The sequence below is a fragment of the Mytilus trossulus genome, chromosome 9 (assembly GCF_036588685.1).
Source record: "Mytilus trossulus isolate FHL-02 chromosome 9, PNRI_Mtr1.1.1.hap1, whole genome shotgun sequence".
NCBI lineage: Eukaryota > Metazoa > Mollusca > Bivalvia > Mytilida > Mytilidae > Mytilus > Mytilus trossulus.
In genome coordinates, this window is record NC_086381.1 from 50,230,472 (window position 1) to 50,302,560 (window position 72,089).

At 31.9% G+C, this 72,089-nt stretch overlaps 3 protein-coding genes across 4 annotated transcripts; 2 read left to right on the forward strand and 1 right to left on the reverse strand.

Annotated features, from left to right (window-relative positions):
* The first annotated feature begins 1,626 nt into the window (after positions 1 to 1,626).
* Positions 1,627 to 2,463, forward strand: LOC134683976 (homeobox protein koza-like). Its single transcript, XM_063543281.1, has one exon. The coding sequence runs from the start codon at positions 1,657 to 1,659 to the stop codon at positions 2,455 to 2,457; it is 801 nt and encodes a 266-aa protein (XP_063399351.1). The 5' UTR covers positions 1,627 to 1,656; the 3' UTR covers positions 2,458 to 2,463.
* A 6,922-nt stretch (positions 2,464 to 9,385) lies between these two features.
* Positions 9,386 to 23,700, reverse strand: LOC134683065 (ropporin-1-like protein). 2 transcript variants are annotated; one of them, XM_063542110.1, is made up of 6 exons: positions 23,565 to 23,700; positions 19,075 to 19,222; positions 18,590 to 18,713; positions 17,732 to 17,893; positions 12,657 to 12,832; positions 9,386 to 9,789 (listed from the first exon to the last, which is right to left on the reverse strand). In XM_063542110.1, the coding sequence occupies exons 1-6, from the start codon at positions 23,683 to 23,685 to the stop codon at positions 9,717 to 9,719; spliced, it is 804 nt and encodes a 267-aa protein (XP_063398180.1). In that variant the 5' UTR covers positions 23,686 to 23,700; the 3' UTR covers positions 9,386 to 9,716. The 2 variants fall into 2 exon arrangements, with proteins under 2 accessions (XP_063398180.1, XP_063398181.1); XM_063542111.1 differs by having other exon boundaries at positions 23,513 to 23,589.
* Positions 23,701 to 23,710: 10 nt separating this feature from the next.
* Positions 23,711 to 51,836, forward strand: LOC134683066 (uncharacterized). The gene is made up of 21 exons (XM_063542112.1): positions 23,711 to 23,840; positions 24,960 to 25,004; positions 25,994 to 26,138; positions 28,298 to 28,398; positions 28,813 to 28,833; positions 29,436 to 29,462; positions 30,137 to 30,201; positions 31,539 to 31,690; positions 32,168 to 32,271; positions 32,704 to 32,714; positions 33,351 to 33,489; positions 35,744 to 35,867; positions 36,521 to 36,618; positions 37,932 to 38,048; positions 38,522 to 38,587; positions 40,363 to 40,526; positions 41,650 to 41,758; positions 42,326 to 42,382; positions 44,202 to 44,303; positions 45,501 to 45,581; positions 51,162 to 51,836. Exons 2-21 carry the CDS (start codon positions 24,960 to 24,962, stop codon positions 51,270 to 51,272), a joined length of 1,839 nt encoding a protein of 612 aa, XP_063398182.1. The 5' UTR covers positions 23,711 to 23,840; the 3' UTR covers positions 51,273 to 51,836.
* Positions 51,837 to 72,089: the final 20,253 nt, after the last annotated feature.

The window sequence follows — 72,089 nt, forward strand, 5'->3', positions numbered from 1 at the left end:
TATTAAATAACTTTTATCATTCAGAAATCATTCCTTTTTAAAACCCTTTGGAATATAACGAAAATTGGGAATGATTCTTCATGATCAATAGACAGTACTATGTCGACACAATTTGGAATGTTTTTTTCTTCAGTTTTTTTGGTATTTACTGGACATATTTTGTGTGTGTGTAATGCCTCGTTCACACGGACATTTAATTCGAATTGAATTCGAATCTAATGCGAATCGAATTCGCAAATCGCGAAACATACTTTTTTTTTTCGAATTGATTCGTATTGGCTAATTCCGAATTAACTAATTCGCATTAGAAATACGTTTTTGTTAATCCGAATTAAAAGTAAACGTGTGAACTCAGCAGAACGTTATCATTTTTATAAATAAAGTGTTTAAGGCACCAATAAGTTAGTCCTAATTTTATGGAATGTTAAAGCTTTTAAATGACGGGACAAAGATGAATAACATCAGAAGAATTTTTTTTTTCTTTTCTTTTTTCTTCTTATCGTAAGATTGATTTTTTAAACAAGATAATTTGTGAAAATTACATGCCTTATGACAAAGCGACATTTAGAACAGACCCCTGGAGTTTTTACAACTAAATGACAGTCTAATGCTGAGTTTACACGTAATTCGAATTCGATTCGCATTAACTAATTCGACTTAAGTTTAATTCGCATTAGAAACGTTTTACGTCCAAACGTCAATTCTAATTCGAATTACAATGAGCGTCAAATTCGCTTTACTGGTCAAACGACGTTAACTTTTAATTCGTATTAGCAAAAGCGTATTTCTAATGCGAGTTAGTTAATTCGAATTAGCCAATTCGAATTAAAAAAGAAGAGTGTGTGAACGCTATTAGCGAATTCGATTCGCATTCAATTCGAATTAAATAACGTGTGAACGAGGCATGAGTTTTCGTTATAATATATACTTATCAAGTTTGACAAAAAAACTTCAAAGTTGTTAGAATTTATTCCGTCAGAGACTTCTAATATTTTCGAATTAAAAAATTACCCCAAAACGGGTGTTTTCGTTGCATTTTTATTAAAAGTTATGAACCACATATTTATTCTTTTTAATAATGCTTGTTTAAATTTCAATTTTCTTTTATTTACGATATTTCACTATGATCTTAATGCTCACGTATTTTAATATTTGTGTAGTAGTAATTTATATATAATTGTTGTTAATTTTCATACCTTTTCGATCAGTTTGTTATCTACGATGGTTTTAATCAAATTGCAAATAATCTTCATTAATGAATATCGTTAGTTTAGATTTATTTGGCGTTTCTAATTACAGCGCTTAGCTTGGGTGACGACTTGTTTAGAAAGGTGCCATCTAAGTATTGTCAAAGCGATTATAACAATTACGGAGCAATAAAAACACTAATTAATCTTGTTAATTACATTAAAACTTGATATTTGGCAATGGCTTCGGCAATCATGGTTGCTCAAATTGGTAAATTGAGAAACAAATAGGTTTTCATTGCCAATTATCAATTTGTATCTTTAAACAGTAGAAGCTTAGATTGTTGTGATAAGTAATTTGTTAACGCGATGAGTGCTCTTAACATCAGGTATATATACTGTCCATGACACTGTTCGCTCATTCTCAAGTTCTCGATCAACAATTCACATTTGACAACAATCCCTCAACATGAGTCTTGTCACAGTACAGAAACCAGTTAAGATGTCTTTCAGCATCGATGAGCTTGCTAAGAGTAGCAGAGGTACCAGTTCAGACCAGACCAAACATGTCGGCAGCATATATGCTAGATTTCAGAGCATTGTCAAATTTCATCAAGAGACTACCCCAGTGAAGTTACAAGCCACTGTCCAACCAATGACAAGTACTCCTATCTCGCTACCACTCGCTAATCCCAACGTAGAGCGACAATTTAAAAGAAAAAGAGAAGAAGATTCAATTTACTCAGCCGACAGCAGCCTTGAATCATCTGAAACCAAATCAACAGACAGTCTTTCGTCAATCTCAGACGACACGACTGAAATACAAGACAAACCAAGTAAAAAGGCAAGATGTATGTTTACGTCAACACAGATTACAGAATTAGAACAATGTTTCTTAACTAACAGATTTCTACCTATTGAAGACAGACCAATACTGGCTAAAAGACTGAAGCTTAGTCAACAACAAGTTAAAACATGGTTCCAGAATCGTAGAATGAAAGAAAAACGCCTACAAAAACTTGGAACAACAGAATTGCAGAAGTTAGCACATGATACACACGTTTCAGTGACGACAGCACAAGTTCCACCTACACTTCCTGGATACTTCAGCTACCAAAATCAGTACCCAGGATCACCATCAACACAGTTTTATGATCCGATGTCACTTATGTATGGGTACGGTACGATGTCACCCGTTATGTATCCAGAATACAGCCGACCGGTTTACACTGGACTTTCTCCTCCGCTGGTAGAACACCACAGAGTCTGATACAACAAGAACTATGACTTGAATAATATTTGTCAGTTGATATGCAATATGCTTGTTTTAATTTATTATTGTTATGGATATTATTAAAATGTTATTGTTGTACTAATAAATATGAAAATACTTAACCTGACTATCATTGTTTTTAGAAATCAAACATCCAAATACTATCCACATTGATATGTGTACACACTTGTTTTATATATATAAAAAAAAAAGAATCACTCAGAGGTACAAACACACAAAAAATGAAAAAAAGCCCACACATTTGAAAAAGACTTCCAAAGACATCCTATTGTGTCTGCTTATACCATGTATATATGTACGGTAGTTGTTCTATATGGTACATCTAGTCAGTTTGGTTTACTAGTACTTAAGATTACCCTCGTACACCTAACAATTTCAGGTTTTTCTTTTTAATGAGTTCTTTGGCTTTGCATAGCAATATTCATAAAAATGATATAAGGAAATAATTACTAACGTGCGTCCAAATGTTCAGAACAGCAACCAAACTTAAGAGGTATTGTAAATTAGGTAGCTTGAACAACAAGCACATTGAGTGGTCTTTAAAGATAGAAGACAATGGAATTCCATTACAAAAAATAAACATGAATTTATTAAAAAAAAATGTCTAAATATAATGGTGCCAAACGGCATATATCTATTTTATACTGATTTATTGATAAAACAAGAATGTGTCCCAAGTACACGGATGCCCCATCCGCACGATCTTTTTCTATCTTCAGTGGACCGTAAAAATGGGGTAAATACTAATATTTCTCCTTTGGCATTAAAATTAGAAAGATCATATCATAGGGAACATGTGCACTACGTTTCAAGTTGATTGGACTTCATCTTCATCAAAATACCTCGACCAAAAATTAAATCTATTTATTTTAACGGAACAGACAGACGGACGGACGCACACACCAGAAAACATAATGCCAATAAATTGAGCATACAAAACCTAGACAGATCAGTTGAATGTCTGTTTCTGTTGGAAGCTTTAACAAACTGCTCCTATATTTCAGAATACAAATGTCCTATCAAATCTTGCTTAATGACCAAGAAATATAACGCGATTGCATGATCGTAAATACAATTATGATTGAAAACGAGCGTTCTTAAAAGGAAACAATTCAAGTTTTATACAACTGTCGAAATCACTTTTGAAAAAGATTATTGTTAAATCCTCATCTGATAAAAGTAATAGACTCACGTGGTTGTACTTTTCGGTATGTGTTATAAGGGAGAAGATTTTATATGATCCCTTCAGTACACTGCTGTCCACATATCAAGACCGATTTCACGTGGCTTGACTCTATTCCAACTGCTGTTCGACAAATTGCGCATGTATATGCATGAATCACTAAACATCTAGTTCTTGCCCAAACAATCTTTATTTGCTAATTAGATGATATGTGGATTTTACTGTCCTGTCTGTATATTGCGGACTAACTCCTACCTATTGCGCGGACGTTATAGTTCGGACGACTGTTTCACTTATACTTTTCATCGAGGAGTATAATATGGTGTATCTGGTTGTTCCAGGATCGAAAGTGCTGTTGCTACTGCCCCTGGAAATGGCATTATTAGTGGCGATGTGTCTGGTGGTGTCCGGGGTAACTCGGGATAATCTAGGTCAAATCTCTCGTCTTAGTCAATCTAGTATCGCTTGCCTCTGTCGATGGTTGGTTGAAAATAATTATTGACGATGACATGCCTTCCTGGGGTTGAACGGACTGATGGCGATGTCCGTTTTTATGACGATCCCCGCAGGTTCACCTTGATATTTTGTAGGTAATATCTCCCTGTTTCCCTCTAGCAATGCTTTGGCTTCTGTTTGCTGTTTCTGATCTACCCTGGTGGTTGGTGGTATAACCTCAGCCGATGTTGCAGCAGAGCTTTTGGCGTGCACCCACTGGTCATAACGCTTGGCGTCCCTCGGTTTACTGTTTTTCAGGTCCTGCTTGGATTTACTGGAGGATGCCTCTGGTTCCTTAGCCTTGTTCAGTATTAATTGTACGGTCACCTGGTCAGAACTTGCCGAAAACTTCCAAGCAGGTTCTTTACCAGACACGTTCAAGTCTGCTAATAAAGCTTTCAATTCATCAGGGATTTCCTTAATGATTTGTCCAAGAATTGAATCGTGATGTGATCAATACAAATTACAATCGAATTTAGAACCAGAGACATATGTTAGATCTATTTTTCTAATGCATGTAGTTTAAAGGTTTGGTTGGCTTGTTTGCTCATGCATACAGACGATACAAGAGCACTGTGAACAAAACAAAAACAGCTCCTTCTGTTTTCGTTTAAATGATTTGGAACGCAACATTTGTTTGAAATGGTACGCGAACAAAGGCTTTTTGAATTGACAAATTTTCAAATAAAAGAAAGATTGAATCAAAATCTTTACGGCTGATCTGGATGAATATATTATATAATGTGCGAAAAGTGTATGCCCAAAATCATTGAGCAACCAGTATATCAAAGTGTATGCCACTTAGATATGTCAAATATTTCTTGATAAATAAAGTTGAGATATGTTACGACTTGAATCTAATAACAAATTTAAAGGGAAAGGTGCACATTTTGTACTCATAAGAATACGCACATATATATATATCCTTTACCATAGATAATTTAGCTGATCTGTAACAATAACATCTTCATGCCTTATATATCATGTACTGCAGTACGCCGCTAGATTAAAACTGACGTGGAAAGGTAACATATGGCCACCGAAAGCTCTTTTTTTGAGAGCCCAGGTGGTCGTGTGGTCTAGCGGGACGGCTGCAGTGCAGGCGATTTGGTGTCACGATATCACAGTAGCATGGGTTCGAATCCCGGCGAGGGAAGAACCAAAAATGTGCGAAAGCAAATTTACATATCTAACATTGTTGGGTTGATGTTTAGACGAGTTGTATATATATATCTTTTTATTTGAACAAAAGTCATGTTGCAAGATTTTATTGAATAAAACCAGACAAATAATGGTTAATTATAAGTTTATTTTTTCTTCACTTTTATCCCTTTACAGTGAATAATAATGACCAATCGAATAGCACTATGTTTTGGTCAAGGAATAAGGGTTTCTTATTAAACCTGTCCACACTTTAACTTGTTTATAAATCATAAACATATTGGTTTCCAGTCGCCCTTCTCGCCTGCATCTATCTCCCGTTGTCTTACGGGGAAATGACAGCCAATATTGACGATATAAACAACAAATTACTTATTACAAACAATGATTACATGTCTTGTTTATTTGTCCCTCTAAACAACTTAGTCATTTAGTAGAAGGTTATCCTATTGTCAAATTAGATATTCTCTTTGAATGTCAAACTTAATAAACACGAGACACAGATTGTCGTCTGCTGTGGAAGATCACGTGGTAAATTGGTATGGAAATCAGATTCCAGTACCAACTTAATCAACAACAATAAAAGCTTTGATTTATATAACCTCTGAATGTCTACTAAACTCTAATCGAGTTTCCCAAATAAACGAAATAGTTCAATCCAAAACAGAGCAAATATGAAATAAGCAATACAAACCTGATACAAACAAAGCAAAATTATAACCCCCCCCCCCCCCCCCCAAAAAAAAACCCCAAAAACAAACCGAATGATACGTGCAGATTAATTTAAATGACCCATTTCCATAGCATATGTGTTGCACTTTCTGGAATATATAATTTTATATCATCTAATACGCTAGTAAGAGCAAATAATAATAAAAAAATCCAAAGAGTTAAGAAAGAGAAAAGATCGTTTTTTCTGGGTTATTAACCTTTACCATGTTTACTGGGAATTAATTCTCAAACCGAAACATTTAACAGCAAAGTATGTATATGATGAAAAAAAGCATGAAGAGGAAACACATTCATTAGCATATAAACCAAGAGGGCCAACAAATAATTGAAGATTTCATCTGCGTGATTTTCAACCTTTTTGTTAGCACAAATGCTTAAATTATGAATTTTGAATTTACATATATTAAATTCAGTTGTCAATGATCTCTTCTATAACAGAGATCATTTATATTTCCCTCATTTTATTGTAAAGTGGTTTAGTCTGAATTGCTAATACGAGGGCATCGTCCGTTCGTCGAGAGACGAGTTTGTTTTCTCAAAAAATTCAACCATAATCTCAAAAAACAACTTAATAGCTAAAACTGACACACATCGTCGTAAACAGTAGTTTTATACTTGTATGATGTATGTCGTCCGCGATTGAAGTACAAGATGTTCTTCGGTCAACGTGTACACCCAAATAAAACTGCAGAGAATCATTATTGTTTTATTTGTATCCGTGTTGTACTTCAGATATAAAAAAGAAGATGCGGTATGAGTGTCCATGGGACAACCCAGTCTTCACAAGAGACCAACTGAAACAGAAATTAACAACTATAGGCCACCATACGGTCTGCAATAATGCAAAAAGCCTTTGCCGCACACAGTGACAGTCAGCTATAAAAGACACAGAAATGACAAATTTAAAAGAATTTAAACCAGAAAACTAACGGACTAATTTATGTACAAAATAATGAACGAAAAACAAAATTGTAACACAGCAACTAACCAAAACCACTGCATGAATTGCCATGGAACAGGCACATACTTGCTTATGTGACGGGGTTATTTGGTCTGTAATACAACCCTATCAGGTTAACAGTATAATAACGGTATATCAGCTCTTCATGACGTTGTGCTTTTCAATTTGATCTACTTGTTTCTCCGTACCTTTGATTAAACAAAATAACTAGCAAGAGAAGCACCCATTTCACATTATTTTATAAATGTCACTGTCCTCTCAATCCACCACTTCTGTAAACTCAAAAGATCAATTATAGTATATAGAATAGATTTATCAGCATCGATAAGACAATTAATTCACTCAAGTGTGATTTGCTCGACTAATACAATAAAGTTCTGCAATACATTTTTGATTTAGGACGACTTATGTAGAGAAATGACATACAAAAAGGTCCTTAGATTGGTATTTTGTTTAGAATATAAAACTGCAATTACAATCAAAATACTAGTTTATGTGTCTGAGAATAATAGGATATACAAAATAATGGCAATTTACAACCGACAGAACATTCGGAATGAGACTGTTACTCCAATTTTGTTTTAACGACATTGGTATTTTTATTTTCTAGATTACGATTGTATCGGATTGTATCGCTTGTACGTATACTATTGATTATTTATAATTCTAATGTTTAGTTTGAAAAGGTTATCTATCTTTTAAGGTGTATATAAGGAAACATGAATACTTGTGAAGTAATCTGTTTAAAAGGTGTTTACTTTGCACATGTAAATGTGTAGTGTCGTTTATTTTTGTCTCCCATCCTATACAATTGTATTTATTGTAAACTTGACAGTTTTGTTTTCATTTTGAACATGCATGAAACATTTGCCACTGGTCATGTTTTACATTGTCTTATCAGGGCCTTTTATAGCTGACTATGCGGTATGGGCTTTGCTCATTGTTAAAGGCCGTATGGTAACCTAACGTTGTTAATGTTTGTGTCATTTTGGTCTTTTGTGGATAGCTGTCTCATTGGCAATCATACCACATCTTCTTTTTTATATGAAGCAACTAAAAATAGATCAACCATCTGAGACATTTTCCACCACATTGTTGTAATCTATTGAGACCATCTTTGCTAGTCAAGGGAGACAATACACTTCCCTCCTCTCCACCCTTGGTAGATTAAGCCAATGTGGAGAGGAGGGAAGTGGATAATGCTGCATATCAAAAAAGAAACAAATACCAATTTTAATAGTCTACAGTTTTGTATAATTGATCAGGAGAAGGAGCCATTTCAAACTTCAATATCTAAGAGACGAGTATCATTTTCCAATTTAAAATTCTTAGAGTTGTGGCAAAATTGAGATACAGCAAAGATCAATTTAGCATTCCATAGTTTTGCATAACATAAAAGCAGCATTTATTAATTTAATAATTCGTAATTTTGAACAATAGTCTTTCGTTTTGAAAAACAGAGAAGTAGCAAATACCAATGTTCTAGTCCAATTAGCCTTGCAAAGTTTAGCAGCAACATAGACCAAATTAATAGTCTAAAATTTTCCATGACAGCAAAGCTGCTTATACCAATTAAGTAGTCCCTATTTTTGCATAATATATATATAGTATCAGAAAAACATCAATTACTTATTTGTAAACCGTAGTTTTGCATAGCAAATAAACAGAAAGTACTAATTTAATAGTAGTCTATCACTGTCTATTGTTTGAATTGCAGAAAGGAAGTAATAAACAATTTAAAAGTGAATACTGTAGTTTTGCATAGCAAAGGAGTAGCAAATATCAATTTAATAAAAGATTACTTTGCATACATATGAGAGAAGAAACAAATGCCAATTTTAACAGTCTATAGCTTTGCATTCCTAAGAAGCATCAGTTTAAGAATTTTATATCTAACAGACTGTGAGACAAGTTGCGATTACCTAATTAATATTCTTACAGTTGAAGCAAAATTGAGAAGCTGCAAAGACTGATCAAGTCGCCAATACTTTTGCATAACCTTAGAAGCAGCATATATACCAATTGATAATTTTGCATAAATATTAATCCAATTAGCCATAAATTTAAAACCCTCAGTAGAAAGTCAAACCAATTCAATAATTTTGCAAAGCTGATAAATAGCAAATACAAATTTAATAGTCTACAGTTTTGCATAGCACAGAAGCATAAATTGCTTATTTAATAAACATAGCTTTGTATATTTATATATTTAGCAGAATGTCCTGAAATAATATTATTAGTCTTTTATTTCACCAAGCCTCACTCAAAAATCATGATAATCATTAGCGAAATAGTTAACGTTACCATATTAAAGCTGTATAGTTCCCAACCTTTTGTGCATTTTTATTTTGAATATATGAATAACCATAACCTGTACAAAATAATTTATTTGTAGATTGCATGCATCTTATGTACAAAATACAACAGTTCAATAACATAACAAATGTTTCAGACACTGGTCCTCAGAGAAGATCTGATTGTACATAATAGAGTTATTCCCCTTTCATCATTATAATAATTTTATCACTCAAGAGTTATCTCCCTTTCTATAGTTAATATTTTTATATAACTTTCTAATAACATTTTATTTTTCATTTTTTTTTAACAGTTGTGTTCATGGGAAACATGAGAGACAGATTGAATTTCTCTGTGGTAATAAAATACAAAGTCTAAAACATTAATAAAGTTAAAAACAAGGTTTATTTATGCTGCTGACAACTTAGGACACTCAGGACTTAAGAAGTTTCTAGGTTGTACATATCCATCTTGTTTATCCCTGAAAATATAAAATAAAATTTAATAAACACAAATGTTTAGAAAAAGTGGCAAAGGAAAATTTAAAGTGAATGTGTCACATGTTTAATAAAGTGAAAAAATATGTAAATATGTGCTATTTTCTAATTTGATTTGTAAAACAATTTCAATTCTTTATTGAGTGTGATTAAACTGTGATTGTATTGTGATTGAGTGTTAAACTAGTTGAGGCCTTTTATAGCCCACAATACAGTATGCTTTTTCTTTTATTGAAGAACCCATCATGGTTGTCTATAATTTCTTACATGCACTTCATATGAACTTTAGTGGATAGTTGTCACATTGGCAATCATACCACATCTCCTTATTTTTATATGAGTTATTTAATTCTTAAAATAAAAATAGTGAGAAATTATGAGGTGAACCTTGATATTTTAGAAGTTACGATTGAACAAATTTTGGTGTTGTGACTGTAAGCATGCTTTTGTAAAAACTGTATATTCTGAAATGGCACACTTAACGGTATATTGGTGAAATATTTATTGTGAACTTGAAATCTTTGATGAAGGAATCAAATGCAACCCATATATTATTTATAGCTTCATTGCACATTCTGGATTATAAATGGTAATTTGATATAAAACCAAAATAGATATTCTTGAAAAAAATCCTTTTGAAAAATGGGAAAACATATTATATCCCATCATCAATCAAAAACTATCACTTTTCTCCAAACAATTAAACAATAAACATTTGTCGAAGAATTACAAATTACATATGCTTTTATTTATGTATTCTGGGTAACCAAAGCTAATTGAAATCATAGCATTGCAATATTTCATCTCAAACTGCTATAAAACATTGTAATAAATTGTATTGATCCAAAATCTTGTCATAATAGTGGTTAAGAATCATATTATGAGGGGCTTTATTTAATAAACAAAATATCACGTAGACCATGTTCAAACTCTTATGTCAAAGAATAGATTGAATTTCAAATTCATTACCAATCTTTTACATGTTTTCATCAGATTTTTCAACCCAGGATAAAGATAAATACTTGTCTTAGTAAATATGGGGAAATGTAAGTAGCGAAAAGATAATTTCCGTAGCCATTTATAGAACAATTACAAAGATGATTTATTGGCAGAAATAAGTTTTTGTGCAAACTTAACATGATGCAACAAGGAATCTAAAATTGATGGAAGAGCGATGTGGGACGAAAATAGAACGGGACAAGGACATTTTATTTGATTTGAAGTGTTGCTGATTTGATTGTTTGATTTGTCACCAGATGAAATTGATGTGAGTTATTTATAAATAAAGGCTTGTCCTGTACATTCTTTACATTAATAGACTGGTTTTCCAAATTTTTGATTCGCTATACATGTATCCCAAAGAATAAAAACAGAAACGTAATACTTTTCTGATTTATCGATGAAGTTCAACAAGCTCTATCAATACAATTCAAATTCCTACAAATTTTTAAAAGGTTACAATTCAGAATCTGAAGGAGTTTAGAAAATTTGATTGTCAAAACCCAAACTTGAAAATAATGTAATGTCATTAGTTGAATTTCTATTGTTCAGTCTGTTTTTAACAAATCACAACAATTTTGGTGTAGACTTTTGAAAATGTTACCCAGAATGCATTAGATTCTGGAAAGTCAAATCATGTATACTATGCCTTCATTTCAAGCTTTATTTTAAAACTGGATTGTATAAATCCTCAAATAGAAATAATATAAATAAAATAAAAATTTGTAAGGGTTCCGCGGAACCCAGTGTCTCGCCTACTTTCGCTGTAAAATGCAGGGTCAACAAAATTGAAGGAAAAAATCAATAAAAACATATCTTTTGATTGTAAGAAGCTTCTGTCCATGTTTGGTAAAAATCCAGGATAGTTTATAAATCTAATCAATGTTTTAAAAACTTTAACTGCAGACTGGATGTAATGTTAACTGGAAGAAAAACTAAGTCCATATATAAGTAAAATACAGATACACAGGTACAAAATATTAACAAAATTTCCTTCTAGATATTAGCTTTTGATCATAAACAAGCTTCCTTCCAAGTTTGGTTCAAATTAAAAATAGTATAAGAAAGTTATCAATTTTTTTTTAAAATTTAACCACAGAGTGAATGTGTTGCTGGCAGAAAATCTAAGTCCATTTAAAGTAGAATACGGAAAAAATGGATTTATTGTTTTACAAAATTTATATCTTATCATATCTGGATACTATCTGGATACTATCTTAAGATCATAAACAAGCTTCTGTCCAAGTTTGGTAGAAACAAAGGATAGTTTAAGAAAGTAATTAAAATTTTAAAAACTTTAACCACAGAGTGAATGTAATGTTTTCCCACAGAAAAACTAAGTCCATTTATAAGTAAAATATGGAAAAAATGGAATTTTATTTTTACAAAATTTACCTCTGGATACTATCTTAAGATCATAAACAAGCTTCTGTCCAAGTTTGGTAGAAACCAAGGATAGTTTAGGGAAGTTATTAAAATTTTAAAAACTTAAACCACAGAGTGAATGTAATGTTTTCTCACAGAAAAACTAAGTCCATTTATAAGTAAAATATGGAATTTTATTTTCACAAAATTTACTTCTGGATACTATCTCATGATCGTAAGCAAGCTTCTGTTCAAGTTTGGTAGAAATCCAGTATGGTTTAAGAAAGTAATTAAAATTTCAAAAACTTTAACCACAGAGTGAATATTTGTGGACGCTGCCACCGCCGACGGAATGTAGGATTGCTTAGTCTCGCTTTTTCGACTAAAGTCGAAGGCTCGACAAAAATGGGTACTTTCATTAAGAAATATTTTGTTTTTCAGAGTTCGCCCCTCCCCTCCCCCTATTCTTTCTACTTTGTATACTTACACATCATATTTAAGATAACTGAAAACTTCATTTATTTGTTGTTGTGATATTTCTCCATCTATCTGTGCAAGGTATTGATAAATATCTTTAAACAATTGGAAAGGTATACGAGCAGGGCCACCATCTGGATCACCTGTTAATATCTCACACACTGTTTTCATTGCATCAGAAATTGTCTGAAAAATACAAAAATGTCAGTAGAGTTAATACAACAATCCAAGATTTTGATAAACCATCAATCTACCTTAAATATACATTGAATAATTTTGAAAATGATAATGAGGTTCTATGAAAATTTCAATAGGACCCCCACCCCCCAAAAAAAATGAAATAAAAAAATCTATATGAAGAAGCCAATTAAAAGTCTCCAACTATAGGCAATTAATTGCCAATGCAATATGTTCTTATTCATCTTGTACAATCATTATTTTGTGTGTAAATTCATAACTTACTGTTTAGACCCATCAGGATAAAACAGATGTTGTGTAGAAAACCTAGACAATGACAAAACTATTTCTTCAATATTTGCTTCACTATGGGGTAAAATGCTCATGAATCATGATCATGAAAATACTAATAAAATTGAAAATGGAAATGGGTCAAAGAGACAACAACCCGACCAAAGGGCAGACAACAGCCAAAGGCCACCAATGCAGCGAGAAACTCCTGCACCCGGGAGGCATGCTCTAGCTGGCCCCTAAACAAAAATGTAAATTCAACATCAAAACGTCATTGAGTTTATCTTGTTTAATATTATTTATGGCAAAAATTTCATCACATTTAAATGGTTAAAGCACAAATACAAACATTCATGAAACTGAGAATGGAAATGTGTCAAAGAGACAACAACCCCAAAAAAGAACAGAAATACACTTATGTATTATAAAATCGTCATTTTGAATAGATTCCTAATTTTGTGCACCTGTATTCAACTTGAAGAAATAATCCAACTTGAAATATATTCATTAAATTCTTTAATTAGAAACACTTAATCCCAACAAAAAAAAATCTATGATCAAATTATGCAGTAGAAAGACCCTGAACAAATCTTTCCCTAACTAGACCGGATTTTCCATTCCAGGCAATATATATATTACATAATTTTAAATCAATCAATGTTATCTCTTTTTTCTACAAATCTCTTGGGAAACATACCAATTACAAATCTAATAGTAAACAATACAGTTTCATACCCTGGATAAGGCTCAAAGAAACAAAATCAGTGCCTATTTTGAGTAATTTTATCTTTTGAAGAAAAAGAAAGATTAAAAATCACCTTAAATTCGTTTTTGAAGCAATTTACTAAAATTGATCAAGATAAATTCAATCTAATTTGGCTGCAGTCTCTTAGGCAAATTTGTCATTATCAATCTTCAAAACTACTGTACTCAATTTGACTAAGTTTTTCTTTAAATTTGTTTTCCCATTATCTCTGAATTTCTAGGGCCATGACAAAATATTTTAAAGTTTATTGTTTTCTTTAGACATAAATAATGTGAAAAGGATTGAGATTTTAAATTATTTTTTATATATTCTTTTTCTAGATCAAATGAACTTATCACATAACACAATTACTTTGGGACAGTTTCAAGAATTAAAGCAAATGTATTTGAAGTCCAAAACAAATTATGACAGAATCTAAAATATTCTTGAAATATTGTTATTGTCTTTATGTTTTGCCAAAAAATTTCACTATAACATATTGTACATTTAATTTAATAATTTCAAAAGATAAGCAATAACTACAATGTAATTTACGCTTTAAATTCTAAATTTCAAGTACATTGTGTGTACATACAGTAAGTTATGAAGGATCTATTCAAATTAAAATCTCCTTGTATTCTTATTTTCATGGATCTCTTTGACCCCACATTGACCACTTTTAGCCAACATCACAGTGATGTATTTTCCTAACTTTCTAACTTTATTGTATAATCTTGTAAGAGAATATATTCAAGTTCCTGATTTCATGCATGCTACTAGTGAAAGTCACATAAACAAATCACTCACAAAAAATATTCATAGAATAGTTAATCGTCAATTCTAAAATATGAGGAACTGATGATGAGACTGAGAGCACAATGCATTAAGAAATATAACTGGATCAACCTAGTGTAATTGATTTATTGAGTATAAAGAATTTTAAACAGTTAACTAATTTAGATAAATATATATATTAACTTATAGATAAAAACATGATCACTCCCTGTCTGCTTACTTGTTTAATTTGAAATTTTATACTGTAAACCAACATATTTTCCCGAGCGATTTATTTTCGCCAGTAGAAAAATGACACAAATATAAATCGTCGCAAATATTTAAAATTTGGATATCTCCTTATTAAACTACACTAAGTAAATAAGAATATTGCGAAATTAAATAGCCGCCAAGTGAACAAGAAAAAGTAAAACCCAAAATAAAGTATCCGCGAAAATAAGTTGGTTTACAGTATACCGTATACACACACTAATGAACTGTATAAAAGTGCAAGGTAAAAAGGATTTTGGATTAAGGAAAACATAAAATTACTTCATTTTAGCCTAAGCCACTTGTTGACTACAAGTAATAGTTCATTACAGTTGTAATAATGGAATGTTTTACTCTTAGAGACTCTTTAAGATGACATTAATCAAGTTGGAATGAAATTATGTAATACCATTTAAAGGATATTGTCAAGAAAATGTGGGATCTGTCAATTCATTTAAATTTTCATCAAGATTAACAATAAACCATTCAAGTCAAAACAAAAACAGCTTCTGTCTTCTTTTCTTATGAACAGAGCAGTTGTTTTCACAGCCCACATGTATTGGAATTTTAGTTATTGGTAAAATGAATGATGATTAATTTCAAACTGTTCTCTAACAGTTAATGAGTTTTGAAGCCATTGTAAAATGTATGTTAGAGAATAAAAAAAACCATATACATTATACCTCTAATAAGATTGATTTTTTTACTTTTAACACCGTTAATTGAATCAACCTTTAAAGATTTTAACATTTAAAATAAATTGATCTTCCTTTAAAAATTAAGCTGTCATATGTGAGAATGATTTTACTTTGAATCTAAATTTCAATCTTAATAGATTAATAAATTCATGTCAAGGAAACTGGGGAATTATTCTGTCAGATTAAATCTCTTTTATGTAGTTTTTCACCATCAGGATTGTCCTTCCTGTCTAAATTATCTACAGAGAACCAATATATTACAGTTATCACCACAATTACAGGCATGATGAATTTTCTTTTGTCTAAACAAACTTTTTCTTTGAAATGAATGAAACTTAGTTTAATTTTAATGAAACCAAACCTGGTACAGTGAGTGGCACCATCATAATATAATAGTGTTGCTGGAAATGGTTAGTCAAACTTTAATATACATTATTATACCTTACATATATTTTAAACAATTCTATTGGGTAAAAAATTATCATGTGACATGGAATAATTCAGTTGTTTTTCATTCAAATGCAAGGAAGGACAAATAACCCCAAAAATTTCCACCAGCGGTGAATAACCCTATCATTCACCGGCAAATAACCTTTTGAGTTTGTTGATTTGTACTTGAGTTATCTCCCATGATAATGACGTCACAGACATAAATAAACAAAATGGCAGCGTTTACGTTACACTGGAAGCCCACAGAGAGATGAGGAAATAGGGCATTGGACATAAATAGAGTGCCAGCAGCTGATGATATCTTTTATAAAGTAACGGTCCTCAGGGCCATCATTATTTTACAAAAAGATTCTACCTTTGTTGTACAATCCAGAAATTCTAGAACACAAATATATGTCCAAACGTCAGCTTGTCTTTGTTATTGTTATGTAAAGTTTATAGAATATAGAAAGTGTTCGAAATGCCTTTCCACTGTTAGTTCGGTATAATAGAACAATTGTGGCCCCTTAGAATCGATGAACATTCAAAATTGTCAACCCTGAAAAATTATTTCACTTCGGTCTGCGCCCTCATTGAAATAACCTTCTCGTGTTAACAATTTTGGATATTCACCTTTTCAACGGGCCATAATTGTATAATGAACATGTGTATGAGACATACTTCTTGGTTCAAATTTAAGTGTGAGGTAAATCTGATTTTTTTTCAGGTTAATTTGCTTACATACATTGTTGATTCTAAAATAATTCTTAAAAATTTATCTTGGACAGTTTAATATAAAAATAAGATGATGCAGAATGAATGCCATTGAGACAAGTCTACACACAACGACCAAATGACGAAATTAACAAAGTCTATAAGTCCTTTTTGTTATGATCCTGAGATTCCTATATTCTATGAATTCACTATTTGGCTTCCTCAACTTTAAGTTTGAAGCATTCCCATCCTGATAAAGGATACTGATATCAAAAACTTATGTGAAATATACAATGCATGTTAAAAATTCAAGCCAAAACTGTTATAAAAAACATGAAATTTCTGTATAAAGAAAGATAACTCCTGAATTATAGTAGGACTTCAGATAAATAAATTATACAGCTATTTTGAAAAAAACCCACAGAAGATCAACTCCTGTAGATTTTTTCATTCTAACTAATACATCATGGCCAACCCAATGCTGTCAATTGTCAACTTAGAATTTAACCTTAGTTTCAATATATATATGGACATTTTTTTCTATAGCTAGTAAGTTAAATTCTTTTGATGAAAAAATAAGTCTAACATAATTTAAAGGAAAGATCGACACAGATGAAATTCTAAACACTTTCAAATTTTCTATCCACTGCCAACATGGACAGGTAGAAACAAGAATGTGTCCCAAGTACACGGATGACCCACTTGCACTATCATTTTCTATGTTCAGTGGACAAAGAAATTGGGGTCAAAACTTTAGTTTGGAATTAAAATTAGAAAGATCATATCATAGGGAACATGTGTACTAAGTTTCAAGTTGATTAGACTTCAACTTCTTCAAAAACTAACTTGACAAAAAACTTTAACCTGAAGCGAACGGACGCACAGATGGACAAACGAAAGGAGGCACAGACCAGAAAACATAATTCCCCTCTACTATCGTAGGTGGGGCATAAAAATAAAATCCACATAATCTGTAGTGTATTTTACCTCTCCTAAGGTTGATGCACATAATGCAAAGAATTTATTCCATTCCACATCGCCACCAAAACTACCGATTCTGACCATATCATCAAACTGTTCTTTAGGTAAAGCCAAATCATTCCATTTCTCTTCTATTAAACTTAATGGTACTTGTTTCTTTGGACCAAGCTGAAACAATACAAAAAAATATATTTATTACATTTCATTGCTTTTACATCGTTTATTATTTTAAAAATCAATGCAAATAGATAATATACATGTTTGTTACATGGTTTAGTACTTTTACATGAACATCATTTATATTTTAAAAATCAATGCAAATAAAGTTGGTTACTACATAATCATATTCTCAGATAAGGATGTAAAGTTGTCGCATTGGCACTCATACCACCTCAAGTGATTTCAGTATTGTTTTTAAGTTTTTTTTCACGTTATTCTGTTTGAAATATCAGCATGACACAAATAAGAATTACGCAGTGACACAACTTTTTTTATTTGTCTTTTTACATTCCTATTGTCTTTTGTAAATAACTTATTTATATTTGAAAATTTTAAATCTGTTTAAAAATACCTGTCTGTTAAGAACTCTGAGTAAACTTGGTATTAATAACCTTTTTTTAAATTAAAATTATAACCGATATATATCTCATATCTGTTGAAAAAGCACCTGTCTGTTAAACAACTCTGAGTGAGCTTGGTCTTAATATCTTAATTTTATTTAAAATATAACCGATATAAAACTGTCTCATATGCGTTGAAAAAGTACCTGTCTGTTAATAACTCTGAGTGAACTTGGTCTTAATATCTTAATTTTATTTAAAATATAACCGATATAAAACTGTCTCATATATGTTGAAAAAGTACCTGTCTGTTAATAACTCTGAGTAAACCTGGTGTTAAGCCTGTGTCTGTCTTTTGTGTTGCTACTGGCATCTCTAATCTTTCTTTGACAGGTGGAGTTTCTCCTTTAGACATTGATCGGAAGTATCTAAACAAAGATTGATACATAAATATTTCTTAAAAGAGTTTTAGTTAAAATAATGGTTGATTGAATTGCTATATAACTTATTTATAGTAAAAGACTATGATTTTCAGTGATCTGATTTACAAATTACAACCTCTATAGATATTATTCTAAAGACAAAAAGATAAATACAATACCACCAAATCTTTTTTAAATAGAGGTTTCTTTAGTTGTACTACCCTTTCTCCCACAACCCAAAGTTAAAATTTCAGTTTCCCTAATTTAAAAAGAAAAAGTTATTTTTTTATTTTAAAATCATAATGAAAACATCTCAATAATATAATTAGGGTATTTGATAACTTGAGACAACTCAAAGTGTACTTACGCAGCAGACCATGCTAAAACATCTTTTGGCTGAGTTCTAATTGCAGCTTTTGTAAACTGTTTGAGTATGTCTGGTAACTGAGGAGGAATGTTAATCTGCTGGGAGCAGTAGTATGGCTCGTCTGGATTGGTAGGCATTGTGGATTCTCCTAAAAATTAGAAGGGATTTTTTAAAAATTTGTTCTAATTTAAAAGGACTTCATAACCAGCAGAATACATACATTGTATTTATAAGGAAATGTAATGCAACAGCAACCCAATAGGCAATAATAAAAATAACAAATATACATCTATGAGGAAACAGTACACATTATTACTATTTGCATTACTGGTGGACTTCATAGCAGTTCCTGTAATTTTATTTATGTCATATGATAATAGAAAATATTTGACGCCACAATGGAAAAGTGATTGTAAGTCAAGCTGCACAGATTTTCAAAAAGAGATAAGGTGTAAAGATAAGGTCCTTAACATTATATCAAACTCAAAATAATCAATATACCTTATCGCTATTTGTCCGCAACAACTGAAAATGACAAAAATTCCAGTAAAAATTTAATTGCAAACCAAAATTTCAAGTCAATTGTTGCCTTTAATGAAATTTGCATATTCATGACATTGCAATATATAAATTCATACATTTACATCCTACTTAGGGTATATTATCCAAAACAGGAGTAGTATCATAAGAAGTTATCACATTTAGGAAAAAAAATCACCAACCTGTGAATTCACTTCCACTGGTAACGATAAATATCAATTAATTTAATTTGCATTAAAGTCTATTAAAAATCTAGAGAATTCCTATCTGCATCACCTCTCAACATTGTTTTCATAACACAAATACTCATCATTGATTGGTCAATTTATTACATGATGTGATGTCACTGCCAATCTGAGAATATGTACACCATTAGTGAGGGGGGATAGGATCTTTATGGGAACTCAGGGATCGTTTGATTTTAAGCTCAGGATTTCGGGATTGACCCTTTCAGGATCTGGGAATTCTTTTTTTTCGAATTTCGGGACCTCAGGATTTTGTGTTTTAAGCCCGGGATTTCATGTTTATAAGCCCAGGATTTCGGGATCAGCACTCCTCCTATCTTTTTTTTTGATAACTGCATTCATTAAAATAGAAAAAAAAAAAAATTACAAGAGAGGATATACATGCATGTACCCTGTCATCACCACAAATATTAAAGAAATAGATTGTTATTTTTAATTAAGTATCTGTATGCAATGTGCTGAAGTATAGTCTTCAATGTACTGATGGATTTTCATACAATGCAGATGTATAAGTACTGAGATTAATATTGTAATATTCTACATTTACATGTAAACTGTCAGTGGGTATCAGGACCGTTCGCCCTGGGTCCGTTTGCCCTGAGTTTGTTCGCCCTTAGAGTCCGTTCGCCCTACTAAAAAATATCAATATTCAGGGCATTGAAGTTGAATAAACTTAATCAGATATATTTCTATGGTATATATTCTTGAAATTTATGGAAACATGGAAATATCTAAAAGTTTATGGCTTGTTAAGGATCATTAATTTATTGTTTTATGACAAAATAATTCGGATCACTGCTACCTGTCTTTTGATGGATTTATAATATATAAAAAAACAAATTTCTTTTGATATAATATCTTCAGCTTGAAATTAATTCCAAAAAAAATGTACGAACTGTAAAACGGATTTACAAGTTCATTCAGTAAAATACTCTGAGACTAGTCTAAGTTATACTGCATACATTAGTGAATGACTGAATACAATTATTTTGTTAACAAATATCAACAAAGATAAATACATTGTATTCCAGTATTCTACTGCAATCAAAGGGAAAATGATGAAATTGATTGCGGCAATATCAATATTCGGTGATTTTTTCAACAAACTTCAAATACTTAAGGTTCATGTGGACCCTATCGTCCCTATGACTAAAATGGCCGTATTTTCACCTCAAAATTTTCTCTGAGTACAGTCAAACCTGTGCATCTGGAAAAGTTTTAAGGCATAGCATGCCCTAGATAAATAGAATTCAAATACATTGTATGATTTAGAAAATTCATAACTTAACTGGATTTTGCCGTACACTTTTTTTCGTCTCTGCAGAAGATGATAAAATTAACAAACAGTTGAGTTTACCTTGATATGGTCCACTCAGGTACACAGTGAAAATAACCAATTATTGTCAGGTATCTATAGTCCATCTAATGTCAATGTCAATTAAAAATGCTTACTTTAATTTTTACCTGTGGGGAAGTTCTCAAACCTGTTTCCCAACTTAGTTTATTTTGGCACCTTCTGGAGGAATGAAAAAAAGTGCACAGCAAAATCCTGGTAAGTTTTTATTTTTCAAAAACATTAAACATACTTAAAATTCATTTATCTAGGGCATGCTATGCCTGAATTTTTTTACAGATGCGCAGGTTTGTCTGTACTCGGGAGTAAATTTTGAGGTGAAAATACGGCCATTTTACCCATAGGGTCCACATGAACCTTAAAATTAGGATACATGTCAACTCGTACTTTCGGCAACTCGTACTCAGCCAACTCGTACTTTCGGCAACTCGTACTTCTACTAAGTCGTACCCTATATTTTTTTAGCATTATAATATAAGTTTTCTACGTTTATATCCGTAGATATGGATATTTTAACTCCCTGAAGTATCCCAGTGCACCCTGAGGTAGATCCATAGAATATGAAAAGGATATTTTTTAGTGAACATTGCGTTGAACATGTCTTAGTTTTTTCGTGTTAGTAGTAACTATTTATCTCTTCTTCCTGTTGTACTAGCTGATTATACAACTCTTTAGAAATGCCTATAGGAATGAAAATGTATTGGTTTAATTTTTTATAATTATGATAGATAATTTTATTTCATAATTCAATTTTACTAACAATTCTATGCAAAGGCACTTGACATCACGTATATATTTAAACATTATTGATAATTTTTTAACCTATAAGAAATTACAAGTAATATGTGACACTTTAATAAACAAATTATTTATTGCAGTTCGCGTGCCGGTGATTAATTGATCATTGATAATTTTTTCACACCTGAAGCATGTTGATTACCAGTAAATCGGCCCTTATTCACACACGAAGGGTGCCATTAATTAACCTTTATCAAAACAACTTCACGCCTGATCTAATCTTTCTGCATGGACGTTTGCACAATATTTTAAAATGTATACTTCATCACAATACTTCTATCATTTATATACGTATTGACATCAATTATACAGTAGCACATTTGGATTGTAAAAGTATAAAAGTTAAAACAAAAATTAAGCCAATATTTAGAATTATGAGAGACGTATAAAAAAAAAAAACACTAGTACCACTAATAATTACACACACATTGTAAAAGTTTAATCATAAAACATTTTTACAAGGCTTTGTTGCTATTAATAATAGTAATATGGGTTTCTCAAAGCTTGGTTTTTACAACGTTTAAGCCATGCATTTTCTTTTCGATGAGGATGGTGATTGTTTAAGTATAACTCAACGGTCTTTGATGTTCATAGTGCCGCACTTATACCAATTTTTTGTTTTCATTTACTTCTCTTTGTTTATTTTACTTTTAACAAATCCATTCTCTTTTTGTAGGTATGTTATCCACTAATGACCTGCACTGATTAGCATATTGTGTAATCATAATTATTTTAATGTGCATATCAAATAAATTGCCGTCCAAACAATTTCAAACAATCAATCCTAAGGAATACTAATGGTTATAACGATTAGCATTGTATAAGCTTATTTAAAACAATTATAATTGCATTTTATTAACATTGAAAATTGTTTTTCATTTGTATTTTGCTATATAATGATATACGAAAGAAAGTTACAATAACTATGCATAAAAACTAGATAAATAATATCAAATAAAACATGGTTACGAGTTGGTAAAAATAGGGTACAAGTTGGTTGAGTACGACTTGCCGAAAGTACCAGTTGTCGTGTACCCTAAAATTATGCCACTACTGGCACTAGACAACAATTAGTAAAAAATAAAAATCAGGGCGAATGGACCCTGGGTGAACAGGTATCATGGCGAACAGGTACTAGGGGGAGCGTGAATTAGGGCATACGGACCCGGATTCGTGTCAGTGTGGTGAGGTTGTGTTAACTAGAGCAATTTGATATTTTTTATGTCCAAAAATGGTGTTTTGAATAGAAAATTTATGGATCAGTTACCATATCATGTAAACTAAAGGTGTTGTTTCTTCTTTAAAGATTTATGTATGCAAAGCGCCAAAACTGTAAAAATTACCCCAAAAAAATGTTTTCTGAAATTATGTTTGTGGAAGTCAGTGAAGTCTGCAGATAAAATTGATCGTATTTTGTCTCGAAACTAAATGAAAGCTTTTCGTTATGGCAACAATCAAGTTCAATGTTTTTTGTACAACGAGTAAGTAAAGGGCTTTTTACCTTTTGAGATCTTGAGACCTGAAGAACTTGAAATAAACACACACTAACTTACCGGATGTATTCAAATGTTGTGATAGCAACGATTGCTCTGCTCGACAGATTTTTTCCGGTCGAAGAATCGGTGTCTCCGATGCGCTTAAGATATCGACAAATTGCCTTGCTCCTTCAATCATTTAAAAGCATGCGAACCCGCGAATTTTTGTCGTCTGCTACAAGGCGATTGAATAAAGGAGGGTGGATGCTGGTCGTCTGCGCTATTTTTTGAATTTCGAAATTATCTTAAGGTGCAAGTAACTTCTTTCTAAAGAACAGACAAAGATATATAAAGGTATAGTTTTAATAAGGCAAAGGTTGTGTCTTTGAGTAATCTTCAACATATTGAAGTTAAGAAGTATTATGTAGATGTAGAGAGAGTATGATTGTTTCAGCCATTGCCATTTGGCATTGCTCATAAATCAGACTCAGTGTTTGATGAATAGTTATAATATTAGAATAGAAAAACTTCATTTTGATTTAACCAAGGATTGTATAGTTAGACTGTACAAATCTTTGATTTAAGCTACAAAAATAAGCTCTGTGGAGCACTCAGTATAAAAACATATATCAAACAAACAAAAAAAATACACAAAACATAGCTGCTTAAAACGTAGCTCTATTGAATATTTTTTTGTCTATGGTCCGCAAATATCAACATCTAAAGCACGTTAAGAGCTAAATTTTCGCAGCTACTCAAAACAATGCATCAAAAGATAAGAAAACTTCTTTTGATTTGGTATAACAGTCGTAGCTAGGACTCGGGAGGGCATCGCCAAAAATTTAAATAAGTCTTTCAAAAAGTTGTCAATCTTCGTCATGATGTCTGAACTTCTGACATCGTAGTGGATGTAGGTTCTCATACAGCATTCAACAATCACTTTTTCATTGAGGCATCATTTGAATTTTAATGTGAAGTCAAAAATATATATGAACCTTTGTGATGTCCAGTTTTGTCCAACAAATAGCAATAAGCCTTAGAGAGAATATATACATATGATGCAGTCAGCTGGTAAATCATGAAATCCACCCACCTAAGCTGGCCTCGTATAGTTCTAGGACGTAAGCAAATGGTTAAATATATTATATAGCGGATGAAATATTTTTAGAAGAGACATACCAAAATTTTCTAGAGTCATTGTTCTTATCCTTCTGATCTGTAGCATGCACACATAAAACACAATAAAATTAAGGTGAGTGACAATAAAAAAAAAATAATATCTAGCAATACACCTTATGGATAATCCCAGCTGACTAGGCTGCACAAACTTTTGATGTCAACAACAATCACTTTTCCATTGTGGCATCAGATACTTTGTTTTATGACGTCAACATTTTACAGGGTGATATCTAGTAATGACAAACAAATAGCGATAATGCTAATAGATAAATAATATTCTTTGTTCATTTTTAGATGTCTACAGCACAGATGCAGAGAACACAGGAGAAGACCAGTACAGTAAGAATTTAATTTCCATAGACCAGGGTTTTTATATACACCATTATAGCAAGAGTAACTTCCCTTTTGTCACCATATTGATGTACTGATCACTAGATTAGAAAAAAATTTTTTTTTCTGAAAGTTTCATTTTTAAGCCGTACTGTATTCATCACTTACACCAACATCTAGTTTAGGATTTTTAATCAGACTTGTTTGTTCTGCATGTTTCATAATCCATCATACAGACCAAGGGAAAGAATTCAAGCACAAATGATATCATATCCACCCTTAGCTCTATACAAGTGCAGTAGATATAAGATGAGGTTTGAGTGACAATGAGACCATGCTAAGTCACAATTTTTTAAAAGTAAACCATTATAGGTCAATGTACAGCCTTTAAAACAGAGCCTTGGCCCACACCGAACATAAAGGGCCCCAAAAATGACTAGTGTAAAACCATAAATTGAATCAGGAAAACCAAGGGTATGATCAGTATAAAAAAAGTAAGACAAGAAACATTTATGATGAATATTAACAAAGGACAACCACTGAACATCATGATTTTATGATGCGTTTAGGTTTCACTTTTGTCTTGAAAATTTCTATTAAGAATTGCTCTAATGACTTGTGATATCGTCATTTTATAATTTGTTACATGAAAGGTTAACTATAAAATTATTCCTCCTTGAAGAAGTAAATATTCACTGCATGCAGTGCATGGTGTGCTAAAAATTGTAGTGTTTTTTGATGTGTTGCTTATAAACTCCTTTCTAATCAATTATATGAATGTATATCAACAAAATCATTGTCATTCCAACAGCATTTTAACCAGTGATTATGATAGAAATCATGTCAACCACAAATATTTACCAGAAGACAATATCTGTTCTAATAAATTGATCCTTGGTAGAAATTATAAATGTATAATAAGACAATTATCAACATGACTTCAAGATCTATGCACCAAGAAAAAGTGACCTGACCATGTATTTTATATTTATAAATAGTGGTCTGCCATTTTTCCAAATGAAACTGTGACAGAACAACAGTCAACTTTATTTGTGAAGAAGCTTGTTGCTGTAGCTGTGTCCAATATTGCCTATTTACGAGCAATCTTCCCAGAGCATTCATTTGGTGATAGGTGTTTAGAAGGTTAGTTGTTAGTAAGTACACAAGATGTGTGACTGTTTCCTAGATTTCATTATGGGGAATATTCAATGTAAAATGATATGAAAATAAGTAGATGTGGTTTGATTGCCTATGAGAGGAGCCTTTTTTTTGGGAACTGAATAATTATTCTTTTAAGAAACTTAAAAAAACACCCCAAAAAATGAAATTGAATTTTTGTTTTATATACTTAGGACAACATTTTTTGTTTCAAAACTTCTAAGGCCACATTAAAAAAAATTTTGGTCTGCCCAAACCCTACCCAAAGGTTGAGACAGTGGGTAGGTAGACCGTAGGTAGGCATTTTCTTTTTTTAGCTCACCTGGCCCAAAGGGCCAAGTGAGCTTTTCTCATCACTTGGCGTCCGGCGTCGTCGTCCGTCGTCGTCCTGCGTTAACTTTTACAAAAATCTTCTCCTCTGAAACTACTGGGCCAAATTTAACCAAACTTGGCCACAATCATCATTGGGGTATCTTGTTTAAAAATTGTGTCCGGTGACCCCGCCAACTAACCAAGATGGCCGCCATGGCTATAAATAGAACATAGGGGTAAAATGCAGTTTTTGGCTTATAACTCAAAAACCAAAGCATTTAGGGCAAATCTGACATGGTGGTAAAATTGTTAATCAGGTTATGATCTAACTGCCCTGAAATTTTCAGATGAATCTGACATTCCGTTGTTAGGTTGCTGCCCCTGAATTGGTAATTTTAAGGAAATTTTGTTGTTTTTGGTTATTATCTTGAATATTATTTCAGATAGAGATAAACTGTAAAAAAGCAATAATGTTCAGCAAAGTAAGATCTACAAATAAGTCAACATGACCAAAATGATCAGTTGACCACTTTAGGAGTTATTGCCCTTTATAGTCAATTTTTAACCATTTTTCGTAAATCTTAGTAATCTTTTAGAAAAATCTTCTCCTCTGAAACTGCTGGGCCAAATTATTTGAAACTTGGCCACAATCATCATTGGGGTATCTAGTTTAAAAATTGTGTCCGGTGACCCCGCCAACTAACCAAGATGACCGCCATGGCTATAAATAGAACATAGGGGTAAAATGCAGTTTTTGGCTTATAACTCAAAAACCAAAGCATTTAGAGCAAATCTGACATGGGTAAAATTGTTAATCAGGTGAAGATCTATCTGCCCTGAAATTTTCAGATGAATTGGACAACCTGTTTTTGGGTTGCGGCCCCTGAATTGGTAATTTTAAGGAAATTTTGCTGTTTTTGGTTATTATCTTGAATATTATTATAGATATAGGTAAACTGTAAACAGCAATAATGTTCAGCAAGGTCAGATTTACAAATAAGTCAACATGACCAAAATGGTCAGTTGACCTCTTTAGGAGTAATTGCCCTTTAAAGTCAATTTTTAACCATTTTTCGTAAATTTTATATATCTTTTACTAAAATCTTCTTCTCTGAAACTGCTGTGCCAAATTGATCCAAACTTGGCCACAATCATCTTTGGGGTTTCTTGTTTAAAAAATGTGTCCGGTGACCTGGCCATCAAACCAAGATGGACGCCACGGCTAAAAATAGAACATAGGGGTAAAATGCTGTTTTTGGCTTATAACTCAAAAACCAAATAATTTAGAGAAAATCTGACATGAAGTAAAATTGTTAATCAGGTCAAGATCTATCTGCCCTGAAATTTTCAGATGAATTGGACAACCTGTTTTTGGGTTGCGGCTTCCTGAATTGGTAATTTTAAGGAAATTTTGCTGTTTTATATTGAATATTATTATAGATATAGGTAAACTGTAAACAGCAATAATGTTCAGCAAAGTAAGATCTACAAATAAGTCAACATGAACGAAATGGTCAATTGACCCCTGTAGGAGTTATTGACCTTTGTATTCAATTTTCAATCTGCTTCCTTTGTTTAATATTCACATAGACCAAGGTGAGCGACACAGGCTCTTTAGAGCCTCTAGTTTTATTCAAAAAAAGAAATTGAAGTATCAGATGTTTATTAGTCTTCATGCCTATTTGATTAAAAAAAACTTCTTCAAACCAGGACAATAAAAGAATTTGAGTAGGCAGCTTTTTTCTGGGTAGGTAGCGTTTGGGCAAACAAACCTATTATTTATTATAGCCTAATAGCTGATTATAGTAAACCATGTTTTCTGCTATAATTAGACCTGAACTTGAAGATACTCAGAGATGATAGTTCATGCCCAGGAGCTTGTCAAGTTATCAAATGGGTGAAAGGCTGTTTTGATGCCATTGAAAAGAAATATGTAAGTTGCTTACTTGAAACAGTCTTAAATTTGTTTTTGGACTTTTTTTAAAACAGTGTGTTTAAAATTTATATGACATGAATACATATGAACTATATGCATAAAATATTTGCCTGGTAAATCCAGAAAAGCACTTCAGATGCACTAAGTCTGTGAGGTGGTATGTTTAATTTCATTTTATTGTGCTTATGTTTATTATTATATAAGAGATATTTTTTTTAGTTTTTTTCATCAGATGCATTTGTTTTATAATACTGTGATTGATTTGTTATACACTCTTGTCTTTTTCTTCATTTAGAGATTTTACAGAGAATTCAGATAATTATCTTTACATTTAAGTATTTTAATATATATATATTCAGAATATATTCTAGATAGAATAAATTTAAGTAATTTTTTTATTTTATTTTTCAGCTGAGAATGCTGATTATAGGGGTAAGTAGATTTGGTTTTGTAAAAAAAATATAACAATTGGAGGACTTGAGGCTTTCCTGATGGACTCTTTCTAGCTATTATCAGAAAGCATACGACAGACTACAAGAACAATAAACACAATTTATCAAATAGTTATGTTTCCATAGTTTTCAACTTGAATAAGTTCAACTTTTAAATTACACCCTGATAAGAATTTGCAAATTTTAGTTTTAAATACTTTACAAATCTAGAAAAAAACATTTACAAGACTTTTGAATTGGATGACTATGGATAGTTTGCTTGACAGTGACCGTCAATTTATCAAATTAACTTGAATGAAAAATACAGTAAAACTTCTTTTTTTAATTCATGAGTTCTATAAAGTTTGTCATTAAAACCAACATAAGAATATGATAATTATAGAAAAGCCATTAGTATATATTAATATATTGAAGGTTATTTCTGTAACCACCATATTTATTACAGATTTAGGTGAATTTTTTTTTTATCCATTATTTTGTTGCCATTTTTGTACATGCAATATTGAAAATTAAAGCAATTCAGATTTAGGGCTAGAACATGCAGTTTTATGTATTCTTATATAACATTTTTGTACATTTTAGATCTATGTTGACGCTGAAGATCCTGATGTAAGTACAACAAAATTTCACATTTACCATGATCGATTGAATTAGTTCATCTTGGCAGGACATTCAATGCTGCATCATGACGAGAAGACAATACTGAATACAGAATTTAAAGTCTAAGTCAAAGAGAAGCAGAACAAAATCATTGGAAATGTTAATAAGAATGAAAAAAATTAAAAATAAAAAAAGGCAATATTATATTAATTAAAACTGAGCAACTCAGAACCAATCCAAAACCTTGGATGATCTAAGGTGCCATTGAAAGGAAGTATATCCTTGCAATTGTGGCAACCATTATGATGAGTACAAATTGGATATTAAGCAGTCTGCACCAAATATAAAAAAAAGATTTGTTCTTTGTCAACTGATTTAACCCAGATGCTAAATGTTGTAAATAATGTGAATTTAAATCACTTCTCTTTTGTTTTATGCATGCACAAATTGTCAAATTATATATAATTTTTCTTTTGCATTTACATGAACAAAATTTTGGAAAATAACGCACATATGCGACAACAACTAATCTTCAGTATCCAGAAGTTTTGTTTGTATAACTGAAGATATTTTTTTATTTAGTTGCCTTTATTTGTTAAAAGAATGATGTTATTGTACTTTGTTATGTTTATAGTTGTCAGAGAAATGTTAATTTTGTCATTTTATTTACTGTTTATTTTCAGACTGTAATCGAGTCGTACACATTTAAGTTTTCCTACACCAATGAAGGGGGAGTCGACATATACAGGTGGTTATACTTTAAACTAAATAAAAATTGAATTCAAAAACCATGTTTAGTTGTGCTTTTGCTACTAAAAAATCAATGAAGGATAAAAAAAAAACCTTAATTCAAATAGTTTGGGGGTGGGGGTCAAAATTTCTGAAAGTTTTGTTGAATTGACATGGATTTTATATATATCCTTATTGGTCAATCAATTTTTCCCAAATTTAGTTAATAGGGGGGTAGGGGATCAGTAAGTTTTTTATCCTTCATTTAACTTTTGATGTCATTCCTAAACCATTGCACAATTGAATAATGCATTTAAAATTTTGAGTTATTTCCCTTTGGCAAGTTAATTTTAGAACTACTATAAAAAAGTTTCTGACCATAATTAAAGTCTTTTGATTGATTGTAAGAAAGTCTATTTGAGTTATTATTTCCAGCCTTTATTTAGTTTAAACATATTTATTTATAGTGGATTAGTTTAAACATATTTATTTATAATGGATTGGGAAAGAAGTTTTGCAACTTATATTAATCCCTTTCCACTTTGCGGGTGTGAGTGCTGCCTTGTAGCTTGCTCTTTTTTAAAATCTACAAGGGTGTGCAAGAGATATGGATCTCTCTTAACAGGGGTCAGCCATTTGTCGTCTCCTTCCTAGTACTATCATTGCTTCCTCAAGACCAGACTCGCAAATGGTATCTCTCTTTACTGTACCCCTATTTTTGTATTAATATTCACAGGACAGGAAACTCATCAAGGCACATTGTTTTTAAATTACAAGCATTACCATCTTTGAACATGTGACCTTTGTACGATTAAAATCAAAAGATCGAACTCAATGTCGTAACCAAAAAACATGTCAATCACAATGAAATAAAAACAGACAGCAAGAATTTTCATAACATATTTAAAAAATTATATTATAAAATGTAAGAAATAAAAAAAGGAAAAGTAAAACCTCATTACTTAAGACATACAACCATGAGGAGACATGTAAAATGTGATAACATGACAGCTTAAAGTAGTAAAAAAGCAAAACATTTTTTGAACTGTTTTTGAAAATTAGTTGATTGGGGTTTATGTTCTGTTTTTGAAAATGGAGGTTCCAACCCCTTCGAACATGAAAAGTTCACATAATTTGTAAGAAAAAAAATATTGAAAAAATTAGGAGGCATTCCAACCATTGAAACAACCCCCTGAATATGCCATTGTAAAGATATCTTTAATTTTATCCTTTATTTACTCCTCTTGAATTTCAAATAATAAAAACAGTCATATATAACCTATCAAATTTTTTAACACTATCTAAAAAGTTATCTTCACTTGAACATTTTTGATTATGAAAGTTTTGCCATTTCAGGAATGACAAGAAAATATCCAGTGCATACTCAGCATCAGAGACAAAGAAAGCAACCATCAGACTTTTGAGGACAATTGTAGTGTTGACACAAACATTAAAGTCATTACCTGATGATGTCATGATGACTATGAAGCTTCTCTACTTCGATGATCGTAAGATCCATGTTAACCATTATATTAGTTTGTCAAATTTTATGCTTGATATTTGAATATATTTGAAATTGGGTATAATAAGACAATAAAACAATTGTCCAAGATAAGACCAATGAATGCATTTTAGAATGAAAATTATACATATTTACAGGCCACATATGAGAGGCATGTTTGTTTTCAGGCCAAATATGTGGTAAGTATTCAGGTTAAATTAAAAAATTGATAATGTTTAGTGGGTTGCCAAAGGTGAAGGACAGAAAATGAAGGTATGCAATAGTCTACTTAAATGTAAAGACCCCTCACAGAGTTGTTACAAACTTTGATTGTCACATTTTCAGGGACCATGAATAAGTATCCCTAAAGTGGTTGTTTTATTGCATATAACAAGGAATTATTGGAATCCAAATTTTCTAATGTTTGTTATGAAATAAAAATTAAATATTTATTAAAATATTTAGCAAGATATTATATTTTCAGTTACACCTGGTGATTATGAACCTCCAGGTTTCAAGGCTGCACAAACAGATAGCTTTCAGTTTGAAGAAGAACCTATGAATATAAAAGTTGGAGATGTCACAACTGTAAGCAACATCATAAAATCATGTGCTATATTTTAAGACGTAGAAATTTTTGAGACTTTGCATGATCTTTGTTGACTGAGTTATGGACCCTGGATTGATTACAGATCAGTGATAATTTAACTATTGGCTTTACATTTTTTAAAACTTTCAATAACTGTGTATGATAAATTCTTGTTGTACCTTTAGGCCTTGTGTAGATAGTAATTTTTGTCTTTTAGAAAAAGAAGATAAATAACCAGCAGTTTCTACTCAAAATCTGACTCAAAATGATTTTTTTGGGAAGGTGAACAGCTATAAATGCACATGGCTTACTTAGGAAAAAGAAATGTTGTTTTATTATTTTCCAATCATTGAACACTGTTGTAGAAAGTTTCTTTTTTATATGTCTCAATGATTTGTTTTCTGTAAATGCATGCAAATTTATTATTACAGCCATTTCACACGTAAGTGACAGTTGTTCTGTTCATGTTCTTGTTTTTTTCATACATAAGTTATTAAGACCTTTATGTTTTCATCAGACGATGGTGAAAGTTTTTTTTTTAATTACAGTTTTCTTTTTAGAAAGTTCAGAGTTTAAACTTGTTGGTTTAGATAGAGCTTGTTATAAAACATATTAGATATAAGTGGTCTGTTTACATTAAGAGCTATTCTAGAAAAAAATATATAGGGTTTGTTTAGCCTTTAGGTTATGGGATGTGAATATGAAATTTGGATGAGTGGCATGATTGCCAATGAAACAACTATTTACCTGAGACCAAATGATGTAGATGTTACAAACTATTACAGAACATCCATTAATAATTTGCAAAACCATACAAAGTATGTTTTATTTTTTGTTTTGATGGTTTGAGTAATGGTAAGACTGGAACTTTAAGTGAAAGTTAAATGGATTAAATTTTAGATTTATATATATGATAGCTTCTTAAAACTATTTTTTTAACTTGAAAGGTCAAGATATTGATTTAGTTGTGTTTTTTGATTTTTTTGAGAGATTTTTTATATGAAATTGTTTAAGATTGTTAACATGTCAGCCAAACTTATAAAACTTGTATTGATATGATTGTAATTTATATTTTCAGTATTAAAATGAGAATCAAGACTGACAAATCACAGTTTGAGATGAAGGATGAAGATGTTGATGGAAACAAAGAAGAAACAACAGAACCAGAAATCACCACTATCAATGTACAGGATGACATTATTGATGATGAAACACAGGTATACTTTGTAAACATTCAAAATTGTCACAGAGTAATTTTTTTATAAGAATTATGTGGTCTATCACTTTTGTTGATTGTAAACAAGTCTGTATTTTGATAGTTGTTTCATCAGATTTTCAACAATTATATTTTTTTCTTCAGAAAAACATGTGTAATCAGAATATTTGTGCATGATATGAAAATTTTATACAAGTGATGTTTAAACTTTTTGTGAATTCCAATTATTCTAGTTGTGATATTCAAATGCTTAATCTTAGCCATAGGTAAAGTTTTCCTTTATTATCTTTTAAGACCATTACAGAGAAAGAAAACCTTTAAATAACCAAAATGATCAATAGGACAAGATTTACAATTTTTTTCAACTGCACAGCTGAGTTAAAATGTAGCGCTTGGATATTAAAAGATACCATTTGGTTTAGAATCTGCAACAATATAAACCAATCTGCCTATGTTTTATCAAATTCAAATTAACCCTTTCAAAACTATACACAGCATATGCCGCAATGAGGTAAGCCTTCCGCCACTGCTATTCAAGGCATTTGTTGCGATGACAATGGATTTTTCATCCAGACACTTAACCCTTTCAACGCTATACACGACATATGCCGCGATGACGTACGCCGTTCGCCACTGCTATTCGCGGCATATGCCGCGATGAAAAAGGATTTTTCATTAGGACTCTTAAACCATTCGGTTTTCATTCGGGTTCTCTCTAATTTTTCATCGTTTGAATCTAGGATATATGCAAGGTCTCGTTTGCGCTTGAAATCCCGACTATTTTTATAGTAAAATCATGCAGTAGAAGGAAAATAAAAACAAATATTTTGACAAATGCAAATGGCGGAAATCGGAAACGAAGCTGTAAATATGGAAAAATTTCAGCATTTCCTTGGCGAAACTAACAACGAGGATTAGTTAAAAGGTTTCTTGTTATCTCAATGTGTTTATTACATTAAATTCGTGTGGGAAATATGATTTGATCGATCAATACGAGACGTAGAAAAAGGGGGGAAAACGGAGGTTGACTGAAATTTTTTAGCACGGAGCTATTTATTTGTGCCACGATTAAATAAAACGTTATGTATGGTACAATACGCTACTAAATCGGGCAATTGGTGTCTTCTTTACAATATGGCAGATAAAACAACAAAATAAATGAAGACTAAAAGTAGTTTTTATTCAAAATTCAACACAAATGTAATAAATTACACCTTTTACCTGTTAATTACCTGAAAACGCAGGTAACCTGATAAAAATTTCAGTAAAATAATTGCCTATCATTACAGTTCATGCTCTCCTGAGCATTTTTCATGCAATAACTTTCTCTGTATCTCATATAATAAAAAAGATACAGCAGTCTGAAAAGGAAAATACTGTTCTAATGAATGAACTAAAAAAAAATGCAGCAGCAGCAGCCATTTTTCTATTTTTTTGTGTAGCGTTGAAAGGGTTAAACCATTCGGTTTTCACTGTGTCCTTTCTAATTTTTCTAATGAAGTGAGGATATACAAAGTCCTGTTTTTATGGTAAAATCATGCAGTAGAAGGAAAATAAAAAATAAAAATATGGTTTGACAAATGCAAATGGCAGAAATTAAAAACAACACTGTAAATAAGGAAATATTTCAGCATTTCAATGACGAAACTTAAAAACAAGGATAAGTTTAAAGGTTGCCTGTTATCTGAATGTCTTTATTTCATTCAATGAAGTGGGAAATATGATTTAAATGATCCTTACGAGATGTAGAAAAGGGGGAAACTGAGGTTGACTGAAAATTTTGAGGACGGAGCCACTTATTTGCACCACAATTACATTATACTTTGTGTATGGTGCAATATGCTGCGGAATCAAGCAACTTGTGTCTTCTTTTTTATATGGCAGATAAAACAACAAAACAAATGAAGATTAAAGTCTCTTTTATACAAAATTCAACACAAATACAATAATTTACACCTTGTACCTGTTAATTACCTGAAAATGCAGGTATCCCAATACAATTTTAACTAAAATAATTGCTTATCATTACAGTGAATGCTCTCCTGAGCATTTTTCATGCACTAACTTTGACTGTATTTCTTGTAACAAAAAAGATACAGCAGTCTGAAAAGGAATATACTGTTTTGATAAATGAACACAAAAGAAATGCAGCAGCAGCAGCCAATTTTTTAGAAAATTTTTGTGAAGCGTTGGAAGGGTTAAATTAGTAGATTGACAGACATGCTTATTTTTTGCTGTTAATTTGTTTTCAACAGCAACCAGACGAAGAGGTTTACCAGTTTAAAGATGATCTGATAGAAATGGAGAAACCACAAAGACAAACAGAGAATGGTAAATCACTTGAGGCAGTTGTACCATCAGAAAGTCCTGAAATACCAGGTATCTATTTTTGTTGAACTTCATCTATAAAAGATTGTATGTACTTACCAATAGTTTAGTGCTGTATTTTGTAGCCCATTTAAGGGAGTATACAACACTTTTATTTCGTATTTATGCCCAACTACAATTATAGTAGAGTTCATTATTTTTTTCTGATTTTGGTTTTGATTCCTTATCAGGTTAAATTTATTGGTCAAGGTTGTTTATTTCATAGTATACATGAAATAAATTATCTAAATTTAATTCTAAATTATGGTTATGAACAAATCTCGAACATGTGATAGTGTTAAACCTATATATTTACAGGTTAAACTTTTTTGTTAAGGTAGATTAATTACCATGCTGTTGTCGTCAGATTTACTTCAAACTCAGTATACATCGATCTTCAACCTACTAAAATAAAATTTCAAATTAATGTTCCCTTATTTCACTGTTCTCTGAACAAAGAAGACGAAAAGTGAAAAAGGGGAAGGGGGACGGCATTGTGTCCTGTGGATACAAATCCTCATCGTATTTGTTCTTCATCTCGAAATAGATCTGTTTATGATTCATGATTCATCTATATTTACAAAATGTTGACTGATGACAATAGTCTAATTAATCAAAGGTGTGAATATATCTCTAACTGTGCAAACAAAATTATTTTTTTTTAGGTTCTGATGAAATGGCTGTTGATACCACTGGATCTCAGAGAAGTCAAGAATCAGAAATTCCTGATTTAGGGGTTAGATGTCCTTGTGGTGTGAATGAGGTAAATTATTTGACAACAATTATATCTCTTATTGATATCCTCTTGAGATATTTGTTTACGATGATGAGATAAGTAATAAATATATCACAGTTTGTGCAAAAAGAAATAACACAAAATACAGTAAAATATGAATGTTATGATTGCAATGGAAAGAAGAAAATTAGTACTGTGGATTCATTATTATTCGTTGGATACCAATTTTCATGGATTTCGTGGGAACAGTTAAACCTCAAAATTAAATGTTCAACGAATGACAAATTTTTAAAAGGCTGTATGTAGATTTCAGCAAAACCACGAAATCAAAGATCCACGAACATGTAAGTTTTCCTCAATCCACGAAAATTGGTACCCAAGAAAATAGAAAATAAATGAATCCATTATTATTTTTAATAGTACATAAGAGAATAGGTCACTGGTGAATTGGCACATTTATAAAGAGTTGCCCAAAATGAAAGTGAAAAATATGTAGAAAATGTATTGATTATATAGAAGATGCGAAACATATTCCTTGTTTTAAAAAGAAAATCAACTGCTTCAATAAATGAATTTTTAAAGGTACAAGTCAAATTGGAATAGCTTTAAACGTTTTTGATATATAAAAAAAAGAAGATGTGGTATGATTGCCAATGTGATAACTCGCCACAAGAGAACAAATGGCACAGAAATTTAAAACAACTATAGGTCACTTCAACTTTCAACAATGAACAAGACTCATACTTCATAGTCAGCTATAAAAGGCCCCAGAATCTAGATGTTTATTTGCTGAAAACAGTGTTCAGTACGAACAGGAGGAAATTGATCGTTTAAGTGTATCTATTTGTTAATTTATACCGTAGGAATTTGTAGAGGGCTATGATAGAGAGGGGATAAAACCTTCTTTATCAGAACTTTGGGATTGACCCTTTCAGGATCTGGGAATTCTTTATTTTTGAATTTTGGGATGTTTGGATATAAATTTATTTAAGTTTGAAAATCAGGATTTCGTGTTTTTAAATCTGGGATTTTGGGATCAGGACCCCTCCTACAACCCCATATATACTAGGTATTAGTATAAGGTACCAAATAATGGAACTGCTGGGCATTGGCTATTTAGCCTGAGTTTAGCTAGCAACATATATCTTTACTTATATAGGATGATGGATTAATGTTTCTATGTGCTGTGTGTTAAATATTGGCTATTTAGCCTGAGTTTTTACTAACAACATATATCTTTACTTATATAGGATGATGGATTAATGATTCTATGTGCTGTGTGTAAATATTGGCTATTTAGCCTGAGTTTTTACTAACAACATATACCTTTCTTTGTATAGGATGATGGATTAATGATTCTATGTGCTGTGTGTAAATATTGGCAGCATGGTATCTGTTTCTTGATCAAAGATGAAGATGAGGCTCCTCAAGCTCATTTCTGTGATGTGTGTTCTGAGGTTTGTAGCATTTTTGTTTTCTTAAATTTCACTCAGAAACAAAGATTTGAAAATAAAAATGGCAGTTACATCCACTATCCAAATACATGAAACGTAATTGTTTTCAACTTATTGCAAACTTTCTAGCCTCCGCCAGCATCCTTTTTGATTTATTTCGGAAGATTGACAATATTGTTTCAAATAACACAAGAAGTTTGTATTATTAAGATAACTACTAATTTAGGATAATAGTAATAATCCTCATAAGAAATTAGATGCTGCATGTTGGAGAAAATAAAACACTGCTTAATTCTGATGAAAACAGTGATTGAAACCAAAGACAAAATGAATTATAGAGTTTAAGAACAAAATGTACAAACTTGTATAATACTAAGTGAATTGTTGATTAAAGTTTATGTATTATACATGCATAATATTAATTAAAGACATATATGTATATTTAATTTTGATTATTTGCCTTTTTTGTTATAAAGATTGACAGTCCAGACAAACAGCCAACTGATCCTTATTTGTGCGGTTTATCATCTATAGCTGTTCAGGTTTGATACTTAAGAAATCTAAATATATGATACCAAAATTCATATGTTTTTGACATGCATGTAGAATAGGCTTCACACTAAAGAGTGCCAATCAACACAAAAAATCAAGACGTTTGACATTTCAATATACTGTCTTCAAAAATATCAATTGTTAGTCTAAAAAAAATATTACTGAGTAAAGACCCCATTGGCCATATTAAAGATCTGCCAAGATGCAAAATCTCCATAAAACTGTAGGATTAAAGAGGGTTCCTAATTGCTATCTGTGCAAAATTTCCAAATGTCACTAATCTCATTAAAAATTGCTGAGGACATGGTATACAGAAAACAATAGTAACAAATTAAAGTCACCCTTTGACACAACAATGGGAAAACATGAAGTTCCATAGAAATATTTAAACATGTACTGAATTGTCTTTAGAATAAAAAAATTAAGTAGCAAAGTAATAATTTAATGGAATTTTTTTTTATCCCATTTTAAGAATAACATGATTTCATGTATAACACATGTTATTTAGGAGGTGCTATGACACAGATTCACGACTTTGTGTTGATCTTTCAAACTGTTGTTTACTTTGTCTATGCAATCAGATAAACATTTGTCAAGGATAAATTTTTGAATTCTGGACCTTCTGGTTTTTTTAAAACTTGATCCATGGGTAACACAAGGTGCAGAGAAAAAGTACCATTTACCCTTTCACCCATTGCTGCCCAGACGGAAGCTACTCTGAGACGATTGCTTCCCTGGCTACTATTACTCAAGTGGGAGATCTTCAAAATAAATGTCAATAAAAACTTGTTTGTAGTTATTTGTGTATTTATTTCATTCACTAACACCATGTTCTCAGTTTTATTTTAATGTTTTGATAATTTTTTCTTCAGAAAATATTCAAATTTTCAAATTTTCTGCATTATCTAGGTGAAATTCTCAAAATTCTGCTCTTTGACCCCAAATCATAATTTTTGTTAACCAAAAACGGCAAATTTTGAAAAATTTTATGAGGCTGTATCTAATTCCACACACTGAACGATGTCCATTCCAAGTGTTTTGTACATAAAACAACATTTATGTCAAAAAAGTTTACTAGTTTGGCTTCAATTCTTCCATATTGTTTCAAATAAAGAGTTCCCTCATTTAAAATTCTCGTAAATTCATAAATTTCTTCTGATTTTGACGCGGTTTTCAACAAACAGAAGCACCATGTTTACACTTATCCAGGTATTCATCAAAGAAAGATAACTCATGTTTGCACTGTTTTGAGAGGCAAATATAAAAGAGGTATTCGGATCCCGGTTTAACAGGACTCATCGTCAGCTGTTTGAAGCTTTGAAGCGTGAATCCCGGTAAACCGGGACTCATAGGCAAAAGGGTTAAGTTCAGTACCAGAATCAAATTTCATTGTCAATTATATCTCTAATGTGGCTAAAATTAACAAAATAAACATAGCTAGGTTCTTAGAGCGCACATTATTTAAGTAAAAACAAGCTCACAAATACTTAACCTGATTGGTAAAAGCAAGGTCACAAATACTAAACCTGATGATGTAAAAAATACTGCCTTTCATTATTTGGCTTTACTTTAAAATAAGATTCCAAATAGAAAGTTGCCATTATACCGTACATGAAATATTTAGACAGTTCAAAACTGATGTCATAGGTTTGGAATTTGCTGCTCAGTCTCAGCTATATGTATGATTGGCTGTTGATATTTAGAAATGAAATAGGACCTATTTCAGTTATTTCTGAGATAATTATCTTCCTTTAATTATTTATAGGCCACATGCTTATGGAGAAGAACTTTAACGGCTGTACCAGAACTAAGCAGAGTTTTAGCACCGAACTTGGCCAAAAGACTTGGTGTAGAAGTCAGTGTAGCTCAAGGTCTCATGAACAGACTTGAAAAAGAAGGTTTCTTAAAGAGCAGTGGGAAAAATAAGAAGTATGTTATGTTTGGTGACTTTTATTTGTTTATTTATAGTTAATGGTACCTTGTATTACTATTCTACACAGTAAAGAAGATTTTAGATTTGATTAAATTCACAAGTGTAAAAAAGTAGTTGGGGAGGGGGGTTCATTATAATATATGCATGGTACATGGAAAGACAGAATTTTACACTTTTGATTGATTGCTTGAAAAACAAGGAAAAAAAATCACATGCCAAAATAAATCTGAAGCATGTTGATGTATCAAATATCTTTGTTAAAACATTTTTCGAAGCAAAACATTAAACTTAAAAGACACTTGATTATTTTTCTTTATGATAGGTTATTGCACATTTTAAGCTCACAAGGGTCTGTCTCAGTAGTCCTCTGTTGTGGTTAACTTTTACAAAAGTCTTCTCCTCTGAAACTAATTTTAACCAGACTGGGCGACAATCATTATTAGGGTTTCTAGTTTAAAAAATGTGTCTGATGGCCAACCAAGATGTATGACATGTCAATTATTTTGAAAACTTATAAATAAAAAAATGTGAAGGTAGAAAAAATGGTATGAATGTTGACATATTCATCAAATTCTCTAAAAAGACAAATTTTACCATTTTTTTACCATGTTTTGTCTATTATCTTGAAAAATAGATACAAACTTTCAAAAGCAAAAATGATCAGCAAGGTGACAATCTCTTCAAATAAGTTTACATGGTAGAAATTATGTGATGACCCTCTTGGAGTTATTGCCCTTTAATGTACTAATTTTTGCACTTTTTACTTTATATCTGAACAAATGTAAATGCTTGAATTAACAAAAGGGATCAGAAGGATAGGACTTACAAATATAAGTCAAAATAGTTGAAAATATCTGATATTCCTTTATACCAGCTTTGGTCATTTATAACAGTTATTACATTGTTGTGCAATTTTGACTAATATATTTATTTTTTGGTTTCTAGAAGATATGTCCTTTCAGAAGCTTATACATTTAACAAATCATTGATTAGGTTTTGTACAAACTATCAAAATCATTATTTATTTCTTACGTTTGTATTGTGCAGATTTTATATGATTTCATGTTTATTAAGTTTCAACGGGGAAAAGTGTTTACTAGTGAATTTTAAACTTTTTAGGCTGGGAAAAACTGTTGACAAGGAGAAAGTGAAAATAGATGGTTTCAAGAAATATCTTACAAGAAAGCCAACAGAGAAACCTACAATTGACACATCAATGAATGAAGAGGTAAGTGTGTACTATCAAACCTGTCTATAAAAGATGATACAGAGAAGGTGCAACAGTGCACCTTATAGACAGGTGCTAGATAAAAATGACACGAGAAATTTTGTGATAAGAAAAATGAATTAAAGAAGATACATAATTTCCAACACAAAATATTAGAAATACAAACCATGTAGGTTAATACTAGGTATCTAGGAAATATATCTGTAAATATTTCAACTGTTTTCCTTTAAAACCTACAAATCAATATCTTGTTTTGAGATGTATTTATGATACATTTGATTAAAAAATGTTTTTTATGACTTTAATTTAAGTTCTTTTAAAGTGAAATTAAAAACTCTATATATGTTACAGAAAATACAAATATATACACAATATATGTAAGTTGTCGGAAAATATAAAATTTATTTGTATGAGCTTTAGAAATAGGACCAAAAGGAGGCTCTCTTGTTTTGTAGTGAGTACAAATAAATTTTATTCATTTATAAAATGTTACTATGAAGAAACTCTATACTTTATTACAATTAGATTTAATGCTTTTGATTATTAATGAATAATTACTATTTTCAGACTGAAGATGATGGAGAATTTAAAAAGCCTCTGCAGAAGAAAGACATAAACAAATCTGTATGTTTTGTTTTAGTTATTAAATGCTGCTCTTTGTAAAAAATCAGCCAATTTGAATAAAAATCAAAACATGATCAGAAAAAAAATTGATAACCTATTAAATCATGTTTTTGTAGTTTCCATTATCATGAGTAAATCATGGTGTTTTTCATTTCTGTATGTGTGGTATTTCAAAATACTATAAACCAACTAAATTTGTTAAGCAATTTATTTTGTTATTTTTGCAAGTAGAAAAATATTGCAAATATAAATCATCCTGATTATGTAAAATTTGAATTTTCCTTACTCAGCTACATCAAGTTAATTTGAGAATAGCAAATTAAATTTGAATCGCAACGAAATAGGCTAAAAAGGGCTAAAAGCGAAATAAAGTATCTACGATATAAATTGGTTTTAAAATGTTAATTTCCAGTGCATTTGAACAAAATTATATCTTCTTTAAGCAGAATAGGAAAAGGAAATGAGACTTATTTTCAAGCATTACTACATATTAGGAACTGAAATTAATGTTAACTGGAGTGTGTTTTTGTTTGTCATGTTTTCATCACAACCTGATACAGGCAAACTGGCACTTTAGTGTGGTTTGAAAGGTAGTTTATATAAAGAAAATGTTCTGATCTGAAGACATTTTGTCTGGTTGAATTATTTTTTTAGTTGTAATAAAATGTTTCATTTAGTCGTGTGCAGAAGACTTGTTTGATAGTACACGGCACATATCTTAATCAACTCCCATAAGTTTTCAAATCACACTCTTGAAACTTTACAGAGAGGATGCACCTTAGTGAATAAAAGATGAAAAAGCTGAAAAGTTACCCAAATTTTTTAGACATTTTTTTCAACTCTCACAAATATATCAATCCAGATCCCTGTCAGAAACTTCACAGAGTGTTCCAATATTTACAAATATTTTAAGTTATCCCCATTTACCTAGGTATTGGAATGTAGTCATTTTCAGCAAAATTTACAAATAACAGTGCCAATTTTTTGTATAATTATGTCCTCTCACAGTTTTCAAGCCAGGTCCTTGCAATTAATATTTCATTTGGAATATCAATCTGAAAAATGAGATATTCATTTCTTGGCTGTTTCATCCTTTTAAGTAAAAACTCAGCTATTAATGATCGTTCATAATTATGTCCTTAGAGAGACTACAGTCTTGTTATGCTGTATGTTCATAAGGGAGGTGTAATTGTGTGAATATACTCAGGATTAAATGCATGGTAAGATTTTTTTTTAGACCCAAAGCTATAATATAGATTTTTTTCATGTTATTTATGATTCTTACAAAAAACAAACACATATATTTAACTAGTTAGTGCCTCCCACAAAATAGATATCATACTCAAGATATTTTCCTTGTTAATTATGTATGCTTTTCATAATGCATTATAAAATATTTTGTTTCTTCATTTGTAATTTATTTTCTTTTAAAAAATGACTGAGCATTGTAGATAGAATAATGGATATAGATTTTGGATTACTATTTCACAAATTTCAGAATAAGCAACTGATAAGACAAGCGTTGGAAAACCAAAATTACTTTTAGATATTAAAAGCAAGAAGTAACAAAATATCAAAGTTAATGGCTATATTATAACTTTAATACGCTGTAAAAATAGATCCATAGTACTGGTATTTAAATTTAATGAATCTGTTCCTTATGGTTGAATTAAAGTAAGTTGAAAATGAATGCATACGTAAACAGATCTTTTTGATCCAGTCACAGTTTCATTGCTGTTATTAATAGGTACTTCTAGTTTATGAAGATGAAATACTATAATTAATGTTGAATTGAAAAAAGTTTTTTTTTAACTTTCAGATAGAACAGCTTTCTGCAATGACAGAAGATATTGAATTATCTAGACCTAAGAAAAAAGGAAGAAGGGGTAAAAAACAAAAGGAAAACAAGGAGAATGTAGAGGTACTTCATTATGTTCATAGTTTTGTTTGCTTTTTATACATCAGTATATGGGACGTATTATGGTATAACTCTTTCCGTCTGTTCATCTATTGATCTGTCAACATGTGGGATAATAACTCAAAATCCCTTGAACCTTCAGTTTGCATGAAACTTTGATGAATCATTTATATCTATTGATGTAAGCATTCTATCAATTATGTTAGTTTTTGATTTTATGTTACCAAGGTGTGGGATTTTATTCATATTCAATCTATGGTGCATATAAAGTCTGCTGGTAGGAGCACCTTTGAATACCAAGAAAGATAACTCAAATTTTATCCATTTACTTATTACTTAAAAACTAATTCTAAAATGTCTTCATCCTTCTAACTTTAGAGCATTTATGTTAAGGTATGTTCAAAGATTAGAAGGTCTTTGGAAAAGGGTGTGGGGGATGTCTTCATTTTGTATTCTTTATTTTTTTTGGACCATTTTTCTCTATTCTGAGTTATTTTGCCAATAAAAAATAAAAGAAAACAAGGCGTATCAGCTCATCATCAGTATACCAATAATATAAAGTGATTCAGAAACAGTGCACACAGAAATAATGCAAAAATTATAACCCTAAAAGTTCTTGTCATGTAATGAAACAAATTATTCAAACTGTTGATTCAAAAGGTCATTGTTCCAGCTTCTTACTATACATGTTTTACCAAGGAGCAGCAAATACCAATTTTCAAGGTTTGAAATTAATGGTCCCAAATTTCTGTTGGCAAACCCAAACCTCTGACACAGTCTGCAGCTTTTAGACATTATATAAATATAACACTCATTTATTTATTGAACAGTTTTACTTGTGTTAAAATGAGGGATTAAGGCTATACATTTAATTAAAAATTATTTACTTAGTAGTGTTCCATTTAAATATACATGGTAGCAGGGAAATTACTTTAAAAAGGAGTAATTTTAGTATTTTGCTTACCTTTCCACTATGAAATTGAGAATGGAAATGGGGAAATATGTCAAAGAGACAACAACCGGACCAAAGAGCAGATACTTGTTACCTATCTATAGACGAGATTTCAAATTGTCTTCCCTGGGTGTCATGTATGTTTTTATTGGAACAGCCTTAATGTCAAATTTACAAATTTCTGGATGTTTCATTACTTTGGATTATTTTTTGGGCAAATTTAATCTATTATTTTATTTTGTCTTCAGGTTGAATCAGCTGTTGTACATCCCTGCCAAGAAAATGACACAAAGAAAAGCAGAAAAAGGGCTATATCAAAAGTTGATGAGGTAATTTGAACAAAAAAGGATAAGGTTATTTGTAAATGTATATGTCACAAACTAAATAGGGTTATCGCTTTAATTAATGAGAAAAAGAGGGAGAAGATATTAAGGGCTATTCCATTAAAAAGTTGGAGGGTAGGAATTGACTTTCAAAATATCCCTACAACCAGGAACCAATTTTAGATAGTTTTGAATAATGGTATGCATACTGAAAAAAGACCCATTACCAACATTCAATGATTAAACTAACCTCCCATTTACATTTTAGGGAATAGCCCTAAAAACATATGTAAATGAAAACAAACACTACGGCCAAAACTAAAAAAATGTTGAAAATTGACAAGTCAATAAAACAACTATAAACTGATAAACAATGCACAACCATACAAAATATAAAGATGCATGCTGATGCAATCCTTAAACTAACATCTTCATATAATGAAATTTTTGTTTTATGGATGTATTCTTCTCATGTCTTAGTCTGGTTGAAATCTAGTTCTGGAATTATTTCCAAAACATGTGATACAAGTGGAAAATATCACGGGGGTGATGGGACATTGTATTTTCTGGAACAGCCCTTATAAGAAATCGTCCCCAATTAAGATATGTTGTTTTTCACAATTTTACCTTTCAATGTTGTCGAGTAATAGACCTTTAAATAGTGAAAAAGTGATACATAGAACGTTCACCGTGCAATAACTGGAAAACCCTTTGTCCTGATTTTGACATTTCCATTTCTGAACCCTAAAAAGTTTTTTTTAATTTTGTTTTTAATTGATCCTGTTTGGGGTCCAGATAAATTTCATGGGTAAAATCTGGTTTACTGTCAATCTGACAGCATCTTGTTAATACTTTATATAGTTAAAAGGTTACTTATTTCCATTTCTGTTAAAAAATACATATTTGTAAATACAGTTCTTTATCAAATTTGATTTATCTTAGTATAAAAATCGTTACAGTTACAACTTGAAAAACGATTTACCTGCTTATCACAGTGCCATCGAAAATTCTGGGGAAACACTGAATTAGTGCTCGTCATTGTATTGCATATTTTTACATTTCCTAAGTGATGTTCAATAAAAAAAATATGTCCCTAGGAAGGGACGCCACATAAAAATGAATAAGAACAACACTCCCTTTGCATTTTGGTATTTCAAATACAACCACCCACATAAAATTTAAAAAAAATTGCCTTCCCTGGGGGGACATAATATTTTCTGGACCAGCCCTAACATAGCCATAGGCAGTCAATCTTTTAGAAAAGTTAAAATTGTTTTGGAATGGAATATTCCACATTAAAAAGAAAAGTAATTTTTTTTTAGGGACATCCAACTGTTAAATGGACTGTCCAACAAAGTTAAGTCTATTTCAAAAAGGTATATCCAAATAAGAATGGTATGAACCTTAGCAGTCCAGTTCATAAAATAGATATGATTACTGTTTTAATTATCACTGGTCACCCCTTTTAAAAAGTCGTAACAAGATAATGAGTAAAAATTAAGAGATGTATTTGATCCTTTAAACATTCAATTATACCGGTAAGTGAACAATTTTTTAATTGAACACATTTCTTTAATTTCATGTTGTGGCTATAATCTTAATTTGCATTCACTGGTTTATAAAGTTTGTCATTTGTTGAATCAGATACTTTGTCAGTGCTGTGAACATACTAGTTATTCTAAAGTGAAATGAACACTTTTTAGACTCCTTGTTTTTATTCCTTAAGGGGACTTTTAAAAGCACTTTCTACATTTTTGCAGTATATATTTAGTTATAGAAACAATATTCTGTTCGCAGTTAAAAAGTCAGTCAGCTACTTCTGTAAACCTTTTTCTAAAAGTCTTCTCCCTTTAAACAGCAATGGATTATAATCTTCTGCTTCATCTTATGATCTATAGGATATATAATGAATTGTGTGATTTCTGTTTCAGAAAGATCAACCAACATTACTTTAAAAAAAATTGAACAATTTTCATAGTTCAACTATTGGAAAATATCTTGAAAAGCTATAGCTAAGGGATAATGTAACAAGCTCTATCAACTTGAAAATTTTAGAAAGATCTGTTGACCTGTAGTTTGAGTTATTGCCCCCGAGATTTTTTCAATTGTCTAATCTTCTTTTTAGATAACCAACCTTGCTGTTAAAAAAAATGTGAACAGGAAGCTTGGAATATGTTTATCGCTTTTATTTATATATTTTTATTTTTTTTTATTGAAAGGCTATTTTCCCCCTTTGAAATGAATTTATATACCCATTGTACATGTTAATTATATTCTATTTTAACAAAACATGTCTCTGGAAAAAAAAAAAATGTAGCCATAAAAGTCATTCACATGTGTCAGTAATTTATGGAGTTGTTAATAAACTCTTAAAAGTGTAAAAAAAAAAGATTGGGGGATGTTAACAAATCATTAGATTTACAGCTTTATTTCAGACATTTATGCATATTAAGTTTTAAAGCAAAATAAAATTAGAATTCAAATTATTTCCATTTATTGTAATGCATATATATAATAAAGTAATTTTTCTTCAAATTTAACATATTTAGTATATAAAACATTGCAGTACAATTGTTACATCATTCACACTGTAACCACAGATATACTTGAGAAACGCTAAAGCATTAGTTGTCATTGTATGGTTTTGTTTACTTTGTTTACCTAAGTAGTCCATTTTTGAAAAAAGGTAGAATTGTTATACATTGAAACATTCCATAAAAGTAAAGTCTATTTTTTTAAGGGACATTCAACTGTAAAATGAACTACCCCAAATAGTTAAGTCCATTTCAACTAGGTATATCCAAATGAGAATGGTATGTCCCTTAGCAGTCCACTTCATTCAATATAAATGGGTACTGTTTTATCACTGATCACCCCTTTTAAATGTTGTAACACAATAATGAGTAAATGATATGATACTTGTAACTGTTTAATCCATGAATCATTCAATCATGAGTGAACAATTTTTACTGAACACATTTTATTTTATTTTATAGGTTTTGCAACTTATCTAGATTTGTGTTCACTGGTGAATACAATTTGTGATCTGTTTATCAGATATCTAATAATTTGTCAGTTACATGTGAACATACAAGTTATTCTCAGTTAGGGCTATTTCATTAAAATGTACATGGAAGGGAAGGGAGGAAATTTCAAAATATTCTTACAACCAAGAACCATTTTTTAGATAATTTTGCATGATGGTAAAAGACACATACTGAAAAAAGACCCACGCCCCACATTCAATAATTAGACTTCATTTCCTACCCTCACACATACATTTTAATGGAATAGCCCTGAAGAGAACACCTTAAAGGCTTCTTATTTTTATTTTTTAAAGGGACTTTTTATAATCATTTTCTTAATTGTTCAGTTGAAAATATTTAATTAAAATAAAAGTTGTGGGCAGTTGCTTCACTTTTCTTTAAAATTTGCCCTCTAAATTGTAATTTTTATGCCCCACCTACGATAGTAGAGGGGCATTATGTTTTCTGGTCTGTGTTTGTTCGTCTGTTTGTCCCGCTTAAGGTTTAAGTTTTTGATGAAGTTAAGACCAATAAACTTGAAACTTTGTACACATGTTCCTCGTGATAGGATCTGTCTAATTTTCATGACAAATTAAAGTTTTGACCCCAATTTCACAGTTCACTGAACATAGAAAATGATAGTGTAAAGTTTAGGTTAAAGTTTTGGTTAAGGTTTTTGGTCAAGGTAGTTTTTGATGAAGTTGAAGTCACATCAACTTGAAATTTAGTACACATGCTCCCTATGATATGATCTTTGTAATTTTAATTTTAAATTAAAGTTTTGACCCCAATTTCAGGGTCCACTGAACATGGAAAATGATAGTGTGAGTAGGGCATCTGTGTACTATGGACACATTCTTTGTTTTAAATTTGATAAATATACAGCAAAAAATGAGTTTTTTCTACATTCATGAAAATTTTATAAATATGAGTTATTTAAAAACCAAATTGCATAAATTTAAAGAACATTTATATAAAACAAAATTTACAAATACTTTTTTTTTGTCGAAAGGAAAAATACATCCACAAATCCAAATTTTAAGCAAATTTATAAGAATTCATCCTCATTTTACTAAAAAAAAAAGCAAGTGAAGGTATATTTTTATTACATATTTGATTTAATCAGGCAAACAATAGCCTATATGCAAATTGTCAGCAAAGTTTCAATATGGAAAGAAAACCATATTGTATAAGCCCTTAAGCAAGCCTCAACCAAACGTTATGAACCACAATACTTAATACCATAAAACACAGATGAAATTTGAATTTTGGTGGTTTTACCTTCACTGTTCTGGAGTTATTCCCTTTAAAAATGGAAATATTGCTGAGTTTTTTGTTTCCATTCTCTAACTTTAATGTGCCTCAACCAAATGTTATGAAAGTTACACAGTTCTTATTACCACAAAACTTAGATAAAGTACAAATTTGGGTAGTTTCTCATGTTCTTTAGTTATGTTGTCCCTTTCTAACATTTTTATACCCCAGCTTTAAAAAAGGGGGGGTATACTGTTTTACCTCTGTCTGTCAATCCGTCCGTCAGTCCGTCCTTCAGTTAGTCAGTCCGTCCCATGAATCTTTCGTCACATTTTTCTCAGGAACTATACATCCACCCTTCTGTAATTTGGTATCAACATTTATATATGTCAGCCATACCGTGTGATGCGTTTTCAGATTCATCATTCATCGACTTCCTGTTAACCAAACACTTGTATGATTTTACACTTGATAGCCAAGTTGAAAATTTTCGTCACATTTTTCTCAGTAACTACAATACATGGATTTCTGAAATTTGGTTTCAGGGTTTAATTAAGTCCGCTTTACCGTGTGATGCCTTTTCAGATTGATCACTTGACAACTTCCTGTTAACCGAACACTTGTATGATTTTACACATGATAGCCAAGTTGAAAATTTTCGTCACATTTTTCTCAGAAACTACAATACATGGATTTCTGAAATTTGGTTTCAGGGTTTATTTAGGTCAGCTATACCATGTGATGCGTTTTTAGATTGATCACTTGACAACTTCCTGTTTACCGAACACTTGTATGATTTTACACATGATAGCCAAGTTGAAAATTTTCGTCACACTTTTCTCAGGAACTACAATACAAGGATTTCTGAAATTTGGTTTCAGGATTTATATAAGTCACCTATACCGTGTGATGCGTTTTCAGATTGATCACCCGACAACTTCCTGTTTACCGAACACTTGTATGATTTTTCACATGATAGCCAAGTTGAAAGTTTTCGTCACATTTTTCTCAGGAACTACAATACAAGGATTTCTGAAATTTGGTTTCAGGGTTTATTTAAGTCCACTTTACAGTGTGATGCGTTTTCAGATTCATCACTCGACAACTTCCTGTTTACTGAACACTTGCATATTTTTACACTATTAATATTATCCACTTGCGGCGGGGGTATCATCAGTGAGCAGTAGCTCACAGTTTCACTTGTATGATATGCAAGAAGGGGCATCACTATCTGCGTCCCATGGACAAATTTCCTATTTATTTAGATAGATGATATATTTAATTGAAAAAAAATACTTCTTTTCAGACTGAGTTTGATTTAGCTGATAGCCAGATGGATAGTCAAGATTTCATGGAGGACAAGAACAGTTCAAAAAAGAAGAAAGCAAGCATTGTGTCCAAGGCAATAATGGTTTAATATTGTTGACAAATGACAATATATGAATTTAAATATGTTAATTATGTTTAATTTACATTGTTATAAAAGTGAAATATTTTGTAACTAAGTCTGTGGTCTTACAATGAATATCAAAACTGTGTAGATTGGAGACTTAGCCATGGTTGTTTATGGCTGCATCAAACATTATTGCTAAGGTTAAATAAACTCCCATAAAAAACACACATTATAATTTCATTGCCATCATCTTATTCTATACAATCAGAAGAATTTTATGTTTCTGTTACAAGTGCTTCATCTTTTTAAAATATCTATGATTGCTTGAGGGAAAGTAACCAAACAAATGGGATTATCTATTCCGTAATGAAGTTCAGTGTCATTTAGGTCATGTGTTATTTACCATATCTGTGATTCATTATTTACTAGTTATCATCTTGTATCGGGGAATTTATACAAGTTCTGTTAATTTATATTTATTAATAATGTTACTAATTTGATTTACTTAGATTTAAATGATGATTATTATATCTTGTTGATTCACTGATTGAGTTTTGAAAGTTGAAATAAAAAATTAACAATTGCCTGTACATGTATTATTTTGTATGATTCCTTTTTTCCTTTTTGATTAATATTCAAAATGAAAAAAAAACAACTTGCATCTACATAAAAAAAGACTATTATTTAGCTGAAATATGTTAGGGACGACATCAAAAGATAAATGTAAGATAAAAAAATGACTTTTTAGCTCACCTGGCCCGAAGGGCCAAGTGAGCTTTTCTCACCACTTGGCGTCCGTCGTCCGTCGTCGTCGTCGTCCGTCGTCGTCGTCGTTAACAATTTACATTTTGAACTTCTTCTAGAGAACCACTGAATGGAATGGAACCAAACATGGCATGAATGTTCCTTATGAGGTGCTGACCAAGTGTTGTTACTTTGTAGCCGATCCATCATCCAAGATGGCCGCCAGCGGGGGACTTAGTTTAACATAGGACACTATGGGAAATGCATACAAATGACTTCTTTTAGAGAACCATTGCATGGAATGAAACCAAACATGGCATGAATGTTCCTTATGAGGTGCTGACCAAGTGTTGTTACTTTGTTGCCGATCCATCATCCAAGATGGCCGCCAGCCGGGGACTTAGTTTAACATAGGACCCTATGGGAAATGCATACAAATGACTTCTTTTAGAGAACCACTGAATGGAATAAAACCAAACATAGCATGAATTATCCTAATGGGGTGCTGACCAAGTGTTGTTACTTTGTAGCCGATCCATCATCCAAGATGGCCGCCAGCGGGGGACTTAGTTTAACATAGGACCCTATGGGAAATGCATACAAATGACTTCTTCTAGAGAACCACTAAATGGAATGAAACCAAACATAGCATGAATATTCATTCCTTATGGAGTGCTGACCAAGTGTTGTTACTTTGTAGCCGATCCATTATCCAAGATGGCCACCAGCGGGGACTTAGTTTAACATAGCACCCTATTGGAAATGCATACAAATGACTTCTTTTAGTGAACCACTGAATGGAATGAAACCAAACATGGCATGAATGTTCCTTATGTGGTGCTGACCAAGTGTTGTTACTTTGTAGCCGATCCATCATCAAAGATGGCCGCCAGCAGGGGACTTAGTTTAACACAGGACCCTATGGGAAATGCATACAAATGACTTCTTTTAGAGAACCACTGAATGGAATAAAACCAAACATAGCATGAATGTTCCTTATGGGGTGCTGACCAAGTGTTGTTACTTTGTAGCCGATCCATCATCCAAGATGGCCGCCAGCGGGGGACTTAGTTTAACATAGGACCCTATGGGAAATGCATACAAATGACTTCTTTTAGAGAACCACTGAATGGAATGAAACCAAACATGGCATGAATGTTCCTTATGAGGTGCTGACCAAGTGTTGTTACTTTGTTGCTGATCCATCATCCAAGATAGCCGCCAGCCGGGGACTTAGTTTAACATAGGACCCTATGGGAAATGCATACAAATGACTTCTTTTAGAGAACCACTGAATGGAATAAAACCAAACATAGCATGAATGTTCCTTATGGGATGCTGACCAAGTGTTGTTACTTTTTAGCCGATCCATCATCCAAGATGGCCGCCAGCGGGGGACTTAGTTTAACATAGGACCCTATGGGAAATGCATACAAATGACTTCTTCTAGAGAACCACTAAATGGAATGAAACCAAACATAGCATGAATGTTCCTTATGGAGTGCTGACCAAGTGTTGTTACTTTGTAGCTGATCCATTATCCAAGAAGGCAGCCAGCGGGGGACTTAGTTTAACATAGGACCCTATTGGAAATGCATACAAATCACTTCTTCTAGTGAACCACTGAATGGAATGAAACCAAACATGGCATGAATGTTCCTTATGTGGTGCTGACCAAGTGTTGTTACTTTGTAGCTGATCCATCATCCAAGATGGCCGCCAGCGTGGGACTTAGTTTAACATAGGACCCTATGGGAAATGCATACAAATGACTTCTTTTAGAGAACCACTGAATGGAATGAAATCAAACATGGCATGAATGTTCCTAATGTGGTGCTGACCAAGTGTTGTTACTTTGTAGCCGATCCATTATCCAAGATTGCCGCCAGCGGGGGACTTAGTTTAACATAGGACCCTATAAGGAAATGCATACAAATGACTTCTTTTAGAGAACCACTGAATGGAATAAAACCAAACATTGCATGAATGTTCCTTATGAGGTGCTGACCAAGTGTTGTTACTTTGTAGCTGATCCATCATCCAAGATGGCCGCCAGCAGGGAACTTAGTTTAACATAGGACCCTATGGGAAATGCATACAAATGACTTCTTTTAGAGAACCACTGAATGGAATAAAACCAAACATGGCATGAATGTTCCTTATGAGGTGCTGACCAAGTGTTGTTACTTTGTAGCCGATCCGTCATCCAAGATGGCCGCCAGTGGGGGACTTTTGAATGAAATTAAACATGTTCCTTTTCTTATAAATGAGGTTGTGTTGTCACTTTTAGCCAAATTTTATATTTTTTTATATGATTTCAAAAACCCAAGTAGAATCAGGTGAGCGATACAGGCTCTTGAGAGCCTCTAGTTTATCCTTCATTGAACTTTTGATGTCATCCCTTACCCAAAGTGATTATCAAAAGATAAGATGCTGATCTTAGTGATAAAAAATCTTTACTTAAAAGACCACAGTGACAGTCCAAATGGTAATCAATTAAGGGTAATTATACCCCACACAACACAGTTGCAGAGGGTATAATGTTTCTGACCTGTCTGTCTGTCTGCCTGTCCCTCGATCAGTCTGTCAGTCCTGTTCTTGCCCATAAAACAGCACTAAAGAATTTCACGAAACTTTGATGATGATAAGGACATACTAATTACTATGCAGATGTGATATTGACAGGAAATAATGATTCAATTTTTTCTAGGAGTAATGCCCTTTTAAGTTGGAATTTTGGCCAAAATATACTACTGTAATAGTTTGGCATCACAAATTCTCTGAAACCACACAACATAATTTTAGCTCACACAGCAAAATTATGGGAGGTATAATGTTTTTGACCCGGCAGTCAGTCCTGTTCCTGTTCTATTCTCCTGAATTAGCACAACAGAATTACATGAAACTTTGTAGATAATGACATACTATGAAGATGTGTATATCGACAGGAAATAATGATTCAATTTTTTTCTAGGAGTTATGCACCTTTAACTTAGAATTTTGGCCAAAATATACTACTGTAATAGTTTGCCATCACAACTCCTCTGAAACCACACAACACAATTTCATGAAACTTTGTAAATGATAAAGAGATACTATATAGATGTGCATTGACAGGAAAAGACTGGATTTTTTTCTAGGAGTTATGCCATTTGAACTTAAACTTTTTGCCTATATATACTACTGCAACAGTTTGTTATTGCAACTCCTCTGAAGCCACATAATAGAATTTTATGAAACTTTGTAGTGACATAAATGTAGATGTGCATATTGACAGAAAATATGATTCAATTTTTGTTGAGCCTGCGACTTTTGTAGCAGAAAGCTCGACATGGGGAAAGTGATCCAGTGGTGGTGGTGTTAGCCAACTTCTTAAAAGCTTTATATTTTAGAGGTGGAAGACCTGGATGCTTCATTCTTTGTATATGGATGCCTCATATTAAGAAATTTCCGTCAGTCACATGTCCAATGTCCTTGACCTCATTTCATGCTTCAAGGACTACTTGAAAAAAATTGAAATTTTTTGTGATGTTAAATTCTCTCCTATTATAAGTAATATAAGTGAACCAGTGAACAAGGTAAAGTTTTGGTGGTCAAGTCCATAACTCAGATATTATAAGCAATAGGTCTAGTTTATTCAGTGTATGGAAGGACTGTAGGGTGTACATGTCTAACTGGCAGGTGTCATCTGACATTGTCCTCATTTTCATGGTTTGGTTGTTACAGTTGAGAGTATGTATGTTTTGGTCTGTTTCTTATACTGTATGCAATAGGTCAACTATATTTGGTGTATGGAATGATTGTAACTTGAACATGTCTAGTTGGCAGATTGTCAATTGACCTTGACCTCATTTTCATGGTTCAGTGGTCAAATTTAAGTTTATGTGTTTTGTTCTGTTTTTCTTATACTGTATGCAATAGGTCAACTATATTTGGTGTATTGAATGATTGTAAGGTGTACATGTCTAGCTTGCAGTTGTCATTTGACCTTGACCTCATTTTCACAGTTCATTGCGCAGTGTTAAGTTTTTGTGTTTTGGTCTTTTTTTTTAACTAAGCAATATATCAACTATATTTGTTGTATGAGAGAATTGTTAGCTGTACATGCCTGCCTAGCGTGGTTCATCTGACATTGACCTCATTTTCATGGTTCATAGGTCAATGTTGAGTTTTTCTTGGTTAATGTGAAGTTTATGTGATAGTTGTGATATAAAAGCTTTATATTTTGGACTCTCAACATAATATCAATGATTATTAAAGAAGGCTAGCATTTCAGCGTGTGTACTCTTGTTTTCCAGAAGCTATGCACCTTTAACTTAGAATTTTGGCCAAAATATACTACTGCAATAGTTTGGAATTGCAACTCCTCTGAAACCAATCATCAGAATTTCGTCCCACGCAACAAAATTACAAAGGGTATAATGGTTTTGACCTATTTGTCCGTTTGTCTGTTTTTAACATATAATTTCGCATTCTGATTGTGAGTTTTTCTCAATAAGAATAAGAGGAAAGTGATATATATATATAAAGTACAAAGACCTTATTTGAATAATTTAGTATTAGGTATTTGATTGTACCAAGTGTACCAGTAAGTAGAATAGACAGTTTAGTAGTGGAACAACAGCTTGAAGACAGACTGTGACATGTCTATATATTTATAAGGTGATTTATTTTGCTTCGGAAGCCAGCACATAGTTTGAATTTTAAATGTATTTGGTTCTGCTTGTAAGGAAGTAGCTAACAGTTTGTTTGTTACAGATGTCATTTTCCGAAAATGGAGTCCGTTCGAATGTTGGTGAATTTGTGATTTCCTTTTGCAGAACCTCAATGTAAAATTTACGTCAAACAATAATATGAGTAGTCTTATCTGCCGGGACAAAAACAAATTCCCTGGCGAGTTAGGTTATGTTTAATCTAACATTTTCTATTTCCATTTAATTGTTTTGTGTGTTTGAGCTTTTTATTATGACATTCGATAAAAAACTCTGATTTGAATTTTTGTTGGAGTTCGGTATTAATGTTATCTTACTATTCAATACACATCCAACATTTAATAAATTCAGTGTATAGACGTCCTTAATAGTCAAGAGTATTTTTAACCTGGTGCAAGGCGACCCTAAATGGGTCTGTTACTGTATAATAGAAGCCTAGCTATAGGTCCCATATTTTTATTTGCAATGATCTTTTCTGTTGTCAATTTTGCATAAAGGGACTTATCATTTTTTACCTGGAAGGGGGGCTGGTCATTTTGAAATCAAACATACAAAATTTCTTGATCCACCCTATAATATTTCACTATTTTTATTTGATCCCCCCAGTAAAAACATTTAAAAAAAAATAAAAAAATGATCCCCCCTCTATCAAAAATGCCAAAATTTTAACATGCAAAACACTTGAATATCATGTTATTTCATGAAAATATTGAAAATGATATATTCTCAGTCGAATGAGTTTTGAGGGAAAACTGTCTTAAAATAGGGCACTTCCATGAGGCCTTTTTTATGTTTATATATAGGTAGTGCAAGCCAGTGCTTTGAGTACAAAAATTTCTGACTGTTTTTCTAATTTCCTGTATTGAGCTATTAGAGAAAAAAACTTGATCCTAAGTAACTCTTAAACATAAATTTTCGAAACAGTAACAACACGTTATTTACTAAGAAGAAATCTAATACATGTCCTTCTCTTAAACACTGCTTCAATTTAAGTTTTATGTATTAAAGGCCTTATTGAAATGTCAATTGAGTCGCTAAACTTTTATATGGAGATAGTTCATGCTTTAAGCTTGAACAATTAAGTTACTCATTTATTGTCACATTTCATTCATAAATGTGTGATAGTACATGTCGCCTCACAATTTTGATGTATTAGCCTAAAAGTACAAATTATGTGGGAGTGAGAGGTATACATGAACCCAAAGAGATCTTGTAATGAGAACAAAAAGTTACATTAGTGGTGTTCATCATCTCAAAATTATTTTGTATTGAATATTCAACTGTTTGTATGCAGATTCTAAGATAAATAAAATTTAGAATGGAAATGGGGAATGTGTCAAAGAGACAACAACCCGACCAAATAAAAAAACAACAGCAGAAGGTCACCAACAGGTCTTCAATGTAGCGAGAAATTCCCGCACCCGGAGGCGTCCTTCAGCTGGCCCCTCAACAAATATATACTAGTTCAGTGATAATGAACGCCATACGAATTTCCAAATTGTACACAAGAAACTAAAATTAAAATAATACAAGACTAACAAAGGCCAGAGGCTCCTGACTTGGGACAGGCTCAAAAATGCGGCGGGGTTAAACATGTTTGTGAGATCTCAACCCTCCCCCTATACCTCTAACCAATGTAGAAAAGTAAACGCATAACAATACGCACATTAAAATTCAGTTCAAGAGAAGTCCGAGTCCAGTTCAAGAGAAGTCCGAGATTAAATGAATATTTAATCATTTATTGGAGAATTTATTACTCTACACTATATTCTTTCATAATGCGACATGGTTTGTATTTTTAGACAAAATTTTGCACAAACCGCTGTAGATTTTGCTTTAATTTACACTTAATAAAACAAAACAAAACTGGGCAGTAATGCTTGTTAATTTAGTGATCAAAGTAAGTGAAATACATGTACATGACGGCGTGCACAAAGCTGAGTCCACAAACGTAACGTCTTCAAATAGCTAAAATCATTTACGACGTTGGTGAAACACCCCAGAAAACGTAAGCGTAACAAAAACACTGGACACGTAGTTTATCACATAATTATAAAAATAAACGTTCAAAATGTACAATTTTTTCGAACAACATAGTACAGCAAATGTACATTCTGAAAATCTAAGAAAATACATGCTAAGAGCAGTGTAAAGGAAATAATAAGCGACTATGGCGTAGACCCTATTCAGAAAATAGCGTTAAAACGTCATTTCTTTAACGACTGAATTATTTGGATTATGAAGCACCTACATCACCAAATTTTTGTGATGTCTTAACTAACTGTTTATGAATGATGCTAAAAATATATTTTGATTTGACTGTTGCAATGTTCTTTTTGACATGTTGTCTCAGTTTGAAGTATAAGAAATACTTATTTCCATGTGTAAAAAATATTGATCCCCCACTTTGAACATAATGAACCCCCCTTTCCAACACACAGAAAAAAACTTGATCTCCCCTGTATTTTGACCAGCCCCTCCCTCCCAGATAAATAATGATAAGTCCCTAAAGGTATTGCTGACGCTATATGAGGAGCTGGACAGGGGTTTCTCTCCTCCACTTCCCACACCCAAGTCTCCCACCTCTGATCGACCATCCTGTATCATTATTTTGTCAAGATATAATTTTATTTTATTTTAAATTGACAGCTTATATATGCCTTTAAACATATACATGTACGTCTCGTTTTTATTACGATCATATACTGAATCAAACTAATTGAAGAATGAACTTCGTATTCAACCAAACAGTCAAAATTGATATCGCAAAATTTAATCACCTATCTGGAAAAAAAACGACCATATTTTGAAATTTTTCAAAAGAGTTCTTTCTTGATTACAAATATATAGTTTAGCTAGGTCAGGCCGTGGTCGTCTGTAAAAGTAAAATTACAAAAGTTCCGAACTGCGAGGAAAATATACACAGGCACTTGTCTCAGAAAACAACGTCTTATATACCTTAATATTGTAACATTAAGGTATATAGGATTTTTTTTTTCTGAGACAAGTGCCTGTGAAAATATAGTATGGGAAGTCCATAATCATGTGGCAAAATCAAAAGCTAAAAACAAACTTATGGATAACAACTGTCATATTTCTAACTGGGTACAGACATTTTCTTTGGAAGACAATGGTGGAGTTTACCTGGTTTAAATGCTAGTCAAACCTTTGAAACACATAAAAGGGTGTTTGAAAACAAGAAATTCAGTCTCATCTCACTCCAGTAACAGTCAAATAACGTTGACAAATTCGGCCTTCGCAGTTCGGGTTGGGTAGTGGTGGTGGACAGTACAATCTTTTCATGATATCGCAATTTCTTTTCACCTAAAATGTTTACAAACATTTGAACAGCAAAAAAAAAAAGAAATCTGATACATTTAGTCTTTTCAATTAATCCAAGTTATCGTTGTCAACGAAAACACATTGTATTGTGTATAACGTAACGTTGCTTTGTGGAGTTTTTTGTATGTGTCGTAAGGAATGCTTTATTCGGACTAGAGACAACCCTATTTATACTAAAGAGATACTAATATTTGTATGCGATTCTATTTGAAATTGTTTCATTTTGTTTGGATGAATTGGTCTACACGGGTTGTAATACATATTTCTAGGATCGTTAGGTGATACATGTGTATTTTAAAAGAAAATATACCTCAAAGGATCATGACGAACATAGCCAAATCCTGAGCATATTTATGGAGTTCGAAAAGTGAAATCATTAGTTTTTTGTTTCTTTTCTATAGGATTTAATTTGAGGATGAGGTTTTCAGTCGTCCTTGAAGCTTTACTTTGAATGTAAAAAATGTTGGGGTCGCGGTGATTGACAGTGCAAACAGAAACACACATTGGATAGATGTAGTCTTTTCTTTTAATCATTGTCAACGAAAACACATTGTATTGTGTATAACGCAACGTTGCAATGTGAATTTTATATGCTTCGTACGCAAAGTTTTGTTTGGGCGAGACACATCCCCAGTCATATTGAAGAGAGACCTAAATATATATATATATATATATAAACGAGTCTAAATTGAAAACTACGTTCAAACCTATGACTGCGTTGGATAAAAACCGCAATTTTTATACGTGTGCATGTCAAACAAATTTCGTTGTAGAAGGGTCTAAAAACAACACAAACAACATTTTCCAAAAGACCAAAAGAGTGAAAAAGTATATTTAAACAAAACGCATTTGACTAACAGGTCGAACAACTGATGTTCTTTAACCCTGCTGACTGCCATTGACGATTGCCAAATAAAATTGATCACAAGATGTAACAAACTGGAACTTAATATAAATTTAATACGTCACAGAAAAAAAAAATTGTTAACTTGTGGACAGGATGTTGTGCCACAAACATTCGGTGTCAATATTTCTTTAGTACACCATATCCGGATTTCGACAATAAATGTCTCTTCAGTGATGTTAGGGATCGAAACGGTATTTGGAAGGCCATATAAAAAGTACCCTCATTTTTTAGAGAAAGTACCCTCATTTTTAGATTAACTCTTGAATTTTAAGAGTCAATATATAGGATGAACGGATCATATAAACCGGAGGGAAAATATGATACATGCCCAAACAAAAAAATATAAACGAGTCTAAATTGAAAACTACGTTCAAACCTATGACTGCGTTGGATAAAAACCGCAATTTTTATACGTGTGCATGTCAAACAAATTTCGTTGTAGAAGGGTCTAAAAACAGCACAAACAACATTTTCCAAAAGACCAAAAGAGTGAAAAAGTATATTTAAACAAAACGCATTTGACTAACAGGTCGAACAACTGATGTTCTTTAACCCTGCTGACTGCCATTGACGATTGCCAAATAAAATTGATCACAAGATGTAACAAACTGGAACTTAATATAAATTTAATACGTCACAGAAAAAAAAAAATTGTTAACTTGTGGACAGGATGTTGTGCCACAAACATTCGGTGTCAATATTTCTTTAGTACACCATATCCGGATTTCGACAATAAATGTCTCTTCAGTGATGTTAGGGATCGAAACGGTATTTGGAAGGCCATATAAAAAGTACCCTCATTTTTTAGAGAAAGTACCCTCATTTTTAGATTAACTCTTGAATTTTAAGAGTCAATATATAGGATGAACGGATCATATAAACCGGAGGGAAAATATGATACATGCCCAAACAAAAAAATATAAACGAGTCTAAATTGAAAACTACGTTCAAACCTATGACTGCGTTGGATAAAAACCGCAATTTTTATACGTGTGCATGTCAAACAAATTTCGTTGTAGAAGGGTCTAAAAACAGCACAAACAACATTTTCCAAAAGACCAAAAGAGTGAAAAAGTATATTTAAACAAAACGCATTTGACTAACAGGTCGAACAACTGATGTTCTTTAACCCTGCTGACTGCCATTGACGATTGCCAAATAAAATTGATCACAAGATGTAACAAACTGGAACTTAATATAAATTTAATACGTCACAGAAAAAAAAAATTGTTAACTTGTGGACAGGATGTTGTGCCACAAACATTCGGTGTCAATATTTCTTTAGTACACCATATCCGGATTTCGACAATAAATGTCTCTTCAGTGATGTTAGGGATCGAAACGGTATTTGGAAGGCCATATAAAAAGTACCCTCATTTTTTAGAGAAAGTACCCTCATTTTTAGATTAACTCTTGAATTTTAAGAGTCAATATATAGGATGAACGGATCATATAAACCGGAGGGAAAATATGATACATGCCCAAACAAAAAAATATAAACGAGTCTAAATATATATATATGCGATTCTACTGAACGAACTCATCATAGATACCAAGACTAAATTTAGTATATACGCCAGACGCGCGTTTCGTCTACAAAAGACTCATCAGTGACGCTCGAATCCAAAATGTTAAAAAGGCCAAATAAAGTACGAAGTTGAAGAGCATTGAGGACCAAAATTCCTAAAACCAACATTGGTTGTTACTGAGAATCGTCTATCTGTTTTGCATGAAACACATTTTTATTTTTATTGTCATTTGAATTTTATGGCTTGTGTTTGCTACTTGTCTAGAAGTAAATAATGCATATTACTTTTGATGACGTTTTTTTATGCCCCACCTACGATAGAAGAGGGGCATTCCTGGTTTGTACGTCCGTTCGTCCGTCGTACCGTTCGTTCGATCGTCCGTCTGTCCCGCTTCAGGTTAAAGTTTTTTGTCAAAGTAATTTTTGATGAAGTTGAAGTCCAATCAACTTGAGACTTTGTAAACATGTTCCCTATGACAAGATCTTAAAAATTTCAAATGGGAGATTTGACCCAAAATTCACAGTCCACTAAACATAGAAAATGATAGTGCGAGTGGGACATCCGTGTACTAAGAGCACGTTCTTGTTTTCTTCTGATATAACAGCTTTGCGACGTTTATTAACCAAAGAACATGCAAGATTGATCTGACGTAAAATTGTCATATGCTACACTAAACTCTTTCCACTTTTAACTCTTGGCATATCGATTTCGTTTTGAAAATGTTAAGATGGGCACGAGATAAACATGCGCCATCTTTTTATTTTGATTCATTAGAACTCATCTACGTTAATTTTCAAACCAAATTTAAATCCCTCCATTTTTTAGATAACTTCATCATTTGACTAACAAAAGTACATGTTTGTGCTTCTTTGTTACATATTTGTTAGTTTTATAGGTATTAAGATCATAACAAAATGACACTTCTAACATTTCTAACTTTAATGTCTGTTTAGTTGTGTTCACATATCGTTGTCAATATAATGGAATTTGATGCGACAATCGTACAAGTGAGAGGTTTAGCTATCTTTAAAAGCAGGATCAATTCACCATTTTCTACATATGAAAATTCCTGTACCAAGTCAGGAATTTGACAGTTGTCATCCATTTGTTTGATGTGTTGGAGCTTTTGATTTTGCCATTAGATAAATAACTTATCTCGATATAGGATAAAAACTCGACTCATATTTTTGCAAATTAGTCTTCCAACTCTACCCACAAGTTAACGCGAACTATAACTGAAACATGATGTTTATGGTTAGCAACACTCCTGGTTTACATCAACTACCAACAAATTTCGTTTTCGACTTTTTTAAAGACAGTTTCGGGTTAATATATGACGTTTTGCGCTCGTCAGGAGCACTTTAAGCTAAGAAATCCCTTTTTTAACCGGAAAACATTTTAAGGACATGAAAAATAACTAATTAACTTAAAACGGATGATATGATAAAAAATTGTTTTATTAAGCAGGATTATTTAATTAAGGTACACAATAGTTCAATCCTTTCATAAATAACGGAGTTATAAAAAAAAGAATTAATCAGGCAAAGTGGACCTTATATGAATCTATTTTTCTTGTTTACTAAAGTAAAGGCAACAGTAGTATACCGCTGTTCGAAACTAATAAATCGATAGAAAAAAAAATCCGGGTTTCAAACTAAAACTGAGGGAAACGCATCAAATATAAGAGGAGAACAACGACACAACAGAAACACAACATTAAAATGTAACACACACAGAAACGAACAAGCACTAGACAAAATCCGATGAGCATAACAAATATAACATCAAAACTAAATACATGAAGTTAGGATAGAAAAGTACCGTGACACTTCTTATTGCAATGCGAATTCACTTTCAAATATAAGAGGAGACAAACGACACAACAGAAACACAATTGAAATGTAACACACACAGAAACGAACTTAATATAAACATGACCATTTTCCTGACTTGATACAGGACATTTTTTTAAAAAGAAAAACAATGGTGGGTTGAACCTGGTTTTGTGGCATGCCAAACCTCCCGCTTTAATGGCAAAGTTGAATGTAACATTAAAATGACAACATACATTACATGTCTTGTTTGGGTCATATAATGGGTAACGTTGCAGCGTATTTTTGACTTTCTATTTTTTTTTGGCTTGAGCGTTTTGAACACACGAAATAATCAAGTAAGTAAGTATTATACTGAACAGTAGAAATGGATACTTTTAAAAACACTCAATACTTCAATAAAATATCTGCCATATTATGCAAAATTTGCCTCTTTTTCTTCTTCAGAATATATAGATGTACGTCTTTCAACATAGTATCAGACTTTAAAATGTGTTAACGAAATAACGAGACAGACGCATACTGGAAAGACAGTTAAGAAAAATATATAAGACATGCGCAAAGGTTCACTGAGGATTCAAAGCACCACATAAAGTCATAGTACTTCATTCTGACCGTGATTTAATTTGTTCTTGTTTCAAAATGAGTGCCTGTGATGTCCATATCGACCAAAGGACCATTCTCTACTGCACCCAACACGATAAGATCATCTGTGAATTATGTCTTTCCGACACTCATAAAAACTGCAAATCTATCATTTCTATAGATCAAGCAGAAAAGGGCGTTAACAATGGGACTGCTTTAGTGGATCTAAAGAGTAGAATGGAGTATTTGAGCAAAATATTCCTCGAACTAATGAAATGTCAAACCAATAATGCAGTAATCTTTGACAAACAAAGAGATGATATCCTGGAAAAGATTTATACTGGTAAACCGCAAACCAACAATGATCTTGATGAAATAAAAGACGAATTGAATAAAAAGTACCAAACAACCAAACAAAAAATGGAAGAGGTAAAACAAACTACTCTGAAAAGGAACCAGTCAGTGCAGACATGGATATACGAATTATCTTCTGTAGAAAGCCTTAGTAATGCGGTTAATTTATTTCAGACAATCAAAGCACTGGATAAGAAAATTTACAAAGAGGAAACCGATATTTGTAATCATAGGAAGCATTACAAAATAGAATTCAACCCAATTGACAATCAAAATCGATTTATGGGAACGATTTCCGTTACATAAGAACAAATGCACATAGTCGAGGTACACCACAATTTACAAGTACACGTATCTAAATCAAAGGATGACGACTATCAACGAACTCATTCGTTTCTAACATCAGTATTTGGATTGGATATTCAAATTGAGAAATGCTGCTTTATTTCTGAAGAAAGACTTCTCTTGTTTGGCGGCACAACACCTCATATCTTTGTATGTGGATATGATGGAACTGTTGTATGCACGGTAGAATCAGAGCATAAACCAAAGGATGTCGCCATCATAGACAGTAAACATGCCATAATTACTGTAATGAAAAAAGGGTTTCAAATCTTAGACTTAATATCATTTACCTTAGGTAAATGTATCAAGGCTAGTAAACATGTTCGAATGTGACAAGTAGAAATGGACAGATATGGACGCACGATGTGTTCCGCACTATCGATCAGATTGACATAAATGGTAATATACTACGTAGTATACCAACAAAAGATTGTATAAATAATATTGTCATAGATAACAATGGCAATCTATACTATAATCAGTTTCCTCATGATTACAATGATATATACCGTATGACATCCGATGGACACGTGAGTTTATTCTTTGGTCATTTGGACCTCCGCCGTCCGTAGGGCATCGATGTAGATGACAAGGGTAATGTGTATGTAGGTGGTATGATGTCTAACAATATACACAGAATATCATCGGATGGAAAGAATCATCAAATCATATTAACAGAGAATGATGGGATAACTCACCCTAGGGGTTTAAATTATAACAAGGACACACGACAACTCCTTATTATCAACGATTATTGCAAAAGGGTTGACATATATAGTTTACATTAGGAAATATATATAATAGCCAACAAAAGAAACAATACACTACTTTGGAATCAAATCTATCAAAAAGTAACATATTTAAAACAAAATGATATACACTTTTTTAAAAAGCTTACATTTGAAATGTATGTACATATAAAATTCAAAATCAAAACCTGTCGGAAAGTAACAAAATTCCGTGTAAACGATCTGAGGGTACAAATAATCTTTGCGGAAGTTGGATAAAAATTTTGAATGAATTTTCAAATTTGATTTAAAATGTTCAATGTGCTAATCAAGTGACATTCATGTTGTAAATGATGGGTTGAAATATTGTTATTTTTTGATTTTTTGTTAAACAAAAAGTGTTTTCTGAAGTAGTGACATATTCATATGGTTCGGAACATTTAGATATATGGAAGACTCAGATCGACGTCCGGTGTCTAATTGACGTCCGTTCGTCAAATCGACGGTACGTGCACCTTTTTGATGTACATTATTATCTGTATGAGAGTTATAGAGCCAGTATTCTTGTAAAAATCCAAACACTCTAGCTTACATTTTATCACTATGTATGTCAAATATATTATTGATTGTACAAGCGCTTGCTAGTTTACCAAACAATCACTTTGGCCTGTTACGGAATAGAAGTTCCTTCATAATGTAAGTTCCAAATGGAAAAAAAATATTCTGGAATATTACTTCCACAGGAATATATGTTACAGTAGATGTTCCTAACGGAATAAATAGTATAGAATATTTGTTTCATCAGGTACAGGTATTATGACATCGTTTATAATAAAGTTTCCAATGGAACTTCTGTAAGTTGGAACACATATACGTTGACAGGCCTATCATACACACTTATATGGGTCATTTTCAAAAAATGTCGAATTTTGAAATTGACAAATTTGTTAAAAGTTACTTATTCAAACAACCCTCTTCATAAGCAAATCAAAACACACAGTACTTTAAGAACAACATATTAAAAGATGCAATCTTAATGATGTCATACAAGAATACCTTGAAACATTTTTTGATCGGTGGTACAATATTTTGTCTATCCTGTTACCATTTTCAAAGGAAATTTGGGGTTATTAAGAAAGGCTTTAGATAAAATGTAAAGCTAGTTTTACGTAGCCAATTAGATGGTTTTCAAGGGAATAAACTTTTATATATATTCATTCTGTAAAATAATAGATTATTTGCCAATTTTCAAAGTTGTACTGAAAATGCCTCTAAAAAATGTTTTTCAAAGGTTGTAAAAATAACCACCAGTAATGCAAGTCTAAGATAGCAATTTATATCTTTCGGCATTTTTTCACCCTTTCAAATAAACCCAACATCAAGTAAATTCCTCATAAGTTAGTTTACTTTTCTCCTTATTTCATTGGTAACAGGAACGTACGTTTCTGATATATCACTATATAAAAGTCTATCCCGTTACCTTTTTGTCTATCCTGTTACCGATATCAGTATTGCACCTGCAAATGCTTAATTTGGAAGATTAAGACGGTATAACCTTAAGATGAGTTCAAACAACGAAATATTTCATTCGTTTTGCACCTATATGTTAAGATAAAAAAATTTAACGACGTGATTGTCTACAATTGTCTATCCTGTTACCGTAAACATAGCAACCTTAGTAACAGGATATACATAACAGGATAGACAAATTTCTTCGTTTGTGATTGCTGTTGTGAAATAACTATTCCCTTTGGTGAAGCGATTATGGTTTTTCTATTGTGAATTTGGTTTCCAACACGTTGTTGCACTTTTTACAACCATACTGTTAGTGTAATTAATCAAAATTGTTGGTAAGAGCATAGACACGAAAAAAAGTACACTCTATTTTTTCCACTAAATGTCTTGAAATTTCTTTTCTCACACTATCGTTCAAGAAACGAGGTGTTTTATATGTTTAGATTACTTTGCACTTTTGAGATCAACTTTGACTGATTCAATATTCATAGGGAGAATAATTTAACGGCTGATTTAAGTAGCGGTAACAGGAAAGACATGAACCTCCTGTACGTTGATCCAATTTAGTTTGTAGATAATATGTTACATACAATGATAAAGAAGCTACAATTTTACGTTAAGAGTAGTATTAAACGTTCTTAAAAAGTCCTCTTTACAGATATCAAGGCGATAAGAAAATCCGAAAAAAAATCATTTGAAATGTGTTTTTCTGAAACTGTACGCACACAAATACCCCCAAAATCGGACTTAAATGCAGTTTAATCTTATCAAAATAGATGTAACGTGTGTTTATTATTAATGTTCTGAATCACAAATCCGACAAGCTTTCATTTAAACCATTACAACTGAAATTTCCATTAGCAATAAAAATTTTAGCATGGGTGTACTGAAAATTCTATATTTTTTGAAAATGACCCATTTATATCACTTTGCTAACTTCAAAACTTTTGGTAAGCACAAAGTGAAAGAGCGTATAGAAATTATCTAGGTTGGCTTGATTTTTTATACTCTAAATTCAATGATTAGAAATATTCTAAATAAAAACTTGCTGATCACTGATATTTTCAATTGCGGGTTAAGTTTCATGACCAAAAAAATATTAACATTATTTTCAATCTCCTTATTTTTTGTGATACCGTAATAGATTTTAGTTTATACGTATTTTATTTGAAAGGCTTCAAATGCAAACTACGATTGCAGTTATACAAAAATGGATTCGGATATAATATTGTTCGTATATTAACCTGTCTCTTTGTCAACAGAAAGAAGGAAAAGACTACTGTCCAAAAGATAAAAAAAACCCACGTCATATGGATTTGTGTAATAGACTGTATTTAACAAATCCGAGATAAACAAGAAGCCAATATAGATCGAAAGTAATTTGATACTTTAATGACCCAACATATTTTCTAGTGTAAACGACATTCATATCAATTATATGGTCATTTTTATAAATTCTCTGTTTACAAAACTATAAAATGTAAGAAAAACTACGGATTTTCTAATCACAGTAATAGATAACCCTTAGCTGTATTTGGCACAACACTTTTTTTGAATTTTGGATCCTCAATGCTCCTCAACTTTGTAATTTTTTGATTTATAACTATTTTGATCTGAGATTCACTGATGAGTCTTATGAAGATGAAACACGCGTATGACGCATTTAATTATAATCCTGGTACCTTCGATAACTATTATCACGAATATGTGAAAACTTATGACCCCAAAGTAGGACATGCTCACTGCTGTCTATTCTGCCACATATACATAAAAGTTTTTTTTTAATTTCCGTGCGCTTTCTATCAAATATATGTTCATTAAAACTACTGATATCTAATGTAACTTATGCCTGGCATGATTGTTTTTGATTAGAGAAGACTACAATTGGACGTCCCTTAAGCCTTTCATGCCTTCAGATTGGACGTCGATTAAAGTATTTAAATATTGGACGTCGATTAGAGAATGTTAGACAGATTTGGACGTCGATTTGAGGAACAGACGTCGATTAGAGTCCAGACGTCGATCTGAGTCTAACATATATACGTTAATTAAAGAGAGGGACAACAGATACCATAAGGGACTTGTCATTTTTTATCTGAGATGGGGGGCTGGTAAAAATACAGGGGGATCAAGTTTTTTCTGTATGTGGAAAAGGAGGGTTCAACTTTTTTTTATAGATTGAAAGTGGGGGGGGGGGGGGTCAAGTTTTCATACACATGCAAATAATTATTTTACATACTTCAAGAGAAAAATGCGTAGAACATTACAACAGTTAAATCAAATATATTTTAAACACCATTTATATACAATTATTAAAGTAAGACATCACAAGACTTTGGTTATGTAGGAAGCTGCAGCTTCATTTTCCAAATAATTCACTCGTTATGCATGTATTTCACTCACTTTGATCACTAAATTAAAAAGCCTTCCAACCAAACTTTATTTTAATCCTAGCTTATTAGTTTGAAAGAAATTAGGTATAAATAAAAACGAAATCCACAGCGATTTATGCCAAATTTTGTTCAAACCTACAAATCACGCAACATTATAAATAACATAGTGTACAGCAATAAATGCTCCTATGAATGATTATAAATATTTATCAACTCGGAGATCATCATAAGAACACCACTATGTATTCTTTTTTTTCATAACAAGATCCCTTTGGATCAATTTTTATCTCTAACTCCCTCAAAATTTGTACTTTTTAGGCGAATAGATAAAAAAATAAAGGTTACTATCACACATTTGTGAATGAAATGTGACAATAAATGAGTTATTGAATTGTTCAAGCTGAAAGCATGAACTAACCATATAAAAGTTAAGCGACTCAAATGATGTTTCAATAAGGCCTTACGTAAAGCTTAAGTGTTAACAGCGTTCATATAATAGATTTCACTTAATAGATAATGTGTTGTTCATGTTGTTACGGTTTCAAAAAGTTATTTTGAGTTACTTAGGATAAAGTTTTCTTTTATAGCACAATATAGGAAATTAGAAAAAAAGTCAGAAAAAATACTAAAAACACTGGCTTGCTCTACCTTCTTATATTCATGGAAAAGGCCTTATCAAAGAGTCCTATTTCAAGACAATTTTCCCTCAAATATGTTTTCATTTTAATTTTTTGTGAAATTACATGTGTTTTTTATGTTAAAATTTTCGTATGTAAATAGAGGTGGGGGATCAAATTTTTTTAAATGTTTTTTCCTAGGGGGATCAAATAAAAAGTAGTGAAATATTATGGGGGATCAAGACATTTTATATGTTTGATTTCAAAATGACCAGCCCCCCTCCCAGGTAGATAATGATAAGTCCCTAAGGACAGTCAAACTCATAAAGCGAAAACAAACTGACAAACGTCATGGCTCAAAATGAAAAAAAAACAAACAGAGAAACAATAGTACACATGACATAACAGAGAAAACGAAAGAATTAACAACACAAACCCCACCAAAAAATAGGGGTGATCTCGGGTGCTCAAGAAAGGTAAGCAGATCCTACTTATTAACATGATTGGTTTAATTGAATAGTATTACATATACCCTGTAAATGCTATAGAATATTGTTCAGTCACTGCTATTTTCAGATTCACTGTAGTCATAAATTCATCTCCTTGAATTAAACAAAACATTCAAAAGATATGTTCTTTGGATCATTGATTAATATCGAAGTGAATAGTTCAGGATTCCAAAATCAGTCTATAAATATACTGAGTGCCAATGAAAACGGAACACTTTTGTTTTTCAATAAAAATCTTATAATTTTTATTTTATTTATATTAGAACTTTGTACAGTTGGTTGAAAATAACTTTTAAGACAATTGTTGACAACTTTACAGTTGAGTGATTTTTGGAACATAGGCGAAGTAAAGGTTATTTTGAACGGATATAAACCGAGTTCACCGCTTTTCCACATACGCAACATTTTCACGATTTTGTCATTTAAAGCTGGGCAAATGTCATGAATTTTCCCGCCCTTATTGTTGAGAAACTGCAATAAACATCTGTGTAAATGCCAGGACATTTTGACAACCAGTGACATGCAGTTTTGGGCATGATTCAATGATGCCTTTCACAGCATAAAATTACGAGAAGACTGAAGTTGTAGCCTCTACAATAATCGAAATCATCCACAAATTTAACAAAAATGGATCATTTAATGATAAGCCACATCTCGGGGTACAAAAAGCAAGAAACGCTCAAAAAGACCGATACCTTGGGTCTTTAACATATCCGATATCGACTCTAA

What these genes read in the sequence shown, in the direction of transcription:
- LOC134683976 (XM_063543281.1), top strand. Translation starts at nt 1,657, where the DNA reads ATGAGTCTTGTCACAGTACAGAAACCAGTTAAGATGTCTTTCAGCATC.
- LOC134683065 (XM_063542110.1), bottom strand. Translation starts at nt 23,685, where the DNA reads ATGATTGAAGGAGCAAGGCAATTTGTCGATATCTTAAGCGCATCGGAG. An exon ending in GTTTTAGCATGGTCTGCTGC is followed by an intron (nt 18,714 to 19,074) that starts GTAAGTACACTT and finishes ATCTTTGTTTAG; the next exon opens with ATACTTCCGATCAATGTCTA. An exon ending in AGTTATCTTAAATATGATGT is followed by an intron (nt 9,790 to 12,656) that starts GTAAGTATACAA and finishes TTATATTTTCAG; the next exon opens with GGATAAACAAGATGGATATG.
- LOC134683066 (XM_063542112.1), top strand. Translation starts at nt 24,960, where the DNA reads ATGTCTACAGCACAGATGCAGAGAACACAGGAGAAGACCAGTACA. An exon ending in ATGCCATTGAAAAGAAATAT is followed by an intron (nt 28,399 to 28,812) that starts GTAAGTTGCTTA and finishes TTTATTTTTCAG; the next exon opens with CTGAGAATGCTGATTATAGG. An exon ending in GGGGGAGTCGACATATACAG is followed by an intron (nt 30,202 to 31,538) that starts GTGGTTATACTT and finishes TTGCCATTTCAG; the next exon opens with GAATGACAAGAAAATATCCA.